Raw genomic sequence first — 72089 nt, forward strand, 5'->3', positions numbered from 1 at the left:
CTACATAGAAAATAAGCATAGACTCAACACGTTACAAATGAAGTCTGTCTAATCTAATCTTCTGATTGTAGAGGGGGAAACAGGTACAGACATTGTCGTGCCGGGCGTCCTGCAGGGTCTCTGCTCCCGCTCCCCACATAAGAACGCAGGACATGGTGAGGCCAAAAAGGAACACCCACGGAGCCATAGGTAGGGGAGTCTTATCACTATATTCTCACTGGCGGCATCCGCCTCTCTGCAATCCGCTTTTGCTAGCCCCCATTCTTTCTGCTAGCGTAGCCATGGCAGTTATATTAGTGGCCAATGGCTTACGGGTTACAGCTGACAGCCAAGTAGCCACAGCTGATGGCCATCTGATCACAGTTGATGGCCATTTACTACCCGAGCCAGCACCTTTCTATGTGAGGCCGAGAGCCTGGAAACTGTACTCCTGGCTCTGTCCCCACAGACATTATCAGTAACTGCTCAAAGTCACATAGCTGGACAATGGCAAATCCAAGACAAAAATCTGGTTCCCTTAAGTCTCATATCCACGTCGTGGGACCTGAGAGGGGGGCGGGGCTCACAAAAGATGTCTTCTCTTTTACCCACTGAAGGCAGACTGTTTCCTCCAAGACAATATGCTAGTAATGTTTCTATGAGGCACCTTGTGAAAGAGCAAGTCTGAAATAAGGAATGAGAGAGATTGTAGAAATAAACTCTCGGTAGGCAATAATATCCTTAATCAAGCCATGATATTTGAACGTTATCACTTTTATTTGAAAGTATGCCTGCAAGTAAGCACATTACGTTGCAAATTCCATGAACTTGTTCCAAAAAGTCACTTGTGGCTCCAGGAAAACTAAAGTAGACCTGGCCATGATTAAAAGTAAGTGCCTCCTCACTTGTACGTGTGCCAGTAGATGACTCCTTTTGCAAACTATCAGGTGAATGGGCTATTACGTTTTAACGCTCTGAATTTGAAAATGGAGAACAGTCCATACATACATAGAATACAGAGCAGCTGAGTAATTTAGTAAGATCCTAAAATGTCAGGCGTGCAAAAGACATTAGATATGATCTCGCCCAACCTCATCATTTAACATGTCAGGAACTGAGGCTCAAGAACAATAAATGAATTGGCCCAAGTTGCATCGTTGTTTAGTGTAACATCCATCACTAGTTTCCAGGTGTCCTCACTGAGTTTGTGGCAAGTCGAGATTCTGCACTGGGGCATACCTCAGCGCTTCTCAAACTTGAATGTGCTTAAGAACCATCTGGGGATGTGGTTAAACACAGATTTGGGTGCAGTAGGACTGAAGTGTGGCCCAGGATTATGTATCTAACATGCTCCCAGATGCTGCTAATGCTGCTCACCTGCAAACCCCTCAAACTCGACTGCGCACTGGAACCACCTGGGGAGCTTTAACAATATGGACACTTGAACCCCACCAGAAGATTCTGATTAATTTGTTCTGGGATGTGGCCTGGGCTTGGTTGACTTCAACACTTCTCTCAGATGATTCTAATGTGCAACAAAGTTTGATAACCACTGCCACAGAGTCACTTTATTTTACATGTAAATGATTATTTACAAGGAGGATGGCCTTGAGCCATTCTCTAATATTTAGAGAATCTACACCATTCTTTTTACCGGTTAAGTTAATTAGAGCTTGTTCAGTGAGGTCATGGTTGGCAAATTAATTATCAAAAGAATGGTAAGTAGTTTGACCTCTTATAGTAAATACATTTTACAACTTTAAGAGAACAATTATCTTAACAAATATTCTACAACAAGTATTCATAGTCTGATAAAGGCCATAAGTCAAAAGTCTTTGGAAATATTAAAACCAGTGTTTTAATATCATAGGAAAACTCTACTCTCTTTAAGCAACATATTTAAATACTCACCTTTGTGGTGACAAGATACAGAATAAGTAGAGATGTAAGTTAATCTTTATGGTTATTTGTATGTAAATTTGCATCAAACTTGTCTAATGTACCTACATAAGTTATTAATTCAGTGCTTTGATGTCTCATAAGCACTCATGTCCAAAGCTTCTTAAGTTTTACTTAAAATGTTGCCAAAAAATTCCCATGGATTCTGATTTTCAGCTTAATTTTAATTAAGTCTGAATTCAAGGTAATTAGGGATTACAATATTTCATTTCCACTCTCCTGATCTATTCTTCTTTTCATATCCTCACATGATCTCCCTGTACATAAACTTGCCCTTAACCTTGAGCATGTGGAACCAAGAACTGCATTTAAAGGCCATCTCCTTGTCAAGTTGCTTGGCCTGAGCTGGGCACATCGACTTGCCAGGTCTATCTGCCAGCCAATCAGTACCAATCTTGGAGGAGAAGGAGAAATCTGAACTTCTAATTGCAACATTATTACCACTGATGTAGGGACAGAGTCCCAGAGAGCAGTTTCCAGGCTCTCAGACTCCCGTGGAAAGGTGCTGGCTCGGGTAACAGATGGCCGTCAGCTGTAACTAGATGGCCATCAGCTGTAACCAGTTAGCCATTGGCCACTGATATAACTGCCGTGGCTACGCTAGCAAGCACTGAGTGTGGTTAGCAAGAGCAGATTGTGGCAAGTGGGGTTAGCAAGTGCAGATGGCGGACCGCAGATCATGTGGATCCTACTTCCTATGTCTCGCCAGACTGCTAGAGAGACGGGGGGTGCAGAAAGGGGCCCTCATTGGGGTCCTGGCAGATGTTTGCTTTTGTGTCTCCTCCAGCAGCCAGCGAGAATATAGTGATATGACTCCCCTACCTATGGCTCCGTGGGTGTTCCTTTTTGGCCTCACCATATCCTGTGTTCTTATGAGGGGAGCTGGAGCTGAGGCCCCACATTACAACTGACAAACTTCCTGGTAGCTTAATCATTAAATTACAGATGTTTCTCCTGGAAGTCACTGAGATTGTTAAAGTGAATTGATAACAAGATAAAAAAAGAAAAGTCATTCAATGGGTAAAATGTAGCATTGTTTGGGGTTAGAAATGAAGACATCTGTTGCTAAGCAAAGATTTCTGGGAGGTCATTTTATCCACTCTTCTGCCTTGGCTGGAGAATATTGACGTTGGCAAGCAAATTAAAACGTAGACCCTATAAACTGCATCTCTATTGGGGCATCAGCTGACATTTACATGGCTTTGTACATTGAAATAAACTATTCAGCAAAAGGGGTAGGACTGACTTATGCCACTGACCAGTTCTTGTGCCGCTGGTTTATAACTTGTAAACAAAGCTGACTTGTAAGGTCTTTTAAAGGCTCTTTGCCCAAAGAGACACTGCCACACAGATTGCTTTAAGCCCTTGGCAGTACGTATTAGCCAACTAACAACTCTAGAGGCAAAGTATGTGCCCACGAAAGGCAAAATGGCTTCATCTCCAAGAATTGGGAGCTCCCTGAAACATGCTCCTGAGAGACTAAAATTCCTTTCCTGAGATATAATAGGTGCAGTATGCAGAATAATGGCTCTGCAAAGATGTCCACATCCTACTCCTCAGATCCTGTGAATATGTTAGGTTGTAGATGGAATTAAGGTTGTCTATCAGCTGACTTTAAGACAGAGAGATTATCTTGGGTTATCAATGTAATCACAATGGTTCTTAAACGTGGAAAAGGGAAGCAGAATGAGAGAACCAAAGAAGTAGAAATATGAGAAGGACTTGGCCTGATGTCACTCTCTTTGTAGAGGGAGGAAGGGGCCACAAGCCAAGGAATATGGACAGCCTGTAGAAGCTGCCGAAGCCCAGAAAACAGATTCTCCCCTAGAGCCTCCAGGAAGGAATGTAGCCTTGAGGACGTCTTAATTTTAGCAACATGAGACTCATTTTGCACTTTTGACTCCAGAACGGTAAGATAATAAATTTGTATTATTTTAAGCCATTAAGTTGGTGATCAATTGTTATAGCAGCAATCGGAAAACTGAATTCTGCCACTTGAATTTTTCCCAGAGAACTTAAAGAAAATCATCTTAAGAAATGTTTATGCAGCTACATAGCATAGAAAACCCATCTTGATATGGCCCTGCCTACCTTTGCGATTGCATCTTCTGTCCCACCTCAGTTTCCTCCTACTGCTTATTAGGTGTTTTCTATGTGCTGCATTTCTTCTCTTCATTCGTCTGCTCTTGTCTTTCCCTCCTCCTTGACTGCAGCCTACTGAGAGCTCACCATTGAATGCCTGTTCACCTTTCAAGTCCCAGCCTCCTTTGATGCATTGCCCTCTCTTTTATGGCACCACTGTTCTTAGCTCACGTCTCTTAATGCCCTTAGCCCATTCATTTATCTTTTGATGTGCAGTGTCCAGCACACTGGTAATCATTCCGTGTTTTACATTTGGACACATTTTGTTGAATACCTACTATGCACCAAACACATAGCAAGTATTCAGTTAATGTTTAGTACTTGCTGTACTAAATTTACTGTAGGTAGATTAAGGTAAACTATCTGGGCATTTTAGGTAAAACTGTGATTGACTTTACTCTTGATGGTGTTCCATGTCTCTTACATAAGGACTCACGGCAGATTTGTCTTGGGGTTGAGTTAGGAGAATCTTACCTTGTTCACGGAAGCAGTGTAATAGAGTGTTTAATAGGACAGCTCTGTAATTATGCTGGAGTTAGTCTGAGTAAATCTAGGAGCCACCACTTACTAGTTCTATGCTCTTAGACAAGTTATATAATTTAGTTCTTTGTTTCTTCATCTGCAAAATGGAGATAATGATAACATGCAATGCAAAGATTTTATGAGAAGTAAATAAGATAATCCAAAAAGTGCTAACATATTATTTTGGGTTATAGTTATTAGTATAACACAAGGTGCTTTCCTTTTGGCCTTAATTTCTGAGAAACTTAAATCTGTCTCTTATGATCAGTTCCTATAATTTTTCTCCTGATTTTTTAAAATCATACTCCATTTCTCTTGTCAAGTTAGGGCTTTTTTTTTACTTTTCATTTTAAGAATTATTTTGTGTTTTATTTGTATTAAAATCTTTATTTTGTCATCTCAAATATTTTTTGTGTAGCAGAGTATAAATAATTAGTATGAGAAATATCTATAAAACTGGAATGTTAGTACCTATTTTCCTCATACGGGTCTTGTGAAGATAAAATGAAAGGAAGGTATTGAAATTGCTTTGTAGATAAACCTCCTTTTGAAAATGCACCAAATGCAATTAACATTCATATCAAGTTTATGAATTAAAAAGCATGGTGTTTACATTAGTTTGCAGGGGTTGTTGTAATAATGTACCACAAACTAGGTGGCTTAGACAGCAGAAATTTATGGTCTCATAGTTCTGAAGGCTGGAAGTCTGAGATCAAGGTGTCCACAGGGCTGATTCCTTCTGAGCACTGTGAGGGAGAATCTGTTCTCTGCCCCTCCCCCAGCCTCTGGGGGTTTGCTGGCAATCTTTGGCATTCCTTGGCGTGCAGAAACCCCACCCCAATCACTGACTTCATGTTTACATGGCGTTGTGTGTGTGTGTGTGTGTGTGTGTGTGTGTGTGTGTGCCTGTGTGCCTATCTCTGTGTCCAAATTCCCCCTTTTTATAAAGATACCAGTCATTTGGGATTAGGGCCCATCCTAAAACCTCATCTTAACTTGATAATTTCTGCAAAGCCCCTATTTCCAAATAAGGTCACATTCTAAGGCACTGAGGTTTAGGGCTCCAATATATCTTTTTTTGGCAGTGGGGAAGGGCACAATTCAGTCCAAAACAATATTCTTGGACTAGAAATATTAGGAAAGCATGAATTTGGCTTCTGATAAGTTAGCTTTATGCTTATTTCTAATATGGAAAGGCGGTTGTTCTTTTGACCCTTACACTCTCTAACAGCCACTCTGGGCTCCATTTCCTCTAATGTAACTACCAAGTTATGGATAAGATGTCCTATGAGCACCTTTCTGACTCTGACATACGATGTCTCTATGAACAGATTAAATAGTAACTCACATTTATGAAACACTCTACAGTTTACTAAGCACTCTCAGGATACTTAGTTTCTGTGAGAACCATGTGAGGTATCTATTATTATCCCCTCTGTTTTAGAGGTACAGAGAAATAAGTCACTTTTCCATGTTCTCACTGCTAGTAATTACCATCTCCTGAGACTTAATGTTGAGCTCATTCTTCTATAACAGAATTCCAAATTTTGTGATGCTAAAGCCATAAAGTGGCTTTAGCATCACAAAATTTAGATCTGCATTTAGATCTGAAAATTAAGATCTGCATCTTATTCCAATAATTAATGTCATGATTTAAATTTTCCTAAGAATGCCAGAACATGACATTTGATCCATGGCTTGACACACAAAAACACTTAAAATATAAAACCTTTTTGTGATCTTAGTATTGGGTTTGGGTTTGGAAAAATTGAACAATTACATACTACTACCTTCCAGACATTGTGCAAAAGTGAATCACTTAGGGTTATCAGCAATTATCTCCCCTATGAATATCATTCCTTAGAGAAAATAAATTTATTAGGGCCAGTGGAATTAAGTGTTCAGTTAATTTATTTTTGAGCCTTGAGGAACCAACTGGTTTATTGCCACTTAAAAAAAAAAAGGCATGAAAAGCTTGTGCAATTGTGAATGTTTAAGAATCCTGTTGAGAGGAAAAGGGGAATGCCAACCCCATTTTTGATTTTATGAATTCTGCTCTTATTGATTTTATTGAATGCTATTTAGAATAAAAGTAGGCAAACTGCTTCTGGTCAACTGGACATGTAAACCAAGGACATTATATTTCGGTTTTAAATTTAACAACAGTGTCCATCATTAAATCACTAGCCACTACAAAATGCAAGGTCGATGCTAGGCACAGTGTGAGATGCAAACATTGGTGATACAAGATCTTGAATCAAGGGGCTAGCAGTCATAGAGGATGTCAAGTCCCCAGAGTGTGAGATGGGACATGGCAGCCATCTACTCAAGGTGTGGTGGGGCTTTCAAGAAGGAAACATTTCCTGTGTGCTTTTGGGGTAGGAGTGGAGGTTTCATTTCATGATGTGCTTATTGAATGGCTCTTAAAAGATGGTGGCATTTTAGGATTTTAGGGAAAGGAGGAGTGTAAAAGAAGAGTAACATTTATTGAGCTCCTGATATCCACCAGGCATCATGGTAAGGACTTGGTATATTACAGGAATGGATCTTAGATAGGTTTGAAGTAGGGGCATTCTGGGGGAGTCTATGCCATGAGAAACTGGCTTCTGCTTCATTCATCCTTACAGTAATCATTCAGGAATGGGGTGGGGATTTATCTGCGTCAGTTACCTGCACGTGGTGGATAAGTAAGCTGAAAGATGAATAGCTGGTGTTATTAGGTGATCAAGTGGGAGCCCAGAGGGTGTAAGTCCTGTGCCAAAGGCACAGGAAATTATTCTCATCTGGGAATCCTCACTCCATGATCTATATGATCTATATTTCCAGATTCCCATGGGAATGCTGTGCTGTAAGACACTGTACCTCCATCTGAGAACGTGTGGTATGCCCATCTCTGTACTACTTCATACCTTTACCACTAAAAAAACTTAAAATCTGTAACTGATTATTTCAAATGACTCTTTTTAAAAAGATTTTTTATTAAAAATATAGATAACATACAATATTATATTAGTTTCAGGTGTACACCATAGTTATTCAACACTTATAGCCCTAAAGAAGTGATCACCATGATAAGTCCAGAAATGATCTGACACTGTCCCACGCTATCACCATATTATTGACTGTATTCTTTATGTTGTACGTTACATCCCCATGACTTATTTATTTTATAGCTGGAAATTCAAAACTCTTATTCCTCTTCACATTCCCCCCCCCCATTAAAATTGGATCATGCTTTTAGTTTCCTCATTTTGACTGCCTCTCTGTCTTTGTTTCTACTCATGTGTATTAGGTAGATCTGCTATGTCTCCCAGTCTTGGGTGGGTAGCATTATATAGTAGGTGCCCTATGGAGCCCTGGCACAGTCCCCCTTGTCACCTGGGCCACATGCTCCAGGAGTGTCCCTTGTGTGTGTTGTGTGTTCCCTCCTGTTATAGTTGAGCCTTGGTTACTATTGGCAGGTCAGTGGGTAGAATTGACCCTTAGGCTGACTGGCTGTGGGGTTTGGCCATATCCACAGCTAATGGGCTGCTGTGTGGGGAACAAACAGGATTTGCTCCAGTGGGCTCTAATGTCTGTTGAGACTGCCCTTTTGTTGAGCCACTCATGGGGCTGATTGGGTGGTGTTCTGCTGTGGTCTGAAGCCAACCTCCAAGTATGTTGATTTTGGAGCCTATAAGAAAGGGTTCTGGTGCAGGCCCATGTCACCCACTGCTTGTGACTGGCTGGGAACTAACTACCTGATAGTAGCTACAAAGCAGTCTGCAGTTGGTTACTGTCTGTGTTAAACCTGGAGGCACATGGGAGATGCTATGCTGTGAACTGAGGATGGCTGCCACCAGTACCAGGCCTGGAGTAGCTCTGCAAAATCCCAGAACACCCCAAGGCCTGCTGCCACCTGTCAGCTCTCGTGAGGTTCAGTGTCATGCAGTACATGAGTTGGGTGAGGTGGGGTCTCAGGTAGTCTCCAGGGCGGGATGAGTGGTGTTCACCAGGTTAATGTAGATTCTGGTTTGGTTCCAGTGCTGAACCTGGAGATACTCAGCAAAATGTATCTTGGATCCCTGGTAGTTGTCCAAGAAAGAGTGTAATGTGGGTAGGCTGGCTGCTCTTTGAGAAAGTGCTTCTGGTGTTGGGTAAGATGGGTGGGCTGGGATCCCAGGGAGTCACCATGGTGGAGTGAGCAATGCTCACCAGACCAATTCAGATTCAGATTTGGGCATGGGTATAGGGGGAGAGCTCAACACAGGGAAAGTGGCACCTGGCTGCATTGGAGGAGGATGCAACACAGGGAAAATGGTGACTGACTGTCCCTCTAGTCCTTGCCCAGGAGCCACACAACTCAGTCTCTTCCCATTTGTCTCCGATATCCCCTGGGTCACTATCTCTCCACTGGAGCCCAGGGTGAGTGCCTATGAGTAAGTGTATCTATGTATGGGCCCTTTAAGAGGATGAGTGTATTTCCCACAGCCTTCTGTCCCACCTGGAGGGTTGGAATCCTGTGCTTTTCACAGCCAGATGTTGTGGGGGCTCCTCCCCCTGGCACCAGTACTCAGGCTGGTGAGCCTGGTGTGGGGTTGGGGTCCCTCACTCCTCTGAGGGGAATCTCCACAGCCAAGATAGTCTCCCAATTTTTAGCTGCTACATGAAGGTTTAAGGCTGGCCTATTTCATTTCTCTGCAGCTCCTGCCAGTCTCAACGTGACCTCTTCTTTACATGTTTAGTTATAAAACGTCTGTTCAGCTAGACTTCAGATGGTTCTCCAGCTTGATTTTTCTATAATTTAGTTGTAATTTTAATTTGTTCATGGGAAGAGGCAAGCAGTGTTTACTCAACCATCTTGGGCCCACTGTCCTCAAACGACTCTTAATCAATCCCATTACCATTCCATTGTGACAATTATCTCTGAATTGTTTTATTTAATCTGAGCAAAAACAACCCTACCTACTCTGTTGGCCAACAGCCAAGGACCACCAGGGATGTCCCTGCAGTGAAAAAAGCTAGATTTATCACTTGTCTCAGCAAGGAAGCCACATGATGGGGAACAGTGAGGCTTCTCCAGGAAGGGATGTTAAGGAGAGGACAGCCACCCACCTCATTGTTGGAACATACAAATTCATATGGAATTATTGTTGGGTCAGTTTGTCCACAGCTCTATTCTGGAACACATAGATCTGAATGAGCTGGTGTTCAAATAGTTCAAGGTGTGGAAGCTTGTGACAAACATCCTGGTTTGGGTTTGGTACAGTTTCATTTGCTCTGTGAGCCACAGGGAGATCTGTTCTGAAAACGTGTGGTTTCTGTTTCAAACCTCAGTTTCCCATTCACAGCCTAGAGTCCTGCAGGGCAGTTCTTTGCCTTCTTACTGTTTACTTAGATACTCAGGCTTCAAGAGTTTAAGGTTTTTGCCTAGTGACAGGTTGACCATTGGTCTGGCAAGGGCATGGAAAATAGTGTAAGTTGGTGGGCAGGTTGGAAGCTGAGTGAGCCCTGCAAGGTGATTGGACCCGATGGAGGACAGCCTCAAGGGTCATGCCTGGGAGCCTTTATCTTATTCTACAGGCAATTCCCAACCACTGAGGGTGTTTGAGCAGGGCTGAGGCATGGTTAAAGCCGGATGTCAGAGCTATTGATGTGGTCCCAGGAGACCAGAAAGTACAGGAACCAGGCTGAGGAGCTGCTAGACAACTGATAACTGGAATTGTAAGACATTCTATGAGATAGATAAACTCCATCCTAAAGAAGAAAAAGGATAATCCAATGGAGAAGCTGATAAGGCAATGAACATTATCCTGCCTTTTACATTATTGTTTTGGGTGGTAAATTCTTAATCCTATTAGTGAAATTAGTCTGTAATTCTTAATGCTCGAGCACTGATCCTCAAAGCGGGGCCCCTGGTTTAGCATCCTCAGCATCACCTTGGAACTTGTAAGCAATGCAGCTCCTCAGGTGCCACCCAGAGACTCAGACACACTGCATCAGATATTCTGGGGGTGGGGCCCAACAATCTGTCAATTCTCCAGGTAGTCTCATGATTGCTCGCCTGGGTTTGAGAACCACTGTGCCAGAGTAATGCCTGCAAGTCCAGCAGATGTTGAGTATGGACAGGTCTTAGCAAGTGTTAAGCTGTTTAAATAAAATAAAGTCCCTTCACATCTTGATAAGCTCAGTACCAGTCATGGCTGGGTTGTACTCTGCCTTGTTTGATATTAAAATATCTCCATCTGTGTCTTTGCAAATATAGAAAGACACTATGCACAATTAGAAAATATCATTTTCTAAAATTACAAATCATAGCAAATTTGTTTTTTTGTTTGTTTGTTTGTTTTTTGATACAGGAGGGATAGAACAGGGAGGCACCTTGGGAAATTACGCTTATGTTAATTGCTGCCTGTAGTTTTCCAGTGACAATGTTTTATTTTTCAGCCCTACGACTTTTATTAGAAACAGAACCTTTTTGTTACTGTTTGCTGCCCCGGGAGTTTTAAAAGAACTGATTTTCTGTCAGAAAAGATTGGAATCAATTGCAGTCTTCCCTTCTAGATAGTGCTAAAACATTTATTTAAGAGTTTAGCAGCTCGCCTGGCCTTATCTGTATTCCAAACTGCTTGTCCAACAAAATAAAATTCATTCATGCCTTTGCTCCCTGTTTTATTGACAAAGCACACACTTTATGTGACTCAAAGCCAGGATCCTGTCTTCTGGGAAACCTTCTCTCTAAACTTGTCTGAAAGAATTATTTTATTACACTTTTTTTTCATGCCAGCTCCAGAAAACCTGAGTGAGAGATTCCAGGGATGAAGGGGAAATAGGAGTGGGGCCTGCACTGGTGATTTGAAAAGGCCAGTGGGCCAAAAAAAGAGGGGCTTTCTTCTCCAAACTGGGTTCTTCATGGGAATATAAGAGTTGAAAAAACTTTTCTGAAATAAAGGCCTCTATGTTACACACCCCTTCTAGGATGCTTTGCTGCTCATTTGCATTTATAGTTACATGACATTTGTTGTAGACTGACTGTGTGCCAAAAACTTTATATTATTTCTAATGCAAAAACCCATCTCACAAGACAAATATTCCCATTTTACAGATTAGGAAACTAAGGGAGGCTCAGGGTAAAATGGGTGCAGGGTTTGACCCTGACTCTGCCCTCTGAATAGGCTCTTTCTAAGATACCACCCCAGTGAAACACTATCTCCTTGTCCATAAAGAAAAGCTGGTCCCTGCTCTCCTGTAAATGCCTGGAATACAGATTTCTTTAGTCATCTTGAGGAAGAAGCACGGCAACTAAGGGAGCTGAAAAGAAGTTGCCTCTGTGTGAAGTCCCTGACTCATCACTGTGGACACCCTTAATAATGAGCAGAAAAGAATCTTAGAGTTGTTAGAACTCTTTGTTAGAAAACAAACAAACCAAGAAAAAAGTAATTTATTTTAAAAATTGAATTAAAGAATGCAGTTGAAACTAAAACTCTGGATAAAAATATTTTCTTGCATTTCGGGTCAAAATATCCTTCTCCTGTACAAGTATTTTTTGAACCAGCAAATAGGGCCTGATGTACTACTGACCAGCGGTTGTACTGATGAGTGTGAATGTTCTCACTGTGGTCTGAATATTTTTGTCCTCCCAAATGCGTATGTTGAAGCACTAATACTCAATGTGATGGTATTAGGAGGTGGGACCTTTGGGAGATGATTAGGTCTTAATGGTGGAGCCCTCATGAATGGGATTAGTGCCCCTATGAGAAGAAACATGCAAGTGATAATATTTCTCTTTGCCCTGTCAAGACACATTGAGACGCAGCCATCTTCAAACCTGGAAGAGGCTCCTTATCAGACACCAATTCTGCCAGCACCTTGACCTTGGACTTCTCAGCATTCAGAATGGTGAGAAGGAAATATTGTTGTTTAATCCACCGAGTCCATGGTATTTGTTACAACAGCACAAACTGACTAAGACAGTGCTCATGAGACAGGATTTAGAACCAGACATGCTCAAGAGGTTGGAGAACATGAATTTGTCACATACACGGTCTGACAAGTAAGTTCTGAACTCACCCTAGAAAAAGTGCTCTGTACCTCACTGCTGAATGTCACTAAGGTCACCTTCGAAGGACTCCCCTTGGGAAGCTATGCACTGACGCCAGTGCCTAGTCCACCCTTCAAAGCAATTTTGGAACTCTTTTTCTGGAATGGCCATCAGAGCTGTCGTCGTATTACCCTTGATGTCCTGAATATCATCAAAATGTTTTCCTTTCAATATTTCCTTTATTTGGGGGTAAAGGAAGAAGTCATTGGGGGCCAGATCAGGTGAATAGGAAGGGTGTCCCAATACAGTTATTAGTTTACTGGCTAAAAACTCCCTCACAGAAAGTGCCGTGGGAGCTGGTGCATTGTCGTGATGCAAGAGCCGTGAATTGTTGGAGAAAAGTTCAGGTTGTCTAACTTTTTCACACAGCGTTTTCAGCACTTCCAAATACTAAGCTTGGTTAACGGTTTGTCCAGTTGGTACTAATTCATAATGAATAATCCTTCTGATATCAAAAAAACGTTTGCAACATCGTTGCAACAAGTTCACAAACTTAATTGTCAGACCTTTGTATATAGAAGAAATCAGCTTCTTAAGAAAAGGATTTCTAAAGAACACCCCAACTAAAGTAAATTGTAAATGGAATAGGCTGCCAAACATAGCTACAGCAAATTATAAGGCAGACTGCTTGTTAAATAATTAAATGCTTTTTAGAAATTAAATTAAGCAAGTGGCACCTAGCTAAAGATCTGAGTGAGGTCAAATTTACCTTTCCATGATTAAGAAGAAAACAGGCGTGTCCAGCCCAGCCTCTTCACCTATATGAGTCTACTCCACCCATTAAAGCACCCTGGGTGACCCTGCCAGAGCTCAGGGCTGACAGCTTATGCTGAACCATTTGCTTTTCTCTGACATCTACAGAAACGTCTCCTTGAAGTCAGCCTTCACCAATACCTTGGTCCTTTTTCTCTGCCTAGCCTCTCTAGCTGACACAAGAAATGTTGTTCTTAGCTCCCCAAATCTAGGACTGCTCTTCAGCCTTTCTTATTGGGGTTACTCTTTCTTGAATGACAAGAACGGTAATGTCCCACCTTCCAAGGCTGCACTGGTCTCATTTGTTCTGTACTCTCTTTAGAGAAAACCCTGGCTAGTCATGACCCAGCTTTGGCCCAAACCCACAGCAGGCCCTGGTGAGGTCCCTGGGTTCCTCCAGGACCAGGGATCCAGGAGGGTCTCGCACTCTCACCTGAAGCTTCAGGAAATGATGGGGAAATTTATGGTCTAGTGGGCTGATAAATCAAAAAGGGAGGCCAATCGTGTTCCTACAACTAAGGGCACCCTTCCACGTCTCAGATGGCAGGAATCAGAATAGTGAGCAGATGAGAGCTGCTGGATGGAAAGTAGGACAGGTCTGGGATTTGCCTGGAATAAGAAGTGCTCTCTCCCAGCAGTATACCAAAATTGCTTGGGTTTGAAGATCACGTGTGGGCTCACCAGGGGTGTGGCCTATGACCTCAGCAGATACTTTGTCCAGCTACTATGTTCCTCTTTCTCCACAGTATGTGATGGGTTAAAACACACAAACCATAACCAAGAACAGGAAACTGGACAGGGAAACGTAACACTGCTATTTCCCTCTGGCAATTCTTTCTGTGGGGTGGAGGTACCACAGACAGACCCCTTTAGCTGGCTGCTCAGAAGTAAGTAGCTGGAGGAATTTTTGGGTCAAAACATCCCAAAGATAAGAAAGAGACCTTTGGAATCCAAGCTAAGACAAGGCAGGTAATTTTTAAAATGGATGTTCTAATCGGTTGCTATGTTTAAGATTATGTTCTAGATAAAATGTAGAAAAGCTAAAAGTTAGTGAGAAATGAACCAAGGTGTAGCTTAGATTTAGTTTAGTTTAAAGATTATTCTAAAGGAAAAGTTTTTATAATACAAAATTATAAATATATATATTTTAAAATTAGACAACTGTTCTTTAGGTATCAGAGTCACAGAGTTTAAATGTTGTTTTGCAACTTACTAAATGGGTGATTTTGGATAACTCCTTCTGCACTGTAAGTCTCCATTTCATATTTTGGAGAAAACGCACACTTCATATATTCCAGATAACAAAGATGAAATGAAATAAGCTAAGGAAGCATCTGGTGCAGCATATCACTACTTAGAGTAGGTATTAGTTTTCTGATTGCCGCCTTTAAAATGAAGCTTGCTACATCTTATCTTTTGTTAAAGATAGACCGGGTTCCGGGTGATTGGGGTGGTGAATATGTCAGTATTCTTGAGCAGGAAAACTGGATCTCGTCAAAGGTTTCACTTATCCTACTGTAGCATCAGACTCCAAATGACAAAGGAGTGTTGTCATTGACCTACCTGCCATATCTGGCACATTTGTTAAAGTTGGCTGACTCCTGTTCTGTGTGTAAACAAATATCTTGTATAGTGAATAAACTTTAAAAGTTTTAATAAAATATTGTATTTGTAAATATCTGGATTGATTATGAGAAGAAAAGCTCGTTTAAATCCAAGGCCGACACATCTTGTAGTTTGACTTACTGGGAGCATGTACTGAAATTGTTAAAGCCCCTTTTAAGGTAAAGGCAGTGTCTCAGTGCTTCAAAAATGTTATTCTGTTACTGTCATCAACACCATGGAGTTATATTTACCCTCGTTTCTTAAATGAGGAAATTAAACTCAGGGTGTTTAAGACACTTGCTCAAAATGCAGCTAGTAAGTGACCAAATTCTGATAAAATTTAAGCTGTATGGTCCACACTTGACTAAGTTAAACTGCCTTTTTGGAGAGGAGAATGTCAGGGAAAGCATGGGGTTTCAGGAAGAGAGTTTCTAGAAGAAAAGAAGAACAAGGCTGTAATATCAATACAGCTAGAGAGAGACTGGGGGTGGCAGTAAACGTTCGATTCCAGGGCTGGGCCAAGAAAAGTACAAGAGGAACTGACAACATCTTATTGTGAAAGAGAATAAGAAAGTGCTCACAAAGTGATAGGGACACATAAAGGGACACAGGTGCCAGCCTGAAGGAATTCCTACTGGCAAAATCTGGGACAATATGAGTATTAAATTGAGTAAAATCAAAATTCATGAATCATAATAATAATAATAAACGAACAAGCTAGAAGCTAGAGCTCTGTCTTATAGCAGGAAGCCAACTAATAAATGTAGAAGGAGTGTAGGAAGTAGAAAACCATCCAAGTAATAATAACTGATTTAGTTAAAAATTAACAATGGAGGCTGAAATTTTGATGGGGAATGAGATATTTACACATCCTTAAAGTATCCCTTTATAAATGATGTATTAATTAAACAGGACAAATATTTAACTTTATAGGAAGGAGAGAAACATGATGGATACCACCTTAAACTGAATACTCAACATCATACTCATCATGTGTCCCTTTATAACATCACTAATAAAAGGACACACCACCCTCACCAGGAGGTTAGAAGTCACAGGTCTACCAGGGGAACCAGTCCCCTACTTTGGGGGCCACTGACATTTGCCCAAGGTCACACAGCTAGAATGTAGTAATATAAGATTTAAACTCAGATCTGTCTGACTTCAAGGTCCTTGTCATGTCTCCCACATCCTGAGTCTAAATGGTGTTGCTGGTCCACAACTGGTGCCATAACTTGGCAGAGAAGAGGTAGTTGGGCAGGACAGACAATGAAACAAGAAGAGATTAGCTGGAAGTGCCTGGAGCGTCAGAAGCTGCCACAAGGATTATAAGATGGCGCAGTGCTATGGCTCCCATATACGGAGATGCCCTTCCACTGATAACTTTCTGCTTTTGAAGGAAATGCAAAAGGAACATCCTGAGAATTCCGTGTCTACCATACAATACACGGGTTATAATGAGGATTTACCGGAAGACGCACTAAATAAAAAACTGGATGCCAAAAAATGGTTGGCTAGTTAATTATATGTTCAATTTTTCATCCATATTTACACAACAATATTATGGTTTTACTTTCACCTTGCAAAACAAATCCATTTGGACAAATCAGTATTATTTCCCAATACAGTTCCTAATCTCCACTCAGTCAAAAAAAGTACTGAGAGCCAGGCAAATCTAATACTCTTCTCAAAATAATTGGACAGAATCATACCCAAAAATAGCCCTTAGTGAAAAAGCCTGGTTAATAAGTATTTGAGCAATCAGAGGACACTGCTAAAGATTTTAGAGAGTCCCTCGAGGGGATATATTAATATCTCTGATAGAATGTGATTTTTGCTACATAGAGAAGTCTTTTTGACTAATTTTTTAAAACTTTTTTTTTAGTTACCAATTAAGTCATTCTTTGCATTTGGGATAAACTCACCAGAAATATTGAGAGAAAGTAAGTGTCTTCTACCTGGGCAAACCTGATAACTTTACAATTTATTCAAATACTTGGTACCCATGTACATTTTTTTTCAACTATAGAGACACTTCATTTTATTTCAGGTGACCATGGAAAGAGAGATTCTACACGACTGAATTAGATAACTAAAATCTGAATTAAAAAAACACAAAAACATTTTGAATATAAATCTTCTTAAAACCATTGCTATGTCTCTCAAAGCTCAAAACTTTGTATAGCTCCTTAGTGACTATAAAATCAACTCCAAATTCCTTAGCGTGGTTTTCAAGGCCTTCCACGAGCATTTGCCACAATAAATTATTTTGAATATCAATTGATATTGTTTTCATTTTGCACTTTCTTCCACCTTCCTCTTATTCTGTAAACACTGTCCACAGCCTTAGAATGGCGGTCAGCAAACTTTTTCTGTAAAGGGCTGGATAATAACTATATTAGGCTTTGCAGGCCATGTGGTCTCTGTTGTAGGTACTCACGGACACGGAAATTTGAATTTCCCATAATTTTCTTGTGTCACAAAAGATTGTTCTTCTCTGGAGTTTTTTTCAACCATTTAAAAACATAGAAAGTATTCTTAGATTGTGGACTGTATAAAAGTAGTTAATGAGCAGGATTTGGCCTGCTAAGCCCTGCCTTAGTAGATGGAGAGGGCATAGGGAAGTAAGCTGGATACGTAACTCCTGGACTTTTAACAATCACATATAGAGGAGGAGACACAATGGAAGAAATGGCCCAGTTTCTCAGGAAGGAGCAAATGCCCTGAACATTGGGGAGCCCATGGGAGGCCAGCCAATGCCATCCTCTTAAGTGAGCTCTCATCATTGATTATAAGGAAAGGCCACATTATGCCCTTCTCATTGCCCTTCAGTAGGGCAAGTCACCAACACCTGCACATCACTCAAGGGTTGCCCAGCAGGAATGAGGCCTCCTTGTGTCTCTGGACAGTGCTCATTCCACCTTGATGGTCCAGTGTGGACCACATACTCTATAACAGCCGAGGACACACATCAGCTCCCACACAGACAGTGTTGGTGAAGCTACTGTGAATGACCTCAGGGCTGCTGTCTGGATGGCACTGAGTGGAGGCAACTAACTTTCTCTAAATTGAGGTGACACTGAAAATTATCTCCCTTTGCCTGCCCCGTTCCCTCCTGCTTTGATGCTGTGTTGTTGGAAAACAAGTTTACTTGCCCTCCCCTCTACTTTATATTATGTTCACACCTGAAATACCTTCTTCTCCATGCCTAAATTATTCCAACCATACTGCTCATCCACATCATAGCCACATCTCATCTCTCCCATGAAACAATCCTTGGAAACCTGTGTTTAATTAATAACTGATAACACTTGCTATAGTTACCATGCAGATAGAAATCAATTATCCATTTTCTACCTGCTACATCTGCCTTGTCATCTTGAATTCTTAGCTCAATCTCTTGATGGTTACCTTTTGTATGCTTCTTCCTGAACCTGTCCTCCAAGAAACCTAGAAATTACTTTGATTTTTCCCTTCCTCCTCCCTGCCCATGGGCAAGTTCAGTTGTTTCCAAATATACCTTTAATTCATCCATTTCTCTCCATCGCTACTTTAATCCAAGCCACTAAAATCTCTTTTATGGCTCAGTCTCCTTGCTGATCTCCCTGCCTCTACCCTCTGCTCTCCAGCAGCCTGAGTGTAAAACAAAGCAGATTGATCTGGGTCCTGCCTTCCTCTCTAGCTTCACCCCATTTCTCTCTTCTCTTGTTCGTGATGCCCTGGCCATACTGGCTTCCTTTAAGTCCTTAAACAGGCCAACTTGTTCTACCCTCTGGACTCTTGCATGTGTTGCTTGCTCTGCCTAGAACTGTCTCCCTTTCCCCCTCCCCTCCTTCCACCTGACAGTCTCAGATTAAATAGTTCCTCCCAGCAAAACCTTCCTTGGGCTTAATCTAAAGCAAACTTCTGCCCTCACCCTATGCTAGTGTTTTTTTCTTAACCCCCCGTTTATTTTATTTTTATAACTCACCAGCATTTTCCATTCTTGATTGATTGATTTGTGTGTCTACTTGGAGTGTATTCCCACATCTTTCCTATGGGTCACAAGCTCCAGGGGGACAGACACCTCGTCGGTCCTGCTTGTCACGGTGTACTCCTCTGTGCCTCAGTTAGCTCCTAAGCATAGCGGGTGCTCAATAAACATGCGTGAGATGAGTGAATGAGCTAGATAACAATGTCCTTATGGTCAGATTTTGTGCCTTCAACTTTCTTGACCTTTCTCCCCGTTGCCTGCCCAACACTTTGGAGATATTCTGCAGGTGCTGCTTTGTTAGATTTGTGATAAGGTGATTAAATAAAGCAATGAAAATTCCTCTTTTCATCACCACTCCCCCCTCCCACTGCCTCCTTCCCCTAAAGAGCAAGCAGTTTCACTTCAAAAGCCTTGACATCTCCCTCCAAACTGTCATGCAAAGGAATCCCCTTCATTTCCTTATTTTCTCTCTACCTTTGGATATCACTTCTAGGCATTGCTGAAACAGATCCCTCCTGGTCTCTGTCTCTGTACATAGAAAGGTTTCATTGAATATTTATACCTCCTGGAAGGAGGTCTACAAATAGACCCGCCAGTTACTTCCTTGGACAGGTGCCGAAGGACAAAGAAAGGGAGTCATAGAATGTTAGTGCTGAAAAAGATTCATCATTTGGCTAAAGTCTTCATGTGACAGAGGAAGGCACTGGGGCCCAGAGTGGATATGGTCTGGGGCTTTGTCATGGTATCTGCTCTGCTCCTCTGCCTTAAATCAGCATACGTGTCTATTCCCTAAGAACAGGAGGCCTCCCCGTCCTGTCCCGGCTGTGGTCTTGCATGCTTGCACTTTGCTGCTTTCCAAGTCATTTGTATCCCTTGGTCTTTGCCTGTTTCTAGTTCGCTGCTCGTCTCTACAATGTGGCAAAGTTCAGCATCTCTGGTTTTCACCATTGGTGTTCCGTATAGGAGATGACATGCCCACACTTTTTAGTTTTTTCATTCCAAGGAACTTTGAGGAGCTTCTCTGTAAGACAGCCACCAGGTCTGGGAGTTCCCCAAGTATGCCAGCTATCAAGCTGTTGTCTCTCAGTAAAACCCTGTCCCTTCTAAACTCTGCTTTGTGATGCCCAGGACTGGACTCTGCACAACACACTTCTGCTCCACTGGCTGGTTCCCTGGTAAGCTCTGCCCTTACGGAGCACCGGAGGAAGAGTGTGAGGCTAGAGGAGGAAGGGAAGAGCTACTTCACATTTGTGTCCCAGTGGCTTCTTTTCTTCCCCTTCTGCGAGCGTTACCCCAGAATGCTTCATCACCCTGGCAGAAGCCATGACTTTCTGCTGGCAGTTTTTCCAACACCTATGGAGCTAGCTTCGTCACCCCTCTTCCTCTATCTCCCACCAAGATACCCGCACCAGCTGAGTAGCACCCTTCCTTCCTCCAGGGTCTGAGAGTCAACTGCACAAGACTCTCCCCCCAATTTCTAAGTTTAAATGACTTCCGCCTCCTCCTTTTTTTCTCGCCTGAGGTGGTGGCAATATTTATTTACTTCTTTATCTGCATTGCTATTCCTTGTAATACTATCCTTGCCATTTTTCTTGCCTAGTTAAGTCCCCATATTCAGTTCAAATGACTGGTGTGGCTGTTTCTTTTGACTGAACCCCGACTGATACACCAGTAGACCTCAGCTGGGCAGCTGGACATGAGATGGGGCTGAAGGTGTTTACCACAAGTTTAGCTTCAAGAGGGGGATGAATATGGCAGCAAATCTTATGTTCTTGTTCTGGAAATAGACCCAAAGAATAACACCTGCCCTCTGTGTCATTCACAGTCACTTCTCAGTTTTCTGCAAAGCGCTTTTCCCAAGGTTAAGTTGGGTGGTGTTCAGGGCCCTGTCATGGGACAGCTAAGCCACTGAGACAGGAGTGTCATCTCACTGGGATCAGCAGTTTTGTCCACATTGCAGGCATGGCCGAATGGCCTAGAATGCTTGGTATTTCTATCATCATCTATCTATCTATCATCTATCTCTCTATCTTCTTTATATCCTTTACCTTTCCGTTTCTCACCTGACAAAACAAACAGAAAATTAAAAATTACTCATCAAAAGCAATGTGTTGCTTTAAGCTAACAACTGTCTAGAGCTAAAACTGTCACAAAGAACATCAAGAATGTCATAAAGAGCATTCCTATGGACATGAACATCTGCCTTTCATTCTTTGAGAATATTCACTACGGGATTATTAAGTTGGGGCAAAAGTAATTGCGGTTTTTGCAATTATTTTTTAACATTTTAAACCACAATTACTTTTGCACCAACCTAATAATATGAAGAAGGAGAATCCGCGCTGCCAGTATGACACCCATGGGGAAGACCACCGTGGCGCTCAGGAGACTGATGAATGCTCAGCTCTGCTCTGAGGGGCAGACATGGTGGGTAGCAACGTTGCTGGCTGCTGCTTGGAGTGTGTCCTGCATGGAGAAGGGACACCGCAGGGAGGACATGGTCCCCCCCACCTACCCACAGTTGGTAAGTCACATTAGTGTTCCAATTCAGAGGCATGTCTGACCAGCTTATGGCCCTAGTGGAAGAGGCTGTCTGCACCGAGTGAGAACAGCAGCCAACAGTTCTGATTAAGGGCAGAGTCAGGTGGTATCCGCAGCAAGGGGTTGTACATTAGTCAGGAGGAAAAAGAACTTGCTAAGCATTACCCACTGTAGTCAGCAGGAATGAGAACTGGAAGATGCGCTGGCAGTGGGGGACAGGACAGACACGGGGGAAGTGAGGAGGTTATAAAAACCAGCAAGGAAACCTCTCTGGGAATTTAAAATCAACTGATGAGTCTTTATTGAGTGTATACTATTTCATCAGCAGCGTGCTCGAAGCTGTGGGTGGTGAAGAAGGCTTCAAAAGAATTTCCACCCAGCTAAGCAATCAATCAGGGCCAGAGTGAGAGAGAGACAAGTGGACCTGCTGAGTAGCAGTGCAGTCCCTGCCCAGCCAGCACAGCTTGGAGATCGGCTACAGCAGCCTATAGATAAGCTATTGTTTGACCTCTGCTACTGGGAAGCGAGTAGCAATGGAAAAGAACGGAGAGCTAGAAAAAGCTGTCTGCACGTCTTTGAACTGTCTTAACGGAGGCACACACAGCTGGCCGGACCAGGAGTTGACCAGAAGTCAAAAGCCTGAGTTTTGAATTCCAGTTCTCACTTATCTAGCTTGTTCTGTGACCATGGTCTGACGTCCTTATCTCCCTATGGCTAGTGATGCCTTGTTTGAAAAATCTCCAGTGCCTTCTGCCAGTACAAGTCTATGGACTATTGTTCTATACAGTTCTTTGTTTCCTTGTTATGGTTATATTGCCAACATTGTTGTTTTGTTTGTTTGTTTGTTTTTTAACTTTATTTGCTGTAATTGGCTCTGGTTTTATCTTATGAAACAAAGATTAAAAGAGAAAACAAGATAGTGTGATGGAAAAGAGAAAAGGTGATTAGTATGGATGAGAAGTGGAAGAAGAAAGAAAAATAAACAGTAAGTGAGCCAGAGAAATTGACTTGTAACATAATCAGGGCTAACAATAAAGGAAGGGATTGAAAGAAGAAGGCAAATAAGAAATATTTGTACATAACTAGAAAAAAATTTTTGAGTGAAATCAGCTGAGCTTAATTGATATCATAAAACAAAACAGTGAAGGATGAGCATGGTTGGATGTTAACAAAAGAAGAGACTAAGGGGGGAACATTCCATCTGAATATAATTTGAGGAGGGGGAAGGGAAGAAACACTGGGTCACACAGCCCACTATTTCTGCTGACCATCCTCCCTATGTAAGAGGTAGAATACTAACCAAGCCGCTATAACAAAGAAACCCAGAACTATCATGACTTACATGAGATAGAAATTGATTTTCCTCTCAAATAACAGTCAGGGGGTACCTTGTGGTGGAGGAAAGGTAGGGAGCTGTGCTTCACGAGGTCATACAGCATCTCTAGCTCCTTGTCTGTGCTCTTCAATCCCCTGAAATGTACTCACCACCATGACCAAAGCTGGATGACCATGTTCTGTTCCCTGAAAAGGGAGAGTCTGTGAAGGATAACACTTCCTTTTAAGCTGGTGTTATAGCACTTTTGCCCACATCTTATTGGTGAGAACTGAGTAACACAGCTGGGAAGTGAGGTCTGTAGCCGGGCAGCCCTGGGCCCTACTATTAGAGTTTCTGTTACTAAAAGAAGAGGGGAGAATGGATTTGGGGGACAATTAGTCTCTGTTCCACGTCAGTTCTACTTGTCCTGGTCAGCTTATGTTATAGTTAGTAAGGTCAGGAGTGATCTAGGGAAGACATTTATTCGTAAATTTGGACTCTCCCTATAGTTAGAACACATGTCATCATAAGCACATATGCCAATCACAAAATTAAAAAGCTATTATTTATCTGTTGCCTCATATGTGCAAGGTGCTGGCTCAGAGCTTTAGGTCTCATTAGAACCATATTCTTATTGTCATAAGTGAGGCTCAGAAAAACAACCCTTTCTTGGATCTCACAGCATGTACACTGCAGAGTTCCATGGGCTGGATGGAGCCTGTTGTACATGGCGATGGGTAAAGCAGTCCTGCCCGTAATCTAGCTGCACTGCCTACAACAGCCCTAGGAACCCTGAGCACCTGCATTTTACAGTAGCAAAATAAGAACAAGTGGCGGCAGTGGGATTTGCACCTGGCTCCCAGGTGTGGAGTCCCGCCTCTTACCATTAGCTGTGCTGCCCTTCGGGTCAGCTCCACCAGCCTCCAAGGGGTGGATGGTTTGGGACTGGGCCCTGGATCACACGTGGCATGCAGACAGGTGTTAGGTGTAGGGTGGCTCTGCCGCCTGTCAAAGGTGTTCACCGGTGGGAACAAACAGGGCCGATTTCAGGCAGCAACTGATTCCAATTTGTTATTAATAAAAACAGTTCAAAAAACATTTGGCAAAAGACTGCGGGATCCAGCACTATTTATGAGAGGGTTTAATGGGAGAACAGGCAGCTGCAGCAGATGGATGTCGGCAGGGCCTCTCCAGAGTGTTCCACTCTGTTTTCCTTTGTCTTTGAATAAATTCGGAGGGTGCCACGTGTGAGCCTGCATGGGTGATTTTGAACCACAGCTAATTAAAAGCAGGCATTTCCCGAGGGGCTAACAACAAAGGAGAAGTGAAATCACCCAGGGGATATCTTCCTTGGTTTGGGCTGTTACCTCCTGGAACGAAAAGGTCTTTGGCCTGAGTGCAAATGTAGCTCCGAAGCCCTTAGCTATCAGTCAGTGATGGAAATGAGACACACTGTGCCTTGATTCCTCTGTCCTCACCTCGGTCTGCCAGGAAACCTTGCCTCACTAGGCTGTGCAGCCCAACTGTCCAAGTGGCTCCTCTCCTGGCTTTGAACCCTAGCATCTGTCCTACAAGGTCAGCCCAAATGTATGGAAGCCCTCATGTAACCAGCGATGTCCCCTCCAGATCACAGGGGCCTCAGCAGCTCCCGCATGGATGGCCCTGGACCTCCAGGGAGTTACAGCCCTCTAGTGACCGGGCTTTAGGACCTAAGAAGGCCTCTGGAAACTGGGCCACCTCTGAGAAACACATCTTTTCCTCCTGTGGATGAAGCCAGCCACTACTTCAGCACCTTGCTTTTGCATATGAGAGGTCTGGTAATTACTACTTTCATCCTTAAAACATGCAAGTGACATGCAAAATTAGCACTTGAGAGGATCCACTTTTAGACCTTGTTGTAAAGCAAAACTTATTATTTGAAGATAAATCAATTTCTGTTGCCTGTATTTGCGGTTTCCCCCAGATGGCTAATTACCAAAGATAAATGTGTATAAACACAAGCCTTATCCCTCTCCATCCATCTTTCCTCCCTGCTTGTTTATCCAGAGGTTAATAATGACAGTCCTGTAGTGTATTGCCATAGTAATGACTTTGATGGGCCCGACAAGTTTACGACCTTTTATTACAAACAGAAGGACATGCCTTCAAGAAAGGAAGGTCATTTTAGAGATGAATGTGCAGATAACTAGCCTCTCTGAAACTGAGCCAAAAGGAAAAACAACACAGAAAACAAAATAAAAAGGGGAACCCCCCCCCACACACACACACACAAATGCACAAAACAAACAGCATAAATGTCACGGAAATTGGTTTACAGCAAAATTAAATAGGTTCCTGCAAGCATTAATTTTCATATTTTTCCGTTTATGCACCATTAGAATTATTTCCCAGCTTTGATTTATGAAAGCGTAAGACTGGGCACTATCATTCAAACACCAAATTCAGTTAAAGGCTGGAACTTCCATTCAGATAGGGCTGACTTTCTCTCTGGTCAAAAGGGCAAGTGCAAAGCCAGTAGCTTAGGGCCTCTGTGGAAGGACTGAAATTCAGATTGTCCTTCTATCCTTTACTTCTTTCCTTCCATCCTTTCTTTCTTCCTTCCTTCCTTCCTTCTTGCCTTTCTCCCTCCCTCCCTCCCTTCCTTCTTAATTATAATACATACTTATTATAACAGCAAAACAACACAGAGAAATAAAATCTTTCCCTTTCCCCATCTCCCAGACCACATTTTGGAAAAGAGCACTGCTAAGAAATGACTAATTAAAAATATAGCTCTGATTTGTGCAAGACAATGTTCTAAGCTATTTATAAATATAAACTTATTTTTTTCCTCATCAAAAGGAAGATGGTATCATATTCCCTATTTTATAGGTGAGAAAACAGGAACCCAGATCAGTAAGTAACAGGCCCAAGGTTATATAGGCAGTAACAGAAAGAGGAGTGCCTTAATACATTTGGGCTGGGCCAACAAAAATGCCATAGGCTGAGGGGCTTATAAACAACAGAAATTTCTCACAGTTCTGGAGCGGGGAGTCTAAGATCAAGATGCTGGCAGACCTGATTTGTGGCAAGGACCTGCTTCCTGGTGCACACACAGCTGTCTTCTCACTGCTGGAGGAGACAAAGGACCTCTCTAAGGTCTCTTTTATAAGGTGACTGTCATGCAGGGACTCAGCTCCCGCTCCCTGCATAAGAACGCAGTAGATGGTGCAGCCAAAAAGGAATACCAATGGAGCCATAGATAGGGGAGTCATACCATTATATTCTCAATGGCGGCTGGTGGAGACACAAAAGCAAACATCCGCCAGTACCCCAGCGGGGGGTATTCCTGCACCCCCATTTCTCTGCCGGTCAGGTGAAACACAGGAAGCAGGATCCACAATCTGCTTGCTAACGCACTTGCTCGCCACAATCCACCATCCGCTTCTCTGCCAACCAACCTCGCAGCATAGCCACGGCAGTTATATCAGTAGCTAATGGCTACTGGTAACAGCTGATGGCCACCCAGCCACAGCAGATGGCCATCTAATAACAGAACCAGCACCTTTCCACGTGAGGCTGAGAGCCTGGAAACTGCTCTCCTGGCTCTGTCCCCAGAGGGACTAATCCCAATTACGACGGCTCAGCCCCCGCAACTTAATTGCCTTCTCAAAGCCCTGCCTCCTAACACTGTCACCTTAGGGGTAAGAATTTCAACAGATGAATTTTGGGAGAACACAGCATTCAGACCAAGGCAAGGAGGAAATCAGTTCCCCCTCTGTAGGGCTTCTAGGCCCATGTCCTTAGCCAAAATGCCATCCTGCATCTAAAGCCAGACCACAGTGCCATCTAACACCAGGCGCTCTCTTATGCTGGCTGGCGAGTTGTTGGGGGAGACCAGACTGACACTGCAGACACTGAAGGATCTGTCTTGGCTCAAGACCCCGAAAGAGCCAATGCTTGCGTTTGAGTCCAAAGGCAAGAAAAAAACAGATGTCTCAGCTCAAGGAAGTCAGACAGGAGGAGTTCCCTCTTACTGATGGGGGCGTCAGCCTTCTTGTTCTGTTCAACTGATTGGGTGAGGCCCACCCACCCTGGGGAGGGCAATCTGCTTCACTCGAAATCCATTGATTCTAGTGTTAATCTCTCACAGGTACACCCTCACAGGCACACCCAGAACAACGTTTGGCCAAATGTCTGGGCATCCCAAGGCCCAGTGAGGTTGATGCATAAAATTAACCATCACACCTGTCTACTCAGTGCTGGGATCTGTGCTGGGAGCAGGAGACATGCGATGCAGAGGACATCACCTCCACTTTGGAGGAACCCAGAGTCTGGCCAACAGAAGCTTGCAAACAATGTGTTAATTGCTCTGGATGGGTCAAGGGAAAGTTTTCAGGGTTCCGAGGAGGGGAAGAGTGTCACAAAAGAATCCCCGGTGGGCAGGAAGACACACGTGGGAGTTACATTGGAGGTTCATCTGCTTATTTCACACTGAGCTGAGCCACAGAGAGGGACTTGAACTGCACCAGGCAGGCTTCTGTATCTTACAACTTTCTCTCGGGAGCTGCTGAGGGCTGGTGAATTGTGGACACCCCTGTCTAGTCACCACTTCCTACTTTCCTGGCTATAAACTGGCAGCCTGCCTTCCCCTCTCAGCCTGTCTCGGGAAAGCCTTCTAGTCAGATGGAAGAGAGTGAATTGTGGAAAAGTAGAGGATTTAAAAGGATGCCCTGCTGTGCCCTTCTTTCTCTCCTTTTCTTCTTTCCTAGTAATACAGCAGCTCACTTTCTCTCAAGCTAAACTAAAGCCTTTTTAGTAGAGTATACAAACCCTCACTCCCTGTTTTCTCCTACCTTAAAGAGAAGATGACCTGGCCTCAATTTCCAGGAAATGGGCTTGTTTATTTGCTTTTACATTTTACAGCACTTTGTAATTAGACCCAGTAAACACTACCTCCTTCTCTAGTTAGATAAGAAATATTTGTGTGATTTAGATGCTCATTTTATTGACACGTAGAAGCTATATGTTAAGGGGAGAACACATATAGTTTTAAAGTGGCACTGTCATTTAGAGCTTAATAGACCATGTTGTAGATTATGATATCAAATTTCCCAAGAAGATCAGAATGCAGGCTGAGATCCTTGGAGAGAAATATTGAGGCTATCACACAGGGTCTCAGCTCCCGCTCCCTGTACAATAATGCAGGACATAGTGAGGCCAAAAAGGAACACCCATGGAGCCATGGATAGGGGGTTCATACCACTATAGTCTTGCTGACAGCTGGGTTGCAGACACAGGAAGCAGGAGCCACACGATCCACAATCCACTGTCCACTTCTCTGCCTTCCAACCAACCAACCAACCAACCAACGTAGCCACGACAGTTATGTCAGTGGCCAGTTGGCTAACTGGTTACACCTGATGGCCAGCCAGTCACTGCTGATGGCTATCTACTTTCCACATGAGGCCCAGAGCCTGGAAACTGCTCTCTGGGACTCTGTCCCCACAGAGGCCTCCCTTGCCACCAAGTTCTGCTTCAGTTGCTAATATCTCTATTATAGGGTGAGGCTTCTATGGTGACGTGGGTACAAAAATAGGGATGGGATATTTTTCCAGTTATCTATTGTTATGTAACCAAACATCCCAAAGCTTAGTGGCTAAAACAATCACAACATTGGTTTTTCTCATGAATCTACTACAAATACAGGGCTTAGCAGGGACTGCTCTTCTCTGCTCCACATGACATCCCCAGGGTGGCTGGAATGTTGGGGCTGGGATCATGAGGAGACTAGCTCACTCACCTGCCGATGGCTGATGATGGCTGTCGTCTGGGAGCTTACCTGGGCTGTAGGCTAAACACCTACCTACACGTGGCTTCCAAATATGGCCCGGGCTTCTTGAAAACATGGTGGCTGGGCTTCAACAATAAATGTTCTGAATGAGGGGGAGAGTGTCAGGTGGAAATTATTGACTTTTTGAATCTAGCCTGGGAAGTCATAGAGTGTCAACTCTGCCGCATTTTGTGTGTTAGACGTGTACAGACTATTTTCAAGGGGAAAGAAGTTAGAGAACTATCAAAGACTTTGCAGACCTAGTTTAAAACCCCCGTGAGCATGTTCTTTGGAAACTTGGTGTGGGGACAGAGCCAAGAGTGCAGTTTCCAGGCTCCCAGCCTCACATGGAAAGGTGCTCACTCGGTTAATAAATAGCCCTCACTGGTGATTGGATGGCCATCAGCTGTGGCTAGTTGGCCGTCAGCTGTAACCAGTGAGCCATTGGCCACTAATATAACTGCTGTGGCTATGCTAATGGAGAATGGGGGCTAGCAAGAAGATGGTGGCTGAGCTAGCAAGAGCAGATTGCAGTTAGCAAGTGAGGTTGGTTGGTAGAAAAGCAAACTGGTGGGTTGCGGATAGTGTGTCTCCTGTTTCCTGTGTCTCCAACCCAGCCGCCAGTGAGAATATAGTGATATGACTCCCCTATCTATGGCTCCATGAGTGTTCCTTTTTGGCCTCACCATGTCCTGCGTTCTCATGTGGGGAGCGGGAGCTGAGACCCTGCCTGACACCCTGCATGACACTCGGTGAACATTTCCTTTTCTGATTCAGGCTGAAGATGTTGCACTCTGTTTCCACACTTCCAAGGGGTAGCAGTGTGATGAGAATTCCTGAGAGAGCGCAAGCGGGGCTGGTCTCTGCCCTCATTGGGTGACGCAGAAGAGCTAGGGAGGCTCCAATTGCTAAGGGGGCGCCCTAGTGCTTGTGTGGTTTTCTCCTGATGCTCTTTTCCCCAAACATAGGCACAGAAGGAAACTCAGTTTCTCCAGCCCACCTTCCTTGCAGGACCTGAAAACAAGCACAGGCCCTCTCGATTGATTGCTTTTGCAGTCAATCAATCAATCACTATGGGGATCAGAGGAAACAGTAACACATAGGGAAGTTCCAAAGGCTCCAGGATTTCAGAGTACCAACTGGACAGACAGTGAACTGTGGCTTGATTCCATCACTGGTTGTAAAAAGGAAACGCCTGTCCTGTGCTGCCATGGTTCTGAGGTGCTATGGTGTCCATTTTTCTCTATGAGAATATCACTTCCTACCATCCATCAGCAAGGCCTTACATGGACCCTTTGACTTTTTAAAACTGTAACTCAGGTCTCACCCAGGAAAGCAGGCCTGTGCTCTTCCCAGCAGTGATCCCCTGGGACAGTTCCACATGGTGGTCCCTTACCCGCTGCAGAAATTTCACTAATAAAGCTCCATTTGGCTGTTAAAGGCGGCTTGTCTCTAAGTCTCCCCTTCTAAGAAGTCTGATCCTATTCCCCAGAATAGCACCCATCTTAGACCCTCAGCTGTTAAGGGAAATACTTGTCAACCAGCCAAGGGCAAGTCCTGGAATCAAATTCACACTGAGCTCGTAGGAGGGCTGGCCTCTGAAAAGCCCGTGCACAGAGCTGCCAGGACAGCCACAGCTCTCGGAGCCCCGGAGCCCACATGCCACCCCTCTGAAGTGCTTCCTGTTGAGTCACAGCACCAAAGGCAGAGGTGGTGACTGGGCCATGCTCCAGCTCTTGCCAGCGCAGAGTCCCAGGGAGGAACGTTCTGCTCTGTGGAGGCTCAGTGTCCTAAAGGCTCAGGTGGTCTGCAGGTTCCTGAACAGGCAAGATGACTTTGAGCCCTGCAGTGGTATCTCAGGTTCCTGTGGCTCCCAAACCCATGCCTGTCCCTCCCGGGCTTGGCTTGGCCACCCACATGCCCACGGAGCGGCAGTCCCCCACCCCACCCTGCTGCTCCAGGTTCCATGGCAAGGCCTGAGCCTCGGCAGTTCCCTCTCAGAAACCAGTCCTGTCTCAAATCTACTTGCATGAAGCCCAAAAGCCATTACTTGGCTCTTTGCACTCCATTCATTCCAGAGTTTTAAGTCTTTACCGCCGGTCACTGCCAGGCACCCAGCTTTAGACCTTGAATCCCGAGCCTTCTCAACTTTTACTGTTGTCAATGCCTTCAAACGCCTTTGACAGCCCCACTCACTTGATCCAAGGGGCACTTGTAGGTGCCCCTCGGATACCTACACCAGCTGACTCGTGTCTGAATTCATCTCTCAGCTTCAGTTTAGTCATTGGTAAAATGAGGGAAATGATAGCGTCTGTCATGCGGGGTGTCAGGCGGGGTCTCAGCTCCCGCTCCCCACATAAGAACGCAGGACACGGTGAGGCCAAAAAGGAACACCCACGGAGCCATAGATAGGGGAGTCAAACCCATATATTCTCACTGGTGGCTGGGCTGGAGACACAGGAAGCAGGATCTACATAATCTGCAACCCGCCGTCCTAACAGCAGTCCACACTTGCCAGCCACCATCGTCTTGCTAGCCCCCATTTTTTTCCTGCTAGCGTAGCCACGGCAGTTATATTAGTGGCCAATGGCTCACTGGTTAGAGCTGACGGCCAACTAGCTACAGCTGATGGCCATCTAATCACAGTTGATGGCCATTTACTACCCGAGCCAGCACCTTTCTATGTGAGACTAAGAGCCTAGAAACTGCTTTCTGGGGTTCTGTCCCCACACTCCTCCCCTACAGGGTCTCGCCTCACAATCTACTCAACAAGCGTCTTCTGTGAGGGGCCCTGTGCGAGGAGCCTGGAGGTGAATGCAATATCCTGGACACAGCCAGGCTCTCTGGGCACAGCCAGGGTTTCTCAGGTCACCACCAGTACTTCTGGGCACAGTCAGACTTCCTGGGCTTCTTAGGGTACCACCAGTCTCCCCGGACACAGCCAGGGCTCTCAGGGCACTGCCACTCTCTCTGGACACAGCCAGACTTCCTGGACTCAGCCAGGGCTCTCAGGGCACTGCCACCCTCTCTGGGCTCAGCCAGACTTCCTGGGCTCAGCCAGGGCCTCTCAGGGCACTGCCAATCTCTCTGGGCCTCTCAGGGTACCGTGCTGAAACAACAGTGGCTCACAGTCAAGGTGCTTACATATTCTCGATGGCGGCCGGTCAAGACACAAAAGCAAACATCTGCCAGTTCCAATACATGGTAGTATGTTCCCAAACAAATAATCAAGCTGTCCATTAAATCAGGGATAAAGGCAATTCCCCATAGTCCATAGTCATTTGCCAGGGCTGTCCTGGGGGTGAGAGATGACCTTGACCTCACCCTCATCTCCCACGGAGGACTCAGCAAGCGTTTCCTCCTGGGACTACAAGTCCTGTATACGGGCTGCCTGAGCAAGCACTGCCCAGCCCACAGGGCCGCAATAACCTTTGCTTTCTCCATCCTATGCTGGTTGGGGAACCATCCATGTCTTCCCACGCCTCCACGGGGGTCCACCTCTCGGGCAACTGCTCCTCCTGGTCTTCCAGAGACCAAGTGTTCATACGCACAAACTGCTCCACTGCCCTTCGGAAAGCTTTGGCCAGCACCGTATCCTGCCAACTATGTCACGTGTCGCGCAGGGGACCCTGCTCGCTGCGCCATGTGTCACGCAGGGTGTCAGGTGGGGTCTCTGCTCCCGCTCCCCACATAAGAATGCAGGACATGGTGAGGCCAAAAAGGAACACCCACGGAGCCATAAGTAGGGGAGTCATATCACTATATTCTCACCGGCGGCATCCGCCTCTCGGCAATCCGCTCTTGCTAGCCCCCATTTCTTCTGCTAGCGTAGCCACAGCAGTTATATTAGTGGCCAATGGCTTACGGGTTACAGCTGACGACCAAATAGCCACAGCTGATGGCCATTTACTACCTGAGCCAGCACCTTTCTATGTGAGGCCAAGAGCCTGGAAACTGCTTTCTGGGGCTCTGTCCCCACAGCTTCTATCTTATATAAAATTGTAATGAAGACTAAATGACTTAATTCATGTAAAGTACTTTAAATGGTGTTGACATATAGAAAGTGCTTAATAAATGTTAGATGTGATTATTACAATTATTGATGATTGTTCACTCTCTGCAGATCCCAGCCCTACACTGCCAACTCTCTAGAATCCAAGCCTACAATGGAGGCGGATTCTCCCTCTACCCAGCTGCTTTGTCTTGAATTCTTTTCCTTCCCTGGGTTTATATTGCTGGGTGGGTGTCTGCAGGTCTCGAGGCTGTGCAGGCTCAAATTTCAACTGAACAGACGCCCAGGGTTCCCATGGTGCCGCCTCTCAGCTCCTCCCACTCTGGAGAAGCTGGGGATGCTCTTGGAATGGCAGCCCTGAGTGGATGTGAGGATGATGTACTATGTGAGACGGTGGAAGTGACATTGTTAATGAGGGAAATCAACTGCTCCAACCAGAGCCGGAATCTAAGGGAGGAAATGACAGTGAGTCCCATGAATATATGGTCCTGACCGAAGCCCTGCCAGAAATCAGTCCCAGCTGGAAAATTGAGCTGTGATTATTACAAAGAGTCAGAATGATCGCTTCAGTCATGATGCTTCAGGAGCTCTATAAAGAGCAGCCCAGACAATTTCAACATTAAGTGTTTAGAGAGAGAAGGATGGTTTGTAAAGGAGGATCTTGTTATTCCCTGAAAAGCTACTATGAAGACGTCAGGCGTATGGAAATAACAGATGGGAAAGGCGTGCCGAGATCATTACTCTGAACTCTTAAGTGCCGTTATTGACAAGCACAACCCACATCGCTGTGCAAATAGATGTGCCTGAGAGTAGGAGGGAGATGCATAAAGAAGGGAAAGCAGAAACCAGATATTTCAAAACATCAGGGGGTGGAGAGAAATCACATTAGGATTATGGCATTCTTCAAAGTAAAATAAAGAAAGAAATAAAAATTTGGGGGAGAATGTGAGCAAGGAAGATCCCATCAAAAGTTAATTAACTGACTAATTTGTTTTCATTTATATGTCATGTAGTAGTTCTTAATGCTGGGAGGTCACTTTGAAAATCTGATGAAAGCTATGGCCTTTCTTTCTAAAAAATGCCCTTATCTAATGCATGATCAATATGGGGTGTCAGTGGGCCAGAAATTAAGGTGTTCCCAATGGTGGCTCAAACAATAATCTTTTCTCTGATGGGAAGAGATATGCAATGACCACCATTCAGACCCTGGACTTCTTACCCAGCAGACTTCCAGGGATGGCGTGGGCATGGGGCCGTCTGCTGTGGCCATAATACCCCACCTCCAGATTCTGATAAGGTGTGTTGATGGGGTTACAGGCTTCCTTGTATCCTTTCTACTTGAGTTCTTGACTAAAATCAGGCTAAGATACTTTTAATTCTTGTCCTATCTGTGTGACTCAGTGGGATACTATTAGAATTTGGGGGGGGGGGCATTTTTTCTTGGGACAAGACTGTTCCACATTTTGTATGTTTTGCACATCAGCCTCTGAGCACTCACCCCCAGTAGGAACCCATCCTTGGTCATGGTGACACCCCCCACCCATTTTTCAATGAAATTTTAGAATTGTAGAATATATAATTCTAATAAAACCCTTGCTGTACAATCTCACCCTTCTGGGTCTGGTTGTCAGGGTTTGACAATTTCACCAGCAAGAGTCGTCATGAAAAGAGGGACGAAAGGATAAGAGTTTCAGCCTAAAGCTGAAAGTAACAAGTTTAAACCTTCTCCCTCCACTCTCAGCTCCCTGGTCTTTGCCCCAGACCTTGGCCCAGGCCCTACCAAGCCTTCCTTGAAAGGAACCTACCCCACTGCTCAAGCATAAGACCACCCCTTGCCTTTGAACAATAGAAACGAGGGAGTTCCCAGATGGAGAAACATGAAAACACAATCTAAACAAGGCAGATCCCAAAGGAGACTCCTTTATGGCAGCAAAACATTTGAACTTCTTTGTTTCTCCTTCCAAATTCTCCATCCTCTGATTCCAGTGCTCAGGTGAGGGTCCCTGGCCTATGTCAACCTTCCTTTTCTCAAGGAATGGGTGAGAAAAGGAATCTTAAGATCCAGACTGCCCCCCTTCCCCATTTACTATGAGTAGAGGGGAGTTTTCCAAAATGTAAATCTACCTCAGTAAGTCTTACAGGGATACCGATAGCTTGGAACACTCTTGTTTGAATCAAGTCCTTAGATTTCATTGCTGAAGGCCTTCTCAAAGCTCTTACTAACTCAGGGCCAGGTACTTGCTGAGGAATTTACTTCAGCGAGCACATTTGCACCTCCAGCCTGCTCTATGAGGTGCCTACTACGAATTCCTGGAGTTTTCAGATGAGAAGACTGAAATTTGGAGCTGTTGAGTAATATTTTCAAAGTTGCACACCTAGCAAGTGTCATAATCCAGATCCAAAAGCAGTTCCATTTGCTGCCAGAGCTCACATGCTTTGTAGACAACAGGTCCTTCTGATAGGCTGATATGTATTAGGGAGATGTATCAGCCAGCGTACCCCAAATTTATTTGACCACGTGTAACAGATCAGGCTCTCCTAGAAGCAGACTCTGATACTCTTGAGATGTGTATGCAAAGAGTTTATCAGGTTGGGCTCTTAAGATCAACACCTGTTAAAGGAAGCAAGGCTGGGTCAGTGAAGAAGCTGAACTTGGCCAATATTACAGGGAGCTCTGGAGGTGGGGAGACCCTTCCGCTAACATTCAGCTGTGTCTACAAGATGGCACACCATATGCTGAAACGTACGCATTAAAGACCTTTGACGGTGTTCAAAGAGGGTACTACAGCATCCCAAGAGTGATAAGAGCAAGAGCAAATGTGAAGTGAAGATCAAATGTTAGCCCCTGCACCAACCCTCCAGAGCCACCCCTACTGACTGTTCGAAGACGAAGGCTGCCATGGGATGAGAAGCAGCCATGTACAGCTAAGGGCATGTTTTAGAGAGAACAGGTGAAGGAATGAGTGGAGAGTCTAGAGCTACTCCACATCTAGCGTGCATGGAACAAACACACTTTGGGAAAACTGTCACAGAGATTGGAATTTAGAAATCAACAAACACTGGTTGGAAGCCAGGGGACTTACCGCATTCGTCCACTCAGAGCTTCTAGTAGCAAACTGTGATACTATATGAGTCTACCTGGGTTAGGCACTTTCAGGCATTTTTAGGCACAGTTTAGGCACACTTTCTATAATAAGCTAAGAAAACCTATACATATAGAATCTAGAATAAATGGCGTTGCATGTATTAATATTGCCTTAAGGCTAGTAAAGGCAGAAATGGGACTAGAATAAGTTCCCTTGCTCTTAGTCCATTGTTCTTCCTTTTGCATCTGCCAGTTCTTGGTTCTGGGACCAGGGATGTGAAGAAATTACAGTCAGGAATCCCTTAACCAAAAGGGCAGGCAACCTCATGATTTGAAAGTTCTATTTTGAGACCAGCTAAAAGAGAAATTTCAGTTCATTGCTCATTTGTCATTCACCAGGACTGGAATGTCCCTGGGTAATGCAAAGCTAACATTCAGCTGCGTCTACAAGATGACACACAATATGCTGAAAGGTAGGCATTAAAGACCTTTGGCGGTATTAGAAGAGGGTAATACAGCCTCCCAAGAGTGATAAGAGCAGAAACAAATGTGAACTGAAGATCAAACGTCAGGCTGCTACACAAGACAAGACTGGGACAGGACCCAGGGAGGCCTCAGAGGGGAAGAGGCGGTGCGTAGGATCAGTGCTCTGAAACAGGAACATGACTGATCTCCAAAATAAACAGATGGACAGATCACAGCCTCATTTAGATGCTACTTTGAGATGACTGCCACTGGGGTTTTGTTTCTCTTCTCCAAGTAGTTCACAGCTTTGCCAGAATACAAATAGAGTACATTGAGACTCAGAGCTTGAGGGATCTTGACAGCATCAATTCATTACTGTCTATATCTGAAAACCGAAACCCAGAGAAGTTAACTGATTTGCCTAAGGTGGCACAGTTAACTGATTTGCCTAAGGTAGTTAGTAACAGAATAGGATGGGAAAGTTGGATCTCTTTCACTCAATGATTCATTTATTCTACAGACATTGAATACTGTATATACACAGTCCCTGGGCTTGAACTTAAATAACTATAGAGTTGAGTGGAGCGTGCTGCTTGTTTTCATGATGCTCCCAATCAACTGAGCAAATAATGAGAGGACAGAATAATAGGAAGTCCTATGTCAAAGCATTTCCACTAAATGATATGCTAGATGATATGTACAAAATGCTGAGGGCCACCGGCTACTCCAGAGGGGATGAAGAACTGGTCGAGGTTTTGTCCTGTATGCTGGTCCCCATCTACACCAGACCACCCCTGAAGGAAGCAGTGTCTTTAACTTTCAGCTGCAACCCAGCCCGTGCCCAGAACCAGTCCTCAATTGGCCAGTGGGTGTATTAACTGTTTTAGGTCCAAAGCAGTTAGGTTCTGGAATTGCTTCTGTCAACATGGGTCCAGTGTTCTGTGTGCCTCAATACCCACTTTTGGCATGACTTAAAATAGCTCAAGTACAAAGGAAAGTGTCCGAAGGAGAGAAGGGACTCTTGCAGTCTTCCTGGAAGGCTGTGTCCTCAGGTTTTTGTCCCCATGCCTCTGCTTCCTCTCCCGCTCCATTTCAGGTTACGGTGTGGGCTTCTCTTTGTGTATCTACCTCATTTCCCTGGCCTAGCTTTTTTGGCTTAGTTGTTATCATGGATATGTCCCAGTCAAATCAGTTACTACTTTTGAGATTATATGACTGTGGATCTAGCCTTCATCCACACCTTCTAGATTTGAGAAGACTTCCACTTCAGTTTTGCTATTTTCACTCACACTCTCTGTAACAGTGGGGTTCAGCTCTGCTGAGTGTTCAGCATATCAGTCAGCTTGGGCTGCCGTAACAGAATACACATGTGGATTTTGGAGGGACTACGTGAGTCTACAGGTGATACTACATGAGTCTACCTGGGTTAGGCACTTTTCAGCCTATAACACCTAGCAGTCCTCTTCTAACTGGGAACACTCCCAATAGCTGGGGTTACTTGTTCCTGGGCTCTCCCTCCCTGTCCTGGGTCATTTGTTTCTAATGAAGTCACAAAATTGATGGGAAAGCTTGACCAATACTAAAACAGGCAAAACTAATCCAGGCTGTTAGGAGAGTGGTTATCCTTGGGAGTCAGTGACCAGAAGGAGTGAAGAAGACTTGTGAAAAGAAAGTTCATGATCTGGGTGCTGTTTACAGGCTGTGTTCAAATTGTGAAAATGCATCAACCTGCATACGTATGACATATGTATTTCCTCTCTGTGTGTGTTTGTTCCAGTTATCCAGTGCTGTGTAACAAATCACCCCAAAACTTGATGGCTTAAAGCAACAACATTAATTTTTCTCACAGATCTGTAATTTGGGCGGGGCTTGCCAGGGATAACTTATCTTTGCCCCATTTAGTGTCAACAGCGGCAGCTTGAGGGCATGGGATCATCTGAAGGCTCACTCACTCCCAGGTCTTGCAATTGATGCTAGCCTTTGAGTGAAACCTTAGCTAGAGCTGTTGGCTGGAAACCTTCCTGGGGCCTACCTGTGTGGCCTGGGCTTCCTCAACACATGGTGGCTGGATTCTGAGGGTGAGCAGAGTCAGGCATAAGTCGTATTGCTTTTTAGGACCCAGTCTTTGATGAGTGGTGTCATTCACCCTGTATTTTGTTTCTCAAAGCAGCCACAAAGTCTCATCCAATTTCAAGATGACAAGAAATAGATTTCATATCCAGATGGGGAATGACACAGTTCTAAATGTTGTTTGGGAGTAGAAATATTGCTGTGGCAAATTTTGAAAAAAATACATCCTGCTACAAATGTTCTACTTTAATAAAAAGTTAAAAAAGAAAATGACTTTAGGTACAATACAATTGTAAAACAAATAACAGTTTGGAAGAAACAAGTTGAGGTAAACAGTAGACCAGATCACCATCAAGAAGGCTGAAGTCGTATCCCATATCTTAATCCACTCTTGATCTTCTAAAGAGCCTCTATCATTGTAAAAATCTTTGACATGTAACCATCTTATGTAGAGAAAAAGAATAAACAAAAAGCCAACAGCAACTCACTTGGGGTGGCACTCATGCTATTATTACTCAGGGCTGGTTGAGACTTGTGTATTTTTTCCAGTCATTTGTAATCATAATGGGGAAAAAGAACATTATCTACAAAATAGGAGGTTGCAGTGTGCAGGAAATGGGGCATGAAAAGGATTTGTGCTGTGATGTAGAGATTAGGAAAAACAACCCATGTGAATTAATAAATGGAATGCAAATACAGTACATTCAAGTGTAACTTCAAAGGATTTGTTATGAGAAGACATACATATTCTCCGAAGCAATATTAAATATTGCTTTTTCTTTTTTCAGAATGGAGCGTGATTGCATCAGAATGATTTGAAAAGCTTTTCAATTCCAAGGTGGTATCAGAGTTCATTCCCATTGTAACACTCTGATGCTCTTCCTCTAGCCATCATATCCTCCTCCTTATACTCTAGGTCACACCCAAACGTTCGTTTGTCCTTCCTTACCCCATAGTGTCCCCCAAAACCAATCCATCCATCTAGGCATCTTAGCTTAACATTTCTGGCACGCTATCTCTGTTTTCAGAAATTTTCTCAGACCCTCATTGCTTCATTTCCAGCTTATCTGTGCTCCAGGAGCACATAATCTTCCTCTTGACTTTCATAATCTTCCTCTTGACTTTCTCCATTGCATCATTCATGTCCTGCCTCCTCCCAGACCATGAACTTAAAGGCAGACTTAGTTTGCTCTATTTTGTCTCCCTGAGAAATAGGTCTCTTTTGCCCTGGGCCTTCTTATCCCTGGCCACTTGAAATAATTACTCTACTTATTCAAGAACTGGTACTTGGAGCCCATCCTAGCATTAATCTGAGAGGTCAACAACACTCATATGAGAGAGCAGGCACCATCTGGGGTTACAACCGCTAAGGCCGATCATGGCTCTCACTCAAACAGTGCAGAAGCCACTCGGCATGATTGTGCCATTGACATCTTCAAAGGTACCTCAGGATATGGTGAAAGATTGAAAAAAATTGAAATTGAATTTAAATGATTTTCAGAAAAGAGTAGGGTGCAGATTCCCAAGGGCACCATCAAACTTGGGCCCTGGGCCTTAACCCAGCAGTTCTCCCCAAGAGATAAACCTCCTTCTAATTTAACACAGGTGTTGAGTCAGGCCTAATCTCATACAGCATTTTCACTGTAACATCCCAGTGCACAGTTTCTAGATTCTCAATTAATATTTATCAAATGAATGAAAAACTGTCTATTCATCTCGTTTATCATAAAATTATTCAGGCCCCAAAAGTGGATATTCTCAGAAGAAGGACTGTCAAAGTGAATTTATATTTTGAGTGCATTTCTCTTTCCAGCAGTGACTCAAGGCGTCATTTTGTACTGTCAGCATGAATGAAAATTACGCAGGGCTTCTCTTGGGCAGGGTGATAAGACACATCAGCATGCTGTCCAGACTGAATCCATCTGGATCCTTCTCCCTCACTCTGCAGCTCTTGTTACTCTCTGCAAAAGAGGACAGAAATATTTGTGGTTGAGTTGAGTGAATTAAAGATATTTTTCCCCTTTCTCTGAGCCTGCTGTTTCTTTAAGACCCAGAGGATGGTGAATTCTCATCATGTCCTCATCAAGCACAAGCACAAGCGAGCTCAGAATTGGTCTCTTCTGCTGGAGAAGAACAAGCATTTGCCACTTGACTTTTTGCTTCCTTCTCTCGCAAGAGGTCAGTATTTTCTAATCGACTGTCTGTCAATCGCTTCTCTGTCAGGATTTCACCATTACTCTGTTGACCTCTCTCTCTGTTTTTTTTTTAAATGTATTGGGGTGACAATTGTTAGTAAAATTACACAGATTTCAGGTGCACAATTCTGTATTACATCATCTATAAATCCCATTGTGTGTTCACCACCCAGAGTCAGTTCTCCTTCCATCACCATATATTTGATCCCCCTTACCCTCATCTCCCACCCCACTCCTCCCTTACCCTCTGGTAACCACTAAACTATTGTCTGTGTCTATGAGTTTTTGTTTCTCATTTGTTTGTCTTGTTCTTTTGTTGTTTTGGGTTTATATACCACATATCAGTGAAATCATAGTGTTCTCTGCTTTTTCTGTCTGACTTATTTCACTTAGCATTATAATCTCAAGATCCATCCATGTTGTCACAAATGGTCCTATTTCATCTTTTCTTACTGCCGAATAGCATTCCATTGTGTATATATACCACAACTTCTTTATCCATTCATCTATTGAAGGACATTTTGGTTATTTCCATGTCTTGGCCACTGTAAACAAAGCTGCAATGAACATTGGAGCACATGTGTCTTTATGGATAAATGTTTTCAGATTTTTTGGGTAGATACCCAGGAGAGGGATTGCTGGGTGCTGACCTCTCTTTAAGAGTCTTTCCACTTCAAAAACATAGAGATTTATTTGAGAACAGGTTTAGGACAGGCCTTTCAATGGATATATAATAAGCATCTTTAATGAACTCCGTTGAAAATCTAACCCCAAACATTTTTATCTTTGAATTCTTGGGGAAACATTGAGAAGCTATATCTGAATAAACAATCCAAAGCCTTTGGAAAAGAGTACAGTTTAATTAATCCCTCAGGTATTTATTAAGATCACGCCAAGGGTGAGACACGTAGAGTTTTGATCCTGTCTTGCTCATCCATAAAAGATGCATGATGACACCTACCTCGTCGGAGGACAAGGAGAAAATACCTGGCACAGAATAAAGGCTCAGTGATGGCCTAGGTTTTCCTCTCTTAGAGCTTCAAGAAGATTCCAGTGTAGCAAGGAGACTAAAATACAAGCAGTGACATAAGATAAAATGCAGGAAGTGCCACAACAGAGGGCCAACACTGCATTATGGGAGATCAAACTCCCAATGAGGGATGTTATCTGTACGCAGAGACCCTGCGTAACTGAGGTTGCATTTGCTCTGAGTGTTGAAGACTAGGTAGAATTTCCACACACAGGCAGGTCGGATCATGCATACAAACTATATACCTGAAATGGGGCTTTCAGTGGGAGCCCACTGATATCCTGAAATGCCTGGGCATGTCAGGGATGGTGAAATTCAATGAACTCTAAGGACAGAAGAGGTTCTGGGTGACCTTTTATCCCAAGAGAGGGAAGAGTGAGGAGTGGTGAGCCCTAAACCCCCAAGGGGAGCGACGATGTGCTCACAACTGTATGCTAGAAAGATTCACCTGTAGTGTGTGTAAGGCATATTGAGGGAGGGGGAGACTGAGGGAGGGCAAGGTGGTGAGGAAACTATTTAGAAGTCCAGGTGTAATGAGGACTTGAAGTAGGGCTGTAGTCAAGGAACACAGAGGAGGGCATGAGTGGCTGCAGAATTTCTGTAGGAAGTGCTTGGGGTGGGCAGTCACCTGGAAAGAGAGTCCTAGAGGACTGGCTTGAAATGGGTTTGTGTAGCCAACCCAGGGTTCTATCTTAGGTGGCATCTTGTTTATTTACAAAAGCTATGCGTGTGTTGGAGGTGCTGATGAAGATAGTGGGCAGGGCATAAACCACCCCAAGGTATACGTTTGAACATTTTTACTAGAAGAGAGTATAGATGTGAGTTTGAAACCAAAACCATTACCACCTTTACTCCCTCTTAATTAGGTCTCACACTTCTCTTTTCTCCCTGTAAAATGACAATTGACCTGATGTTACCCTATGTCACTATTATGTTATGATTCTATAAATTTTATACTCATTCCTTTTAAGAATCATGCCAATTTTTGTGCTTTGCATGGCTATTGCCAAAGGCCTCAGGAAGCCAAAGGATGGTTGTAGTTACAATCATCCTTGGTACAATTGTAGCTGTGGGATTTCTGAGCACGCCTCACTGGGCTGCACTGCCATAATCCCCACTTACCCAGCAGTTCTTCTAGTTCCCTAAAATTCTTGCTGTTTTTTAATGGTACATACAAACCATCATGTATTCCAACTTGAATCAGAGTTGTTATCACTTAGAATGCCATGAGTCACTGCACTAATATCAAGTGATATTTTCCTCAGTGAATAACGTACAAGCAAAGGAGGTTTGCATTTTATGCTGAGCCCCCGGAAGTACCCAAATGCAAATTCTGCACACTGGTTCCTGGTGCTTTAGACACTGCTTCTTTTCTCTGTTGTCAAATTGTGCCGTGTTTTTCAGGGCAGGCAGCCTCTGAATACCAGATGGAAGTTAAGAAGGGGCTTCACAAGATTCCTTAATTCTTATTGGGAGCCTGCTTAAGGCAAGTGTTAAGTTTCAGTCTCCTGTGTGTCTGCATGAGGTAGGAAAAATGTATAAGCTTACTGATTTCTCCCAACGTTTTTTTTATGAAAACACTCAAACAAGCAAACAAACAGAAAGCATTGTGTAGTGAATAGTCATATACCCCCAGCTAGCTTCTACTGTTAACACTTTACTATATTTGCTTTGTCATATCTCTATCCATCCAACTGTTCATCATTCTATCAGATTTTGAGACATTATAAAGTAAATTGCAGCTATCAGTACACTTACCCTTAAATACTTAAATAACAATAACAATGAATAATACTTATTGAGTACTTAATTATATTCCAGGTACTTAGCTAAACACTTTATAAATTATTACCTTGTTTCCTCTTCACGATGACCCACAAAGTTAGGATATCTCCATTTGCTTATTATCTACACATATAAGATGAAGTTTCAACTCAGGTGTGTATGACTCTAAAGTATTTCAATAAACACAAAACTTGTCAAATATCAGACAACAGCACATGGCATAATTAGGTCACAAAACCCCAAACCAGGTACAGGACTAGGCTTCATTCCAAGCTAGTATTAGGTTGATCGCCAAGGTCTAGGATGGATACAGCCAAGACTTGGGTTGGAAATGAAGCAAAAAGAAAAGGTAATAAAGGTATAGTAAGAGGCAGACTCCCAGGAACCTGAGGCCATGATTAGCAGAGATTTATACAGAGCAAAGGCTAGGTTCTATGTTGAAAGTATAGGCAAAAGAGAGTCTTCCAGTATCTTTTGTTCTCTCTGCTCCACTCATCTTGAAATTCTGGTAATCTGTGCCATACGTCTAAAACTGCCATTCATAAGTGGAACAAGTGATACCATCATCTTGATCAATAGACATGTACCAAGTTCAAAGTGCCAGATCAGAAAGACATAAGCCAGTTATCTGCCCTTTGAGACCAACCCATCTGTAGAAAGAAGGTTCCATGTGGTAGAGAAAGTTACAGCTGTCTCCATACCCATAGAGCACCTTCCAGCTACCCTTACATTTTCCTAACCCCCTTGTAGCTAATGTGAATTTGTACAGAACAGGCTTTGGAAAATGGGCTGTGAGTGGAAGTAATGTTGTCATTTCCAGGCTAGTGTGTTTGTTACCATGTGACTGTCCATCAGACCCCGCCCCTGCCCCAGCTCTCACAGAAGTCAAGGGATGGTGAGGCCATCAAAAGAAAAGATCCAGAATTCCCGAATCACTGCTGAAGGCGGACTGAACGGGAGAACTGACAAACCCTCAGGAAACTTTATGTGAATAAAATATGAACACTTATCTTTTAAGCCACTGACATTTGGAGGTTTGTTAGCAAATTTAACTCATAGTAATTAATGCATCCTAACAAAAGAATACATGGTGAAAGCCAAGAGGTGAGAGAGAGCTCTGGAGTTGAGAAGGAAAGCTTTATAATAAGCATTATGTTAAGTGAAATAAGTCAGAAAGAGAAAGACAAGTACCATATGATCTCACTTATATATGGAATCTAAAGAAAAGACTACGTGAATGAACTAATCAGAGACAGTTTTGGGGACGCAGAGAAAAAACCGAGAGTGGTTAGATGGGTGTGTGGGAGGGGGTTGGGGATAAGGGGAAAGGTGAAGGGATTTGGAAGCATCTGGTAACCACAAGATGGCCTCAGGGTTTTTTTGAAAATTAATTTGGGGAAGGTATTCTATAATGTTGTAAAGATTTTGTTGGGTACCCGATGGACATGCGTCCTATTTGGGAGACCACCTCAGGGATACTGTGGATACCTGATCATGGCATTGTACACCAGAAGCTACACATTAACGAATGCCAACTATAGTTTTATATATATAATGTGATGGTTCAGTGTGAGGTCGGAGGGATAGTGGATGGGGGGAGGGGGGTTCACAGTATGAGGGATATAAATGATGAACGTCTAAGTATTACCTTGTTTTGTACACCTGAAACTAATAAATAAATAAATTAATTTAAAAAAAAAAAGAATGGGGAATTTAATATAGTTCAGTGGAAGAAAATCCTATAGTGATTTACAAAAACAGTTATGAGATATTTTAATAAACTATCTGTATTTTGCCATGGAAAAAACAAAAACAAAAAAAAAACAAAAACTCATAGACACAGACAATAGTTTAGTGGTTTCCAGAGGGTAAGGGGGTTGGGGGGTGGAAGATGAGGGTAAGGGGGATCAAATATATGGTGATGGAAGGAGAACTGACTCTGGGTGGTGAACATACAATGGGATTTATAGATGATGTAATACAGAATTGTGTATACCTGAAATTATGTAATTTCATTAACAATTGTCACCCCAATAAAAAAATAAATAAAGAAAAAAAAATTATTTCATTAGCCCCTAAAAAAAAAAATAAAAAATAAGCTGGGGAATGGAAAGATAAGAAGGGTTTAGACAAATAGAAGGCAAGAAGGAGGGAATTCCAACTAGCAGGACAATGGGAGGAAAGGCATAGAGACTGTAACATACTTAGTGTCCGCTGTGGACCACCAGGCTGGAACTGCAGTTGAGTATCACGAAGCGTCACATGAAGGTGCTTATTTACTATTAGAAATCCAGAGAGTAATTCCATGCTCTTTCTCGGTGCTGATTTACTCCATCCTCAAACTTCTATATTCAAAATTCTTACCTGAAACGCAGTCTGACTTATTGTAACATAAGGTCTTCTTGTTCTTGGAATAAGAAACACAGTTGCTCACTATCACCCGTAAAATATTGCTTCATTAACTTGAAGACTGTAATTAACTGCATATCAGCCTTCTGGCTCCAGGCAAATATCCATAATTCCTTTAGTCTTTCCTCACAGTCTGCTCCTAACTTGTTAATCATTTTCCTTGCCCTGTTGCCATCATCAGTAGAAGGAAAAAAAAGCCCCTTAAATAGAAGCTAATCATCCATAGCACTCTATTCGGCACTTTACAGACGCCCTCACATTAGACAAAACCAGATACACACACACACACACACACACACACACATTTGTGTGTGTAATATGTATATAAATAAATTTTTGAGCAGGAAGAAGATTATTTCACAAAAGTTTTAACATGTGATCATTTCAAATGACAGACTCCCCTAGGTGCCTCTAAAACTGAGATTTAATTTGTTCCTTTCTAAAAGTGCTTATAATTGTTTATTTTATGGAAGCTCTGGCTGCAAACGGAAGTCTGTTTGTACAAAGAGTTCCCTGCCCTCTGAAAGCAATATGATGAAATATAACTGTAGCAAAATAAACAAGTAAAAATATGGGAGAATGAGTAGGTCAGAGTTCGGCCAGGGATTAACGGTTTAACAGAATTCCGGGTGAGTCCATGGCTGCTGTCCCAGGGAACGGAAGAATAAGTAGGAGTCAGGACTAGTGATAGGATAGGGCTTGTGGCTGCAATGCTTGTCCTGAAAGGGCAGAGGTGGCACCAACAAGAAGGACAGTAAAGGTAGGAAGTCTTTGGAAACAGACAGGGTAAAATGTTCTGGAAATGGCATCCATGTGAGGCAGTGGCTCACCTACAGACAGTAAACCCCAAGGGGTGGAAGATGAGCCGGGTCTGAGCCACTAGGATTTCCCAGCATCTATCACGGTGCTCAGCATGTGGTAAGTGCTCAATAAACATTGTTGAACTGAAGTGGAAAATAACTGAGAGACCTGGAAGCTGCACGTACATGTGAGAACACGGATGAATTGGAAAAGGAAGGAATGTGCAGGAGACAGATACTTCAACCATTCTGTGAGTGGAACAAGCTACAGAATAGCTATTTTGCTTTTGGGTGTTTGTTTCTATCAGCAAACTTAGAAAGGCCAAGATAAATACACTTTTCATAAGGGCCAGAAGGACCAGATCATGTTCTGACTTCAGGAGGAAAAATGGAAAAGTGAGTTTCGCCAATTGCTTGAATGAATAATTCATCTGGCACAGAACCAGTGTCAAGTTCCCTCAACTCTCCTGGGTCCTGATCAGCTCCGGGTTCTATAGGAACCTCACTCTCTAGGTAATAAACAACTTGGCTCTAGATTTGTCCTGTTTAATGGTTACTTGTACCAAAGAACTTGGCCACCCAGACCCCAAACAACTGATGAGAAAGTGGATAAGTATGTGGTTACCTAGAGGCCAACATATAATTCCATTAAAGATTGGAACCAAAGATGTTCTAAAATATGACTGTTTAACTGAAACATTCTACTGTTATCTGGTGAATTGTTCTATATGTTCAAGTGTTGAGTATGTAGTGCTGAGCGTCTGTGACTTTCTTTGTAGAGACAGTGTTTGCTTTTGCAGCCCTGACATGCATGAAAGCAGAGGTCATACATTTTGCTGAATACATAATGCGCAGAATGTAGTAAGGTTGAATGAAAAAGCAAGGCCATCCACTCTTAAACAACACATAAATCTCAGCCTTCGGCTCACATGATTACTTATTCCTCTCATTTGGGCTTGTTAAGTAATTACTACGTAAATTATTAGGATAATGTAATATGCATGACTTTAAGGAATGACAAATTGTAGCTAACTTTCTTAATTTGTTGCCATAGTTACATTTCTAGAAATTCTAAATTGTTCCTACTCTCATGTATAAATTACTGCCACCCTGCAATTTGTTTAGCTCTGGTTGGCTCAGCCATATCTGCAAGCCAGTAAAATGACTCCAGGTCCAGTATTGAAAGCCTTGCCTGATTTCCCCTTCAAGGTCCAGCATAGTGTTCTGCTGAGTTTAGGGTCCGAGTGGCCTCATTCAGAAGGTAAGAAGGCCTTGAAAGACAAACCAGGACTGGGCAGCCATCTTCACCTTCTTTCTTCTTGGCCACCTGGTTGGCATTTACTAACTGGAAGCCAGGGATTAATATGGAAACTACTTGTTATCATTTGCACCCATGAAAACTAAAGAAAGATTATTTTTGCCACATTGGATTAGGTCTGAAAAAAAAGTGTGAATATCATTTTTTGTTTTCCATAAAATATTAAAGGATATATTAGTCATATCAGAGCCTAGAGGGGTAGACGAGGCAGAAGACAAGGGAATGTACTAGCACGGGTTTTTCTGACTAGCCATCTGTGGACAGCAAGATTAATTTTTCTCACCACACTTCTTGATCATCCTGTCTTTTAGAGGATGGGAAAAGAGATATTGGTCTTTATGGGTCAAAATGCAAACAACACAAAAGCAAGGGTGAGGAAAGTAATTTGCCACAGCAGAACTCAAGGTGAAAGGTGAAAGGAATCAGTAAAGTTCAAGGAAAAATACATTAAATAATATAAAGGGAATTTCATTTGGTAATATGTATATAATTCAAGAGCATTAAAATATATTTAAAAAGACAGCTATTAAAAATAGAAAAATACCACCAGAAAACAATTAATGTGAGAGAAAACACAATTCCTTAAGCATCTATGTGTTTTAATAATTAAACATTTGAATAATAAAATAATGAAGATTAGATTGATTAATATCTATACCCATCTATTTACTTCCATCACATCTTTATATATCTATAAATCTTCTTAATCTACAGATAATCCACCTCCTTATTAAGCATCTATGAAAGAATCGGCCATATACCAGGCCTTGAGGAAAACTAATGAATTCCAAAAAGCAGAAATTGTAGGGTTCATATTTCTGATTGCAAAGCAAATAATAAGAGTAATGATTATAAATGCTTAAAACACCCACGTACTTGGAAATTAAAACAAAAACTGTAATAAGTTTTTGAGTCAAAGAGGAAATCACAACCATAATTATAGGCCATTTAAGAAATAATACAATGAAACAATGCCTATCAACTCTGATGGAATGCAGTTATAGAAGTGGGAGATAAATGTGCACTTTTATGTACTTACATTTTAAACAAGAAAGGAGGTAAATAAACAAACATGTTTCAGCTCAAGAAATGTTCAAGTGTTCAACTCAAGGAATCAGAAATTCCCCTTCTGGGCAGGAGGCCGGGGGAGGAAAGAAGGAAAGGAGTGGAGAGCTGGTCCAGAATTCACCTGCTTTCTGTAATTGGCCTGCGATGTCTGCAAAGACAGGAGGGAAAAGTGGGGGGCGGGGGGAGTCTCAGATTATTTATATGAAGCTCCTTGTCCTTTATATTTGCTCAACAAAACCTCTGCTTTCTCCCCTTCCCCGCCACTTCATTGGGAACTTCCTATCTGTTTGCCTCCCTTTCTGCACATATTCACATATGACATGCTAGGCTAAGGTGCTTCCAGAGAGGGCTTCCAATTTGACTAACTGCCCGGTGTGTGTACACTCACATTCTAGAACAATCTATAATTACAATTAATAGCAGACACCAATTCAAGGCACAATTAGTTCAAGCAAAGAGTCACATCCAGCTGCTGAGCCTTTCTAAGATGACAAATGGACTTACGTGAAATAATGCTTGTAAAGTGCAGTGCCTCACTGGCACATTCCAAATGCTCAATAAATATTAACTATTAAACCACGTTTTTCCATTACATATATTTGTGTATGTGGAAAGGCTGCATAGCTATTAGAGTTAATAATAGAGTTCAGTAAGGTGACTGAAAAAAAGCAAATAGACAAAAATAAATATATTTACTATCTTCTGTCAATGTGCTTAAAGATACAGTGAAAAAATCCTATCCAGGAAAGTTGAGAAAATGCAACAAAACAGAATAGAACAAAGCAAAACTTAGTAACAAGTATAATAAGAAATGTGTAACACCTATACCAAGGGAAATATAAAACTTGGCTGAAAAAAATACTAATGAATAATGGAAAGAGATAATATACCCCTTGATTGGAAGACTGCATATTTTAAAAATGTAAATTATTCTCAATTGAAGGTATATGAAAGCATAATCCAAGAAAAATATTAATGGGATTTTTTTGAGGGGAGAACCTATGGATCATGATTTTAAAATTCATCTGGAAAAATGAAAACATTACTTAACATGAGAAAATGCAGAGTAAAACCCAATGAGAGATCACTGCGTACCTATTAGAACAGCCAAAATGAAAAATAATTATAGCAAATGCTGAGGAGTATGCAGAGAATCTTGATTTCTCCTACACTGCCGGTGGTTCTGTAAAATGGTACAGCTACTGTAGCAAATTGTTTGGGAGTTTTTAAAATAAACCTAAACATATACTTACCATATGACCCAGCAATTACACCCTGGGGCATTGATCTCAGAGAAACGAAAACTTACCTATGTTAACACAAAAACCTGAATATGGATGTTCATAGCAGCTTTAGTTGTAACAATCCCAAATGGGAAATAATCCAAATGTCTTTCAATGGGTGAAAGCTTAAACAAGCTCTAGCATGATAGAATACTACTCGGTAATAAAAAGGAATGAAATGTTGATACACACAAAAACCTGAATGGATCTCAAGGGCTTTGTGCTTAGTGAAAGAAGCCAGTCTTAAAACGTTATACACTTTATGCTTCCATTTACATAATGGTCTTCAAATGTCAAAACTATAGAGATAGAGAAAAGATTGGTGGTCGCCAGGGGGCAAGGATGCAAATATAAAGGAAGGAAGGGTCCAGATATAAAGAGGACACCAAGAGGGAGATCCCTTGTGGTGATACAGCAGCTCTGTGTTGTTTTTTTTTAATTAAAGTTTATTGGGGTGACAACTGTTAGTGAAATTACATAGATTTCAGGTGTACAATTCTGTATTACATCATCTATAAATCCCATTGTGTGTTCACCACCCAGAATCAGTTCTTCTTCCATCACCATATATTTGATCCCCCTTACCCTCATCTCCCACCCCCCACCCCCTTACCCTCTGGTAACCACTAAACTATTGTCTGCGTCTATGAGTTTTTGTTTCTCATTTGTTTGTCTTGTTCTTTTGATTGTGGTGTGCTTACACAAATCTATACATGGGATAAAATTGCATAAAACTTTGCATGTGTGTGCTCACACACACACACACACAAATGGATGCATGTAAAAATGGTGAAAACTGAACAGTGTTGGTAGTCTAGTTAACAGTATGGTACAAAGGTCACTTTTCTGGATTTGACATTGTATTACAGTTATGTAAAAGGTCACTATCGGGGAAAACTGGATGAAGGGTTCACGGGACTCTGTGTCCCATATTTTGTAACTTCCTGTGAGTCTGCAATGATTTCAAATAAAAAGTTTTAAAACAATCAGTACAAAAAGGTAAGAATTATGAAGAATTACGAGATTCAGAAAAATTACTAACTTTATTAAGAAGAGTGGTGTGTGATTCGACTTGCCGTGGCACAAACAAAGCATAAGGGCACATAATGAAAACACGTTGACATCATGAGTCAACACACAGAACAAATACGCAGGTATAGTAAAGACCTGCAGCCAGCGGTGAAGGGGCTCATGACTCAGCAACTCACGTTAAAATTTGACTAACTCCTTTGAAACAAAACTGTGTGAAGTCCTCACCTTTTACTATCCTACAAATTCAATTCCAGTTGTACACCTGAAATCTATGTAATTTTACTAACAATTGTCACCCCAATAAATTTTTAAAAAGATGAATACAAACCCCCCCAAAAAAAAAAATTCCAGTTGTATTAAAGAGTCAGAGAAGAAAGTAAGTTCACAACAAATTTAAAAAGTAATTGATTGTTATATAGGAAAAAAACTTTCTAATCATAAAAATCTATGGGTCATCTTTTCTTACGGCTGAATAGTATTCCATTGTGTATATACCCCATCTTCTTTTTCCAGTCATCTATCGGACATTTTAGTTGTTTCCACATCTTGTCCACCGTGAATAATGCTGCAGTGACCATAGGGGTACATATATCTTTACAAATAAATGTTTCCAGGTTTTTTGGGGGTACATACCCAGGAGAGGGATTGCTGGGTCATATGGTAATTCAATTCTTTTTTTTTAATTTATTGGGGTGACAATTGTTAGTAAAATTCCATAGATTTCAGGTGTACAATTCTGCATTACATCATCTATAAATCCCATTGACAAGGTAATTCTATTCTAAATTTTTTGAGGAAGCTCCATACTGTTTTCCTTAGTGGTCATACCAGTTTACATTCCCACCAACAGTGTATGAGGGTTCCTTTTTCTCCACAGCCTCTCCAACACTTGTTACTATTTGTCTTATTGATGATAGCCATTCTGACTGGGGTGAGGTGGTATCTCATTGTGGTTTTTATTTGCATTTCCCTCGTAGCTAGTGAGATTGAGCATCTATTCACATATCTGTTGGCTCTTTGTGTGTCTTCTTGGGAGAAGTTTCTGTTCAGGTCCTCTGCCCCTGCCCTTTTTTAATTGTATTGTTTGTTGTTCTATTGTTGAGTTGTATGAGTTCTTTATACATTTTGGATATTAGCTTCTTATCAAAGGTGGTGTTTAAAAATATATTCCCCCATTCAGTTGGTTGCCTCTATGTTTTGTTGATGGTGCCTTTTGCTGTGCAGATGCTTTTAGTTTGGTATATTTCCATTCATTTATTTTTGTTATTTCCCTTGCCTTTGAGGTCAAATTCATAAAATCCTCTCTAAATCCCAGGTCCATAAGTTTAGTACTTATGCTTTCTTCTATGCAGTTTATACTGGCATTGTGACAAGATGGATGGATCTTGAGATTATCATGCTAAGCAAAATAAGTCAGACAGAAAAAGTAAAAACCATATGACTTCACTCATATATGGGATATAAAACTGAAAGCAAAAAACAAACAAATAAAGAAAAACTTATAGACACAGACAACAGTTTAGATTATCAGAAGATAAGGGGAGAGGGTAGGTGGTAGAAGAGGGAAAAGGGATCAAATATATTATAATAGAAGGAGAACTGACTCTGGGTGGTGAACACACCATGCAATATATTGATGATGTATTACAGAAATATGCACTTGAAACCTGTATAATTTTACTAACTAATGTCACCCCAATAAATTTAATAAGAACATCTATGGATTAAATAACAAATATCTTAAACTTCTGTTCATCTGAAACGTAAACAAAACAAACCAATGTGAAGGGGAAAGTTTATGATCATTACCGTATTTAGAAAGATCTTTTAAATCTATAAGAAACAGAAATACTCAAGAGAGAAATGTTAAAAAGATATAAATAGACAACTAACAGATAAAAAATATTAAAAATTTTCAACTTAATGAATAAGCAAAGGGATGAAAAATTAAAGCAAGGTTATTACCACTTTGGAAACAGTCTGGTGATTTCTTTAAAATCTACATGTGCAACTACCATGTGACTCAACAGTTTACTGCTGGGCATTTACCCCAGAGAAATAGAAACCTATGTTCACACAAAAACTTGTGAACAAATGTTCATAATAGCTCTATTCAAATAGCCCAAACTAGAAGCAACCCAGATGTCCTTCAAAGAATGGACGATTACATAGCTGTGGTACATCCATACCATGGAATACTACTCAGCAAGGGAAAGGAATAAGCTCTTGATATACGCAAAAACCTGAATAAATCTCTAGAGAATTATACTGAGTAGAAAAAGCCACATCCCAAAATGTTACATACCCTATAATTTCACTTACATAAAACTTGAAATGACAAAATTATAGAAATGTAGAATATATTAGTGATTTCCAGGGGTTAAGGACATGGAGATGGGAGGAGTGGGGAATGAGTGTGTCAGTAAAAGGTACACAAGGGAACTTTGTGGCCATGAATATGTTCTCAATTTTGACTATATCAATAGCAATGAGAATATTGTTTTGTATGACGTTACTACCGGGTAACATGGGGGAAAGAGCACATGCAATGTCTCAGAATTATTTCCTAGAACTTCATGTGAATCTAGAATTATTTCAAAATAATAATTTAAAAAGAAAAGATTAGAGTGACAAAAAGTTAATTCTTTTGCCTATCAAGTGGATGAAGAAATAAATTACAGATGATAATTCTGGGTGGTGTATGGTGAGATCAGAGTTCTCCAAACAGCTGATGGGAATATAAATTGATTCCAATTCTGAAAAGCTTTCTGGCCATACATATGATCATCGTTTAAATTGTTTATATCCTTGACACAGTGATTTAATACTGAGAAATCAGTCTTGAGATAATAATCAGAGAGGTGGACAAAGATGTATGAATAAGGCTATTCATATTTCTGTATTATTAATAAACTAGTTGACAAAATTAGAGGGAAACTAAATATTTAACCATAGAGCAGTTGGTTAAATTGAGGCATTTCATGCAATGGATTATCATACAGCCACTAAAAATCAGGGTTTTAATGACAATTTAGGGACAGGGTAAGATTTTCACAATGATAGTGAATGACAAAAACAAGACACCATGGAAAATGAGGATACATGCAGACATACCCACACACACACTTACACCTGCATACAATCTGTATCATACCTGATCATACGTGGTATGATAAAAAAATACCGTGAAAGTTTATAAAAATATATTACTGTGACAGACACATGGCCATTAATCCCCCTCAAAATACTCACCCTTGCTTTGAACACACTTATCCCATCATTCTTTCCACTTTCTGATGCTGTTCTGAAAGTCGTCTTTCGTGAGTGTCTTTAGTTGTGCTGTCATGGCTGCATTTCTGTCATGATCACAAAAGACGATGAATGCTGCTGCCAAGTGCCATCCAACGAAAAGGCAGGGATCTTCAATACAGAAAGCATTGAACCTTAGTAACAGCGTGTGACAATTTCAAATTGTTTGGTGCAGTCAGTCGGATGTGAGCTACGGTTGAGAGAAGGCATGTTTTAAAGTGTGTGGTAAATCATCCTCCATCATGACAACGCTCTGTGTCACACATCGCTTCTGGTATATGGCAATTTCTGTGAAATAAAAACATTATGGTGTGTTCTCATCCACCTTATTCACCAGATCTGGCACCATGCGACTTCTAGCTCTTCCTCAAAGTCAAAATGACCATGAAAGGTAAATGTTTTTAATTGGTTCAGGACATCAAGGCAGCCACTATAGTGCAGCTAAAGACACTCATGAAAGAGGACTTCCAGAACTGCTTCAGGAAGTGTCAAGAACAATGGGATAAGTGTATTCAAAGTGAGGGGGAGTATTTTGAGGAGGATTAATAGCAATGTGTCTTCTACTGTACTGGTTTTTTTTTTTTTTTAATTTAAACATTCCCTGTATTGTTTGAGCATAACTCACACACAGGTACATATATACATATATAGTATATAAAGCTTGTAAAGGAAAACAGCACAATATTTAGAGTAGGTTATTGCGGTGGGGCAGTTATTTGTAATTTCTTCTCTGAACTTTTTAGTATTTTGCTAATATTATACAGTGAGAACAATCACCTTCACAATCAGAAAGCAAACAAGCCTTCTTTAAATACATGAGGAGTGACCAAGGAAGAATGCAATACAGAGGGGTCATCTTTAATTAAAAGTTAATGAAAAATAAATTCAAAATGCATTTATTTATCACTTACTGCATGCCCATTTAACATACTGACCTGCAAGGAAGGCATTTCCCCCATTTGATGTAAGATAAAAACAGCCCAGCGAGGTTGGGTGACTTGCTCAGGACTCCCAGCAGGTAGGTGGCAGAGCAGGAACAGACCCTCCCACACTAATTCTGTTGCTCTTCCTAATGTGGCATCACTGTTCACTCGTGTGTTTGTTCAAGTACTAGATGTGGTCAAGTTATAGCTGGTGTGACTCACCCCAGAGGACAGGTGGGAGATTATTAGCTCAATTAAAAAGAAAAGACAGCTTGATGAAAACTACTATTAGAAGTAAATGAAGTGTTTAGAGTCCAGTGTCACAGACATACATGAACTTAGAAGCTACTGGCAGCATCAATTTCACTAATGATTTGTAAAGGTAATATTAGTTGAAACATTTGTTGTACAGCTGATTCAACCTGGAAATCAAGCCAAAAGTCCAAGCATGGCTGGCTTGGAACAGGGAAATGCGGTCGATTCTGGCATACTGACAAAATTCTGCCCTCCTGATGCTTTGGGCGTTGGGAATACTGGGACAGAGAGAAGGGAAAATGAAGGCTATGGGGAAGAGGGAGCTTTCCATTTTGTCTTGTGCCCCAGTCAATCCTCCTATCTTCTCTCTCTCCCTTCTTGTACCTCCACCCTCAACCCCAGTGCCTTCCAGCTGCATTTCTGTCCTGAACCTGTCCCTCCTTGACTCCCAAGGAGGCAGAGATAATCCCTAGTATGGGCTTGGCTAGTGGACTAAATGAAGGCATAGCAAGGCATCAACATGAACTTCTGTCAAGCCTTAACTTGTGGAGGAAATAACCCAGTAGAACACCTTGACATCTGGGATCAAAAGACCTGGGATCAAACGTGGTGTGGTGGATTGAAACTATGCCGGCAAATTCTATGACGTGCTACCTATCAAGAGGAGTTCATGCGTTCACTTGAAACTTGGTAAGCCTTGTGATTGCCTCTGTGGATCGAATGTGGCAGAAGTGAAGCTGTGTGATTTGAAAAGCTGGCTTTGAAAAGGTCAGGCTTTTTCTGCCCTGTTTTCTTGTGACACCTGCTTTGAAGTCCTGAATGGTTATGTGAGAGGCTGGGCTACTTCAGATCATCCATTCTGGACAGACCATAAAAACGATGACAGAGAGAGACAGAGAGACATGGAGAAACAGAAACAGACAGAGACAGAGATAAGGAACCCTGTCTTTTCCAAGCTCCAAATATTCCCAAGCTCAGACACCAGACATGTGAGTGAGGCAGCCTTCCTATGGCACGGCCCGGCCACAGTCTGACTGCAACCTCAGGGGAAACGCTGAGTGAGGACCACCAAGCTTGTCAATCCCCAGGACCATGAATCATAACAAAAAACTTATTGTCATTGTTTTATGCACCTAAGGATTAGCGTTATTTGTTATGCGGCGAGAGATAACTGAAACATCTGGATTCCACTGCCTGCAAACACTAGGTGAGAACTGAGCATGCTGCTTCTTTGCCAGCTTAGTTTCTTCATCTGTAAAATGCAAGTTATAATTTCATTCCAACTTTTCATGAGTTGCATATGAGATAGCATGTATAAAATATTTGGTAAACTGTTAGAACACCTACCAGTGTTGATAGTTATCAAAGGCAGTACTTACACTTGGGGAAACATACTCCCAGTTACAGAATGCAGGAATTAGGGCTGGCTGGGCCATGATGCATTTCAAGAGATTTATTTGTTTCTTTGTTTGTTTGTTTATCTATTATTAAATGTATTGGGGGGACACTGGTTAGTAAAATTATATAGATTTCAGGTGTACAATTCTGTATTATATCATCTATAAATCCCATTGTGTGCTCACCACCCAGAGTCAGTTCTCCTTCCATCACCATATATTTGATCCCCCTTACCCTCATCTACCACCCCCCACTCCCCTTACCCTCTGGTAACCACTAAACTGCTGCCTGTGTCTATGAGTTTTTGTTTGTCTTGTTTGTTTGTTGCTTTTAGTTTTATGTTCCATTTATAAGTAAAATCATACGTTTTTTTTTTACTTTTTCTGTCTAACTTATTTCACTTAGCATGATAATCTCAAGATCCACCCATGTTGTCACAAATGGCAGCATTTCCTCTTTTCTTAATGGGAGTAGTTATTGCATCGTATACATGTACCACGTCTTCTTTATTCAATCATGCATTGAAGGACACTCTGGTTGTTTTCATGTCTTGGTCACTGTAACTAATGCTTTAATGAACATCGGAGCACATATATCTTTACAGGTAAATGTTTTCATATTTTTTGGGTAGATACCCAGGAGAGGGATTGCTGGGTCATATGGTAATTCTATTCTTAATGTTTTGAGGAACCTCCATGCTATTTTCTATAGTGGCTGTACCAGTTTACATTCCCTCCAATGGTGTCTGAGGGTCTTTATGGACATTTTTCACAGAAGTAGAAGAAAAAATCCTAAAATTTGTGTGGGACCACAAGAGACCCTAAATGGCTAAAGCAATCCTGAGAAAAAAGAACAAAGCCTTTTTAAATTATGCTTCCAGATTTCAAACTATCTGCAAAGCCATAGTAATAAATACTCTGTATTATCAACACAACAATAGACATACCGGCCAATGGCACAGAATGCAGAGCTCAGAGTACAATCCTGGTATACACAGTAAACTAGTCTTCGACAAGTGAGCTGATGGAGAAAGGATAGTCTCTTCAATAAATGGTTCTGGAAAACTGGAGAAACACACACAGAACAATCCAATTGGCCCCCTATCTCACACCACTCACAAAGATTAACTTGAACTGGATCAAAGACTTAAAAATAAGACCTAATACCAAAATATTCCTAGAAGAAAATGCAGGGAAGAAGCTCATTGATGTTGGTCTTTTTTTCAACATGACACCAAAGTACAAACAACAAAAGCAAAAAATTGACAAATGGTACTACATCAAACTCAAAAGCTTCTGCACAGCCAAAGAACAATTAACAAATTGAAAAACAAACTATGAATGGGAGAAAACTTTTGCAACCCATATCAGATAAGGGGTTAATTAATATCCAAAATATCTGAATAACTCAGTCAACTTAATAACAAAACAACAATTCAATTTATAAAAGGGTGGAAGAACTAAATAGACATTTCTTCAAAGAGGACATCAAAGTGGCCAACAGACACATGACAAGCTACTCAATCTCACTAATCGTCAGGGAAATGCAAATCAAAACTACAATGAAATATCATTCACACCTGTATGAAAGGCTATCATCAAGAAGACAACAGGTGCTGTTGAGAATGTGGTGAAAATGGAACCCTTAGACATTGTTGGTGGGAATGTAAATTTGTCCAACCTTTATGGTAAACAATATGGAGGTTACTCAAAAAATTAAAAATAAACCTAACGTTTGATGCAGCAATTCCACTTCTGGGTATATACCCAAAGGAAATGAAAACAGTATTTTGGCAAGATATACATACTCCCATGTTTACCACAGCATTATTAACAATAGCCAAGATATGGAAACAACCCAAATGCCCATCAATAGATGAATGGATAAAATATATGTGGTACATACACACAGTGGAATATTATTCAGCCATGATAAAGGAGGCTCTCCTTCCATTTATGATAACATGGATAAATCTTGAGCACATTTTAGTAAATAAGTCACACAGAGAAAGACAAGTACTGTATGTCTTGGTGTAGAATTAACCCCTGGTCATTCACAAAATGTAAAATAATTTATGAAACTCTACGATAGTAAGATTTGTTGAAAGTCAAAGAGAAACAGTTCTGGCAAAGGAAAGTTTTGCCAGGACAGAGCCTGATAGGGACAGCTGCTGAGACAGAGGGGTAAGAGAGAGATACTGGCAGGAGTTTAACCAGGGCAGAGTTCAATGGGGAACAGCTGCACTGACGAGAAGGCCTGCTGGGGTTTAATGTTTTTCCAGGCAGGATATAGGGTGCTTATCAGCTTGCAGGGGGGTTGCCATTACAACTGTGTTCTCCTGGAAACTGTCCTGATCCCATCTATGATGGATGCCAGCTTGCAGGGATTTGCAGTTACAATTGGGAACTGTTCTGTTTCCATCTATGATGGAGGTAAGGCGCTTGTCAGTTTCCAGGTGCAGTGCTAGCCAAGGGATTCAGAGCCAAACTATTAATGCTTAGCTCTTACCTGTTAGCCCACAAGCTCGCTCCTGTTAACTCTTTACTTGTCTCAACACTGTATGCTATCACTTATATGTGGAATCTAAAAACGTTGAACTTGTAAAAAACAGAGAGTAAAGGGGGAGGGTGGATAAGAGTGACGATGTTTAAGGGTACAAATTTGTAATGAGTAAGTAAATAAGGTTTAATGCACAGTATGATGAACAGAAATAATAATATTGCACTATTAAAAAATCAATGAAAATTTGATTAGGAAGACTTTCTCTATGAATCCACATTGACGCTACCTGACTGGTGTTGTGTGGGGTGGCCTGAGGGGTCTCTGCTCCCGCCCCACATAAAAACGCAGGATGTGGTGAGACCAAAAAGGAACACCCACGGAGCCATAGGTAGGGAAGTCATACCACTATGGTCTCACTGGAGGCTGGGTTTACACAACTTGCGACCTGCTGTCCGCTTTGCTGCCAACTGACCGACTCTCCTCCACTCTCCTCGGCTTCCCTTCATAGCCTCGGCAGTTATATCAGTGGCCAATGGCTCAACGATTACAGCTGACGGCCAACCAGCCACAGCTGATGGCCATCCAATCACAGTTGATGGCCATTTACTATCTGAGCCAGCACCTTTCTATGAGAGGCCAAGAGCCTGGAAACTGCACCCTGGCTCTGTCCCCACACTGGGATATGTACAGAGCTGACCGGCGAGCACAGGGATAAAGCGATAGCCACTTCTTACAAAGTATATATTCTCCACAATTTCTAAAGAGTCTAGAGAAATACATGTCTGAAATTTTCTTGTTTTCCTGAAATAATTATTCTTCACCTGCCTTTTGCTCATTAGGTATCTTTCCTCCCTTTTTGTTTCTTTATATTTTTTGACGACCCATATGAACGCATTCTGATTATTTTGATCTTGGATTGCAATCTATAAAGGAATATTCGGGGTGTGCAACAGAGAGCTAGGTCAGGTGGCCACTCCTTTCAGGTGTGTTGTCTGCAGCACAACCTTCAACAGAGATTCTGCGTGTCTTCCTTATTGTCTGCCTGCCCTACCTTTTGTGTCGTCTTCCTTAGGGGTGAGTGGAACACTCAGGGAGGAGGGGGGCAGGTTCACAGTGGAGCTGGAAACTTGAGGGGATTTTGTTGGTGATTTCATCATGGTCAGCAGGTATAAATCTGGTTGCTTTTCTCCACTTTCCTCCCCTTGCTCTGTAGCTGCCCCCTCTGAGTCTAGAGGGGATGGTGAGGACCTGACATAGGTGTGGAGATGCCAGCCCTCGGAGGGGTGGATGCTGGCCACCAATGCCCGCATCCTTAGAATGGGCATAATATTAGGGAAATGCAAATCCATTAGTCTAAAAGAAAAAGACGCAGACATTTTTTTTTCATTTTATTTAAATCTATTGGGGTGACAATTGTTAGTGAAATTACATAGATTTCAGGTGTACAATTCTGTATTACATCACCTGTAAATCCCACTGTGTGTTCACCACCCAGAGTCAGTTCTCCTTCCATCACCATATATTTGATCCCCCTTACCCTCATCTCCCTCCCCCCACCCCCCTTACCTTCTGGTAACCACTAAACTATTGTCTGTGTCTATGAGTTTTTGTTTCTCATTTGTTTGTCTTGTTCTTTTGTTGTTTTTGGTTTATATAACACATATCAGTGAAATCATATGGTTCTCTGCTTTTTCTGTCTGACTTATTTCGCTTAGCATTATACTCACAAGATCCATCCATGTTGTCACAAATGTTCCTATTTCATCTTTTCTTAGTATTCCATTGTGTATATATACCACAACTTCTTTATCCATTCATCTATCGAAGGACATTTTCGTTGTTTCCATGTTTTGCCCACGGTAAACAAAGCTACAATGAATATTGGAGCACACGTGTCTTTATGGATAAATGTTTTTAGATTTTTGAGTAAATACCCGAAAGACAGATTGCTGGGTCATATGGTAATTCTATTGGTAATTTTTTGAGGAACCTCCACACTGCCTTCCATAACGGCTGCACCAGTCTGCATTCCCACCAACAGTGTATGAGGGTTCCTTTTTCTCCACAGCCTCTCCAACACTTGTTACTATTTGTTTTGTTAATGATAGCCATTCTGACTGTGGTGAAATAATATTTCATTGTGGTTTTCATCTCCATTCATTTGATGATTAGTGATGTTGAGCATTTTTTCATATGTTTATTTGCCATTTGTATGTCCTCTTTGGAGAAATATCCCTTCAGGTCCTCTGCCCATTTTTCAATTGGGTTGTTTGTTTTTTTGTTGTTGAGCTTCATGAGTTCCTTGTATATTTTGGATATTAGCCCCTTATCGGAGGCACCGTTTGCAAAAATGTTCTCCCATTCAGTCGGTTGCCTCTTTATTTTGTCGATGGTTTCTTTTGCTGTGCAGAAGCTTTTAAGTTTCATATAGTCCCATTCGTTTGTTTTAACTTTTACTTCCCTTGCCTTTGGAGTCAAATTCATAAAAAGCTCTTTGAGCCCAAGGTCCATAAGATGAGTACCTATGTTTTCTTCTATGCAGGTTACTGTGGCATGTCTTATGCTTAAGTCTTTGATCCATTTTGAATTAATTTTGGTACATGGTGACAGATAGAGTCCAGTTTCATTCTTTTGCACGTGGCTATCCTGTTCTCCAAGCACCATTTATTGAAGAGTCTGTCTTTGCTCCATTGCATGTTTTTAGCTTCTTTGTCAAAAATTATCTGTTCATATTTATGTGGTTTTATTTATGGGTTCTCAGTTCTATTCCATTGGCCTATGTGCCTGTTTTTCTGCCAATACCATGCTGTTTTGATTATTGTAGCCCTGTAGTACAAGCTAAAGTCAGAGAGTGTGATACCTCCAGTTTTGTTCTTTTTTCTTAAGATTGCTTTGGCTATTCGGGTTCTTTTGTGGTTCCAAACAAATCTGATGACTTTTTGTTCTATTTCTTTAAAAAATGCCATTGGGATTTTGATGGGGATTGCATTAAATCTGTATATTGCTTTGGGTAATATGGCCATTTTAACTATGTTGATTCTTCCAAGCCATGAACACGGAACGTATTTCCATTTCTTTGTGTCTTCTTCAATTTCTTTCAAAAATGTCTTATAGTTTTTCAGAATATAGGTCCTTCACATCCTTGGTTAAGTTCATTCCTAGGTATTTCATTCTTTTTGCTGCAATTACAAAGGGAATTGGTTTTGTATGTCTTTTTCTGAGATTTCATTGTTAGTATATAGGAAAACAATGGACTTGTGTACGTTGATTTTGTAGCCAGCAACTTTACTGTATTCGTTGATTGTTTCTAACAGCTTTTTGGTGGAGTCTTTAGGGTTTTCTATAGATAGCATCATGTCATCTGCAAAAAGTGATAATTTAACTTCTTCATTCCCAATTTGGATGCCTTTTATTTCTTTCTCTTGCCTGGGTGCTCTGGCAAGGACTTCCAACACTATGTTGAAATGCAGAATTCTACACCTGAAATTATGTAATTTCATTAACAATTGTCACCCCAATAAATTTAAAAAAAAAAAAGCAGAGGTGATAGGGGACAGCCCTGTCGTGTTCCTGAACATAGAGCAAAGGGCTTCAGTCTTTCACCATTTATTGTGAGATTAGCTGAGGGCTTGTCATAGATGGCCTTTATGATGTTAAGGTATTTTCCTTCTATACCTATTTTATTAAGTGTTTTAATCATAAATGGATGTTGTATCTTGTCAAATGCTTTTTCTGCATCAATTGATAGAATCATATGATTTTTGTCCTTTATTTTGTTTATGTGATATATCACATTGATGGATTTGCGAATGTTGAACCATCCTTGTGCCCTGGGGATGAACCCCACTTGGTGGTGATGAATAATCTTTTTAATGCATTGTTGTATTCGATTTGCTAGAATTTTGTTTAGGATTTTAGCATCTGTATTCATCAGAGATATTAGTCTGTAGTTTTCTTTTTTTGTGTTGTCCTTTCCAGGTTTTGGTATCAGGGTAATGTTGGCCTCATAAAATGAATTAGGGAGTACTGTCTCTTCTTCAATTTTTTGGAAGAGTTTGAGCACGATTGGTATTAGATCCTCTTTGAAGGTTTGGTAGAATTCACTAGTGAAGCCATCTGGTTCCAGACTTTTGCTTTTGGGAAGGTTTTGGACTACTGATTCAATTTCTTTACTGGTGATTAGTCTGTTTAGATTTTCCAGTTCTTCATGGTTCATCCTAGGAAGGCTATATGTTTCTAAGAACTTGTCCATTTCTTCTAGGTTATTGAATTTGGTGGCATATAGTCCTTCATAGTATTCTTGGATGATCCTTTGTATTTCTGTGGTGTCCGTGATAACTTCCCCTTTTTCATTTCTGATTTTGTTAATTAGTGTCTTCTCTCTTTTTATCTTAGTGAGTCTAGCCAAGGGTTTGTGGATTTTGTTAATCTTTCAAAGAACTAGCTCTTTGTCACATTAATTTTTTCTATTATTTTTTTGTTCTCTATTTCATTTAGTTCTGCTCTGATTTTTGTTATTTCCTTTCTTCTGCTGACCTTGGGTTTCACTTGTTTTTCTTTTTCTATTTCTTTAAGGTGCAACATGAGGTTATTTATTTGGGATTTTTCTTGTTTCTTGAGAGAGGCCTGTAATGATATAAATTTCCCTCTTAAAACTGCTTTTGCTGCATCCCAAAAATTTTGGTAGGATGTATTTTCATTGTCATTTGTTTCTATGTATCTTTTGATCTCTCCTCTAATTTCTTCTTTGACCCAGTCGTTCTTTAAAAGTATGTTGTTTAAACAAATAGTAACAAGTGTTGGAGAGGCTGTGGAGAAAAAGGAACTCTCATACACTGTTGGTGGGAATGCAGACTGGTGCAGCCGCTATGGAAGGCAGTGTGGAGGTTCCTCAAGAAATTACGAATAGAATTACCATATGACCCAGCAATCGCTCTCCTGGGTATCTACCCCAAAAATATAAAAGCATTTCTCTATAGAGACACGTGTACGCCAATGTTCATTGCAGCTTTGTTTACGGTGGCCAAGACATGGAAACAACCAAAATGTCCTTCGATAGATGAATGGATAAAGAAGTTGTGGTACATATACACAATGGAATACTATTCGGCGTTAAGGAAAGATGATATAGGAACATTTGTGACAACATGGATGGATCTCGAGAGAATAATGCTAAGTGAAACAAGTCAGACAGAAAAAGCAGAGAACCCTATGATTTCACTGATATGTGGTATATAAACCAAAAAGAACAAGACAAACAAATGAGAAACAAAAACTCATAGACACAGACAATAATTTAGTGGTTACCAGAGGGTAAGGGGGTGGGGGGTGGGTGATGAGGGTAAAGGGGATCAAATATATGGTGATGGAAGGAGAACTGACTCTGGGTGGTGAACACACAATGGGATTTATAGACGATGTAATACAGAATTGTACACCTGAAATCTATGTAAATTTACTAACAATTGTCACCCCAATAAAATTAATTAAAAAAAAAAAAGTATGTTGTTTAATCTCCATGTATTTGTGTTTTTTCCTGCTTTCTCTTTGCAGTTGATATCCAATTTCTAAGATTTGTGATCAGAGAATATGCTTGGTATTATTTCAATCTTCTTAAATTTCCTGAGGCTGATTTTATGTCCCAATATATGGTCTATCCTTGAGAATGTTCCATATACACACAAAAAGAATTATATAGTGTGATGTTCTGGGATGAAGTGCTCTACATATGTCAATTATGTCCATTTCATCTAATGTGTCATTTAGGGCTGCTATTTCGTTATTCATTTTCTGTTTGGATGATCTATCCATTGCTGTCAATGATGTATTTAAGTCCCCTAGTATAATTGTGTTTTGGTCAATTTCTCCCTTTAGTTCTGTTAGTAGTTGCTTGGTATATTTTGGTGCTCCCCGATTGGGGGCATACATATTGATGACTGTTATGTCTTCTTGTTGTATAGTTCCCTTTACCATTATGAAATATCCATCTTTGTCTCTTGTTATCATTTTCACCCTGAAACCTGTTTCATCTGATATCATTATGGCTACACCTGAGTTTCTCTGGGTACCATTTCCTTGGAGTGTCAATTTCCACAATTTCACTTTGAGTCTATGCTTGTCCTTGTAGCTGAGATGTGTCTCTTGGAGACAGCATATGGTTGGGTTTCGTTTTTTGATCCAATCTGATACTCTGTGCCTTTTTATTGGTGAGTTCAGTCCATTTACATTTTGGGTGATTATTGATATGTGAGGATTTCCTGTCATTCTATCTTTAGTTTTCTGGTAAGGCTGTGTCTCCATTGTTTCTTTGCCTTTTTGTTGTTGTCTATTATTTCTGTGTGGTGGTATTCTATGATGTTTCCCTCTGTTTCTTCTTTCATTACAGTATGTATTTCAGTTCTAGATTTCTTTTTGAGTGCTTACCCTTAAGTTTATGTAAAAGAAAGTTTGATATTTAGAGTGTCCCATTTTCTTCAGCATGCTTACGTTCTCCATTTCCATATTCCAGTTCAGGCCTTTTTATGTTTTCACAAATTGTCCCTGTTGATGGTGGTCGAATAGCCTCCTTTAGTATTTCTTGTAGTGCAGATCGTGTATCAGAAAATTCCCTCAGCTTCTGTATGTCTGGAAAGGTCTTTATTCCTCCTTCATATCTAAAAAATATCTTTGCTGGATATATTATTCTTGGCTCATAATTTCTCTCTTTCAATAGTTTGAATATTTGGTTCCATTCCCTCCTTGCTTGTAGAGTTTATGCTGAAAAGTCTGATGATAATCTAATGGGCTTTCCTTTGTAGGTTACCATCTTCTTTTCCCTGGCTGCCTTGAGGATTCTTTCTTTGTCGATGATTTTAGACAGCTTCAATACAATGTGCCTTGGAGAAGGCCTGTTGGGATTTAGGTAATTAGGTGTTCTATTTGCTTCTTGGATTCGAGGATCCAGTTCTGTCCACAAGTTTGGAAATTCTCATCAACAATTTGTTTGAATATATTCTCTGTTCCTTTCTCTCTTTCTTCTCCTTCTGGTATGCCCTTTATTCTTATATTGTTCTTTCTTATGGAGTCAGAAAGTTCTTGTAGAGTTCTTTCATTTCTTTTAAGTCTCAAGTCTGTTTCTTCTTCCATCCATGCAATTTCCAGGTTTCTATCTTCGATGTCACTGTTTCTGTCCTCCAACTGGTCAACTCTAGTACCTAAGCTGGTTATTTCATTCTTAATTTCTTCTATTGAGTTCTTGTCTCCGGAAATTCTATTTGCTTCTTTTTAAAAATTTCAATCTTTTTCATAAAATGCTCATGTTGTTTTTTTATTGTGTTTCTGAGTTCATTAAACTGCCTTTCTGTGTTTTCTTGCATCTCGTTGAGTTTTTTCAGAACTGCAATAATGAATTCTTTCTCACTTAAGTCACATATTTCCATATCTTTAAGTTCTTTTTCTGGAGACTTTTCACTTTCTTTCTGAGCTGTCTTGTTGCCTTGGTTATTCATGGAAATTACTGATTTATTATTTTTCTTCCTAGACATCTACAGGAATGGCTTCTGCAACAGGTTGATAGGAAGAGGTCTCTTTTGTTTTCCAGTACTTGTTGGTATAATATTTTATTTTCTCTCTGACTGAAGCCTTTTGTTTCTCTCTCACATGGTAGTGCTATGTTTTCTCTGCACTATTTCAGCTTCTCACACAATGGGGAGATTCCCTGGGAGATGGGCTTCTCCTCTGTTAATAGTTCACTTGGGTCACAGGGTGCAGTGTCCGTGTGGGGATGCGGAGAGCTTTTGAAGTTCCAAAGCTCTTCCTGCACCCGATTCAGAGCCCGTATGTTTCAGCAGTTCTGTTTACTCCTGCAGGGATCCACCCAGATAGGTGGGGCCAGCGGTGGGGTGAGTTGTGAGAAGTGGCCCAGAGCAATGGTGGCAATGACCACCACAGCCGTTCCTGCTTCCACAGCTCCCTCCCCTTTGCCGGAACTAGTTGGGCTGCGAATCTGTGTCTGCGGACCACAGCTCTCAGAACAGCAAATATCCTGTTCTTTTAATCTGACACTGCTACTCTTCCTCTTCTAGCACCGGGCGGGGGGGGGGGGTGAGCTCTGGGAGGGTAGGGAGGGAGCGGCTAGTCTCAGTGCCTAAGGCTTCCGTTTTCTGCTCGGCAATGAGGGCTTAAACCACTGTTTTCAGCATCTTCCCTCAGTCTTTTCTCTGAGTTCTCTGTCATGAGCGTTGAGTTCAGCCATGTTATATGCTGCCCCCTCAGCCCTGTAGGCCATAAGCAGAGCCCTAACAGTCCAAGTTCATCCCTCTCCCACAGCTCATTAGTTCCGGGATACAGCAGGCTCGGAGCACTGAGCTAGGTCTTTCGCCTATGCCTGGGCAACTCCATCTCCGCGCTTCTCCCTTCCCTCCTCCCCCACTCACGCAATTCACCCACCTTTAGGTGAATTCAGTAGTGGGCCTCTTCGTCTTGCCTGCCTGCTGTGCAGGGAGTCCTTTGTGGAGCTACTGTCGTTTGATTAGTTGTAAATTCCAGGGGAGACCTACAGAGGCTCACCTCATGCCACCATTTTGATGACGTCTCTTCTCAAAAGCTTACTTTTGAAATACTCAATTTGAGATCTCTACAAGACATCCAAGTAAGATGCTGTGCAGACACTTGAATATATCAATCTAGATTTTGGAGAGAATGTTTAATTAAATTTGGGATGGTTAGCATATAAATAGTATTTAAAATTGTGAGACTAGATGAAATGTTGACATACCTGTGAGATTAAGATAGTAAAGACTATACTGTCACTGCCAAATTAATGCAAGTTATGTGCTTATTAGAAAAATCCCATCATATATATATATATATATATATATATATATATATATATATATATATATATATATATAGTGTGTGTGCGTGTGTTTGTGTGTGTGTGATCAAACAATATGGTGAATACTGCTGCTCACTGCCATCCAATGGGAAGGCAGGGATCTTCAATAAGGAAAGCAGCACGGTGAACCATAGTAACAGTGTAATATTACATTGTATATATGTACCACATCTTCTTTATCCAGTCTATTGATGGGCACTTGTGTTGTTCCATATCTTGGCTATTGTAAATAACGCTGCAATGAACATAGGTGTGCACATATTTTTCAAATTAGTATTTTGAGTTTCTTTGGACAAATATCCACAAGTAGAATTGCTGGGTCATAAGTTAGTTCTATTTTTAAGTTTTTGAGAAACCTCCAAACCATGTTCCACAGTTGCTGCTCCAATTTGCAATATCACCAACAGTGTGCGAGGATTTCCTTTTCTCTTCATCCTTGCCAACGCTTGTTGTTTGCTGATTTCTCGATGATAGCTACCCTGACACGTGAGAGGTGATATCTCACTGTGGTATTAATTTGCATTTCTCTGATGACTAGTGATGTTGAGCATCTTCACATATGTCTATTGGTCATCTGTATGTCCTTTTTGGAGAAATGTCTATGCAAATCCTCTGTCCATGTTTTAATTGAACTGTTTTCTGTTGAGTTGTACAAGTTCTCTGCAAATTTTGGATATTAATCCCTTCTCAGATGTATCATTGGTAAATATTTTCTCCCATTCAATAGGCTGTCTTTTTGTTTTATTGGTGGTTTTCTTTGCTATAAAAAAACTTTTTAGTTTGATGTAGTCCTGTTTGTTTCTTTTTTCTCTTTTGTTTCCCTTGACTGAGGAGGCAGATCAGAAAAATATATCACTAAGAGCAATATCAGAGAGTTTGCTATCTATGTGTTCCAAGAGTTTTATGGTTTTCAGTTTTACATTTAAGTCTTTAATCCATTTTGAGTTTATTCTTGAATATAGAGTAAGAATGTGGTCCACTTTCACTTTTTTTCTTGTATTTGTTCAGTTTTCCCAACACCATTTATTGAATAGACTGTCTTTATCCCATTGTTAAGTTCTTGCCTCCTTTGTCATAAATTAAATGGCCATATAGGCATGGGTTTACTTCTGGGCTCTCTATTGTGTTCCATAGATTGATGCAATTTGTAAATAGGATTATTTTCTTAATTTTTCTTTCTGACACTTCATTATTGATGTATAAAAATGCAACCAATTTCTGAATATTATTTTGTATTCTTCTACTTTATGGAATTCATTTATCAGTTTTAGTAGCTTTTTGGTGGAATTTTTGAGGTTCTGTCTACATAGTAGCATGTCATCTGCAAATAATGAGTTTTGCTTCTTTCCCTTTCTAATTTAGATGCCATGTTTTTTCTTGTCTGATTGTTGTGGCTAGGACTTTCAGTACTAAGTTAAACAAAAGTGGTGAAAGTAGGCATCCTTTTCTTGTTCCTGATCTTAAGAAGAATGCTTTCAGCTTTTCCCCATTGATTGTGATGTTAGCTCATGGTTTGTTGTATGTGGCCTTTATTGTGTTGAGGTATCTTCCCTCTATTCCTACTTTGCTGAGAGTTTTTATCAGGAATGGATGTTGGATTTTGTCAAATGTTTTTCTGCATTTATTGATGTGATCATATGATTTTTCTCTTTCATTTTGTTTATGTGGTATGTCACTTTAACTAATTTGTGGATATTGAACCAACCTTGCTTCACAGGAATAAATCCCACTTGATCATCGTATATTATCTTTTTAATGTGTTGCTTTTAATGTGTTGCTGAATTTGTTTTGCAAATGTTTTGTTGAGGATTTTTGCATGTTCATCAGGGATATCAGCCTATAAATTTCTTTCCTTTTTTTTTTGTTTTCTTTCCTTCGGTAACGTTTTTGTCTGGTTTTAGATTTGGGTAATGGTGGCCTCATAAAATGAGTTTTGGAGCTTTCCCTCCTCTTGAAATTTTTTGAATAGTTTGAGTTTTGTGTTTTCTGTCTCCATTTTTATGTTTCCTGTCTCTCTGTTGAAGTTCTCACTGAGATCATTGAGCATCCTTATAATAAGTATTTTTTAACTCTGTATCTGGTTGATTGCTTGCCTCCATTTTGTTTAGTTATTTTTCTGGAGCTTTATTCTTTTCTCTCACTTGGGATATTTTTTGTGTGTCCTCATTTTCACTACCTCTCTGTGTTTGTTTCTATGTATTAGGTAGATCTGCTATGTCTCCCAGTCTTGGTCAGGTGACCTTATGTTATCGGTGCCCTGTGGGGACCAATAACACAGTCTCACTGGTCACCTGAGCTCAGTGCTCCAGGAGTGTTCCTTGTGTGGGTTGTTTGTGCTCTCCAATTGTAAAAGTTGAGCTTTCCTTGATTGCTGTTGTTACATCTGTGGGTGGGCTTGATCCTCAGGCTTACTGGCGGTGTGGATTGGCCAGGACCAGAGTGTACGTGCTGCTGTGCTGGGGCTGACCCCATGGAACAGGATTTGCCTCAGGAGTGTCCGAGGCCTGCCAAGACCACCCTTTCAGTGTGCCACTTGTGGGGCTAATTAGGTGGTTTTCTGTTATGGTTTGAAGCCAACCACCAGGTGTACTAGTTCTGGGTCCTCTTGTGAGGGGCTCCTGTGGAGGCCAAAGTCAGATGCCACCTATGATTGGCCTGGAGCTACCTTGTAGGAGCTGCAATGCAATCTGCTGTTGCTCCAGGTATCTGTGTTGGACCTGGAGGTGCATATGAGAGGTCACACTACAAATCAATGCTGGCTGTCACCAATTCCAAGCCTGGGGCAGCTCATCAAAAGACCCAGGACACCCTGAGGTATGGGAATTTTGTGAGCCAGGGCCTCAGAGATTCACCAGGGTGGGGTAAGTGGTGTTCACTGGTTTAATGCAGATTCAGATATGGTGCCAGTGCTGAGTCTAAAGCCACTCTGCAAATATCTCAGAGCATGATAAGGCCAGCAACCACCTTTCCTGGAGCCTATAGACCCCAGAACATTGCTCAAGAAAGAATGTCAACACTGGCTTCCCACAGGGTGCCAAAACAGGCTCTGCTCCAGAGGTATGCAAGTTGGGTGGGTCAGGTCCCAGGGAGTTACAAGGATGAAATGAGTATAGCTTATCAGGCCAATGAAAATTCAGATTTGGCCATGTGGAGGGAGTGCTTAACACAGGACAGATGGCATCTGCCTGCAGGCTGCACCGAAGGAGGGCTTAATATAGGGACAATGACAGCTTTACTTCCAGCTCTTGCCCTGAGGCCACACAACTCATTCTGTCCCTGTATGTTTCCAGCACTTCCCAAATTGCTGTTCCTTCATCAGAGCCCAGGGTGAGTACCTGGGAGTGAGAGACTCTATGCGCAGGCCCTTTTAAAGGATCCCTGGGGTTCCAGCCAAATTCCATCTCACCTGGACAGACAGAATCCCCACTGATTTTCACAGCCAGATGTTGTGGGGTCTCCTATTCCTGGCACTGGAAGGCTGGGCTGAGGAGCCTGGTGTGGGGCTGGAACACTTCGCTCTTCACAGGGGACCTCTACAGTTAAGACATCCCTCCTGATTCTCGACCACCACATGTGTGGAGACAGCCCATTTTT

The sequence above is a fragment of the Rhinolophus hipposideros genome, assembly GCF_964194185.1.
Source record: "Rhinolophus hipposideros genome assembly, chromosome: 7".
Lineage (NCBI taxonomy): Eukaryota > Metazoa > Chordata > Mammalia > Chiroptera > Rhinolophidae > Rhinolophus > Rhinolophus hipposideros.